The sequence below is a fragment of the Leptonotus elevatus genome, chromosome 7 (genome assembly GCF_054856555.1).
Source record: "Leptonotus elevatus isolate MCC_2025b chromosome 7, RoL_Lele_1.0, whole genome shotgun sequence".
Taxonomy (NCBI): domain Eukaryota; kingdom Metazoa; phylum Chordata; class Actinopteri; order Syngnathiformes; family Syngnathidae; genus Leptonotus; species Leptonotus elevatus.
In genome coordinates this window covers 5,116,262-5,187,687 of record NC_141245.1, presented here as the reverse complement: position 1 = coordinate 5,187,687, position 71,426 = coordinate 5,116,262, and the positions used below count along the sequence as shown (strand labels likewise).

The following is a 71,426-nucleotide window of genomic DNA, read 5'->3' as shown; positions in this document are numbered from 1 at the left end:
ACCCTTAACCAGCGCAAAGTATTTCTGATTGGGGAAAAAAACACTTCAAACCGATTATTGTCTGATTTATTCAACTTTGGAACTCTATTTGTATTTATGAACTTATTTGGAAATTAAAAAATATATATAATTAACTTAATTATAAAGATTTGTGTACATAAAAAATATTATCAACATAATTGTCCTCCTTTGGGATCATAGTAAAGCTCAGTTCTCGAAAAAAAAATTGTTTAAATAAAGTTTACAAGTGATTGACAGGTGATTCTAGGTTGCAAATGACAACATTCTAGTAAGATGTTGGGCTTCTAGGATACTGAAATTGAATAGCTTACTGAATATAAAATTAATATTTTTCTGAAATATTTATATATATACTTTTAAAATGTGTTTTAAAATTTTATGTACCCCCTTGGAGTGCCTTTACGTATATCCCCATTTGAGAACTACTGCTTTAGACTATTAAAAGTGGAGCACAGGGAAGCAACCATACCTCTCCAACTAATATGATGTTTGAGCAGTTTTCTTTTGCCATATAAGGCAGTGTTAAATATCTTAATCTTTTTATGGAGGGGTAAAGCCTTGGAGTTCCAGATGTATTGTGATGTCTACTGGCCTTCTTTGCTACTGTATGTGAAATGGTCGATTGCTATTATATTCTCTACCTGCATGCTGATCAAGGCATCCTGTCTGTTCTTAAATACGTTCTCCATCATTGCCTTGGTTATTCCCAAGCCTGTTATAGATGCTGTTGGTGTTTCGCTGGTATAGGGCAGAATACTTGTACTTCCAAAATCATAATTTCTCAGGACCCCCCCAAATGGCATGTTTGTTCAACCATTAACATTACATTGTCAAAAAGCGCAAGCCATTTTCAACACTTGAATTGGTCCGAAATGTGTAAATGATCTCAACCGTTTCCTCAGTCCTTTCACACTACTAATTGCATGATATACTGCAATGGGCAAATCTGATTGCAATGTGTCTAGCTCCACTCTGTACGTACCTGACCTACTACACATGGTGGCAAACAGGTCATATACGGAATACAGTAGGTATAATGGCATCTGTTACCAGAACAGTATACTAAATGGTGCAAATAGGAAAGTGTTTCAAGTCTGGTATATCCTTGGTATAAGGGCATTGATTGATTAAACATTTCATGGATGGTGTATTGATTTACTTGCTTGACTTTCATACAGACAATTCAATTCCCAGTCAGTGTGTGAATGGTTGTCTTTACTGTATATGAACCCTGTGATTGACTAGCGACCGGTTTAGGGTGTGTTCTGCCTTTTGTTCGTAGTCAGCTGACCTTTAACATAGCGGAGCCAGTCAATCTTTGAAAGGCAGTTGTATATAATGGAACGGGTATTGAAAATGGCAGATATGGAAATCACTACACTCCTTTGAACCCTCTCTGTCAAATAAATAGCTCCATTGGTAGATAGTTGATCCGACTATACTATGCTAAGCATGCATGCATAATTTATACAAAAATAAACAAAATTAATCCCCACCTTGGTGAGTTGGTCCTCGACCTGGCTTTTGATAGTCTTGAGCTGCTTGATACTGAACTGAAAGGCTGCTGATGTGGCCTGGAACTGCTTTAGCATGTCGGCGGCAGTCTGTGCCAGTAGAGACTCCACCAGCGCCCTCAGGGACACAGAGTTTCTCTTCTGCTGCTCTGCTTTAGCGATGATGAAATCAGAGTGGTTCCCCCATTGTACCGGCGTCACAGATAAACTGAAAGAGGATGGAATTTTATACATTTTATGAGTATACTGTGTATACACATTAGGGATGTAACAGGACTTGATAAATATGGCTGTATCTTGGATTCAAAATGATCGCAATAAAGTTGTAGAACATGATGTATCAAACCAGTGAAGTGTATTGAGTGGTCAGCTGACTGAGAAGTGAAACACTGCCCTCTGCTGTCATCTTTGGCTTAGTACAAAGCGCTGTGCACTGGCCTCTAATTGGCAGTGTGGTGCAAAAACAGTCAAAGAATAAAATCAAAATGTATCTTTTGTAATAAAAATTCATTTTTCAAAAAGAAGAATAAATACCTATTGGTATTGTCATATTATCTGTCTGCAAGTCTCCCTACGACATTTATGTGTGGATATTCGTTATTTTACAGTATATCACTCCCGGAACTCATGCTAATTTCCTATTAGCCCGTCAATAGGGTAATACATTCTGTGTTAGCCATAAGCTATCACTTTTTGTGAAAGAAGTTAAAAGCTGTGTTATATTTGAATTTTAAATGTGTGTAATTTATTTTGTTGTGTGTTTGAAGTGAGTATCAATAAACAGCTAAAATAGCACTCAGGTAGGGCAGAAGAACATAAACATTATACATGCATTGCATATGTAATGTATTCTTTCATACAGTATACAGTAATATATATATTATATTTCAATAGTTACTTGAGTAATGATGACAAATCCTTTTCAACATAGAATGGAAATAAGGAAGAACACGGCCGTTCACCTGGAGGAATCTGTCTTGTCGTTTAAAGTTTGCTGTGTATTGATGAGAGAATGCGGCGTCATTGAGGCACAGGAGGTATCTACGTTCTGCGCAACATATTTCTCCTTGAGATCCTGTTCAATTTGGAATTTGGCCGATTGGTTCAATCTGGAATAAAGATGGCATAATTGATTTCATGAACTCAAATGGACTGACTGCATATTCTCTTCGACATGCTCCCTTACCGTATTTGCTCGGTGATCTGCTTCACGACACGCTGCATGAGGGCCATAATTCCCTTAGAGAGTTCAGCCTCCTTGAAAAGCTCTGTGCTCACTTCATCCTGCAGCTTCTCAGCGGGTTTATTTCTGCACTCCACAGTTCAAACAAGAGGTCTCTTGACATGTAATATCATCATTATTATTATTATTATTTATATAAATATGGCTAAACAAAAGGAGAAATACAGTAATCCCTTAAATAAAAATTCAGGTTACTACGAAAACAAAATAAGTCAAATTATACCCAGGCCCCAGAATTGTTGGAAGTGGATGGATTATAATGAATGAGGGTTAGCACTGTTGTATTGTGATGCCAGAGACAGGGTTCACCCTGGACTGGTCATCACTCATCAATCAGGGCACATACAGTTTGTACAAGAAACCATTTACACTCATATTCACAATTATTAAATCTCTTCAATTAACCTAACATGATTGCTTTGGTGATGTGGGAGGAAGCCCAAGTACCCGGAGAAAACACAAAACTAGTATGGGGAGAACATGAAAAAGCCACACCAAGCTTATTATAGTTAACAAAAACAAATGAGATAACTAAACTCAAATTAAAGTTTCATTTAGCTGTCTTTTCTTTAAGCACTCTCGTTTTTATTTTATTTTATTAACAGAAAAGTTTGTTACTTTTTGGTTTTATTTCATTCATTTCATCAGATGTGGAAGCATAATTAGAAGCAAAAAAAAAAAGCAGAGATAATTCCAAGTAGGTTCCACCAATAGTTGTTGTTCCCAAAGAGTTGTGAGAAAAAATGCTTTTGAATATTGTGGTACGCTCTATTTGTGTGTGTTACTGTTGCTCTGTGTGTGTTATAGCACTTTCGGAGGGTTTATAATTACTGTAACATCAATGATCATTTCCATTAGCCCATATTCTGCATTATATGTTAGCATTAGGCTAGCGCACTGTTATTAGACAAAATTATATGGTTTGTGTATTTTAGTATATTTAAAAAAAGTAGAATACAATAATTTGCAAATCATTTTTGACCTACTCTATATTCACCTGAATAGACTACAAATACCAAATATTTAAAGGGATACTTGACTAATTTAGCCATTATCAGCAGTAAGAAGCAAATAATTTGTCTAGAATTAATTTGATAACTTCATCACCAACTAAAAATGACATCACAGGTACTGGTGGGGGAAGGGGGGGGGGGTATTTACCGGTATTTATATATACTGTATATATTATATACAATTGTTTACAGGCAAGGATGGAGCAAGTTTGACTACGTTTGTCAAATTTCGAGATTCCACCACTAAAAGATTCAGATAATCTGAAGAAATCTCCAGCATGGGCTGCCTTTGACCTTTGATCCCTCAAGCAGCACTGCATTAAAAAACAGCAGTAGGTTTCAATTGACTCACCTCTCATCTATCGAGCGAAGAGTGAGTCTGAGAGGCTCCTTGCAAGCCTCGCCGGCTTTCGTCACTCTGTTCTCGAGCGCAATGAGCTTATCTGTCTCCAAAATATTCTCCTCCAACTTCATCTCCAGCTCCTTCTTTACAAACTGAATGTCTTGGACGCGATGATCTGTGCGGCACCACGGGACGGCGCCTCATAAACGTCTTTCCATGTTTAATAATGTTGTACTGTACTGCTTACCCAGCCTCTCGCTGTCATCATCCTCCAATCGCTTGCAAGATTTGTTGCAATCTTCGATCAGTCTTGTGCATTCTCCTCGGAAGAGCTTGGAGTGGTTCCGGATGACATCAATACTCTCCAGAGTTGATCCACCGATCAGATGGGTATTCTTTCCCCGTGTAGACATCCTTCAAAGGTAGTAGTTTACTAACCACATCAACAATAAATAAGTAAATAAACAAACAAATAAATACATACATAAATAAACAACATGGTAAACTGTTTGAGAACTTGACTAGTAGAGGAACACAATTTTTCATTCTGCTTGTTTGTTCAATCGTTTTACACAATTGTCTGTTGTTTGTTCGTAAAACTGAAAATCTATAAAATACAAATAAAAAAAATTAAGAAACCAGATTGAAATTCATCGAAAAGTCTAATACTCCAATTGAGTTCAATAAATTGTTCGGTTGATTTAAAAAAAAAAAAAAAAACACTTACTCAACAATCTTGGTTCATAAGGGGAGATTTGGGGTGGTGGGGTGGGGGAATTTGCTAACAAGGAAATATCCAACTTGGAGCATAAATAGTGGGATTTTCCACACCAACTCAGATTGGTCTGTCCTAACCAAGCCTTGTTGCATGAATTGAAGCCTTCTCAGATAAGAGTTGAAATGATGGTGAAATGAGTCAAGTAAAGAAATGACATGGATGAAAATCCACAAGCACGATCGATATATATATATAAGCGATTGGCTGCAGCTACTTTCAGGGGTTTAGGAAAGTCATCTGATTGAAGTGAGTGAGTGATTATTATCTGTAACCCAGGTGGCACAATTTTCACAATAATAATAAAAAAAAAAAAAGTCAGATGGTTTTGAGTCAAGTCAGCTAGTTGATGGATTCAGCTAACAGCTTTCCATAAGACAGAAAAAAAGCATCTGTAATGGGAGTAATTTTTAAAATATTCAACTAAATAAAATTATATTTGTATTTATTCTAAGCATTTGTTGAAATTTTGTACATCTTAAAGTATGTCATTTCAGAAGGCTGTTTCTGCTACACTGGAAAATAGTAATGTCCAGAATCCTGGTGAATAAAAACTACTTTAACCCATAGGAACGTTCTACATTTTAAGCTTAACCTCGCTGCAAGAGACATCTGCATCCAGTAAGCATGACTTTATAATACTTGTAAAATTAAGACTTAACTCTGTAAAAATTACGGTAAGAGTCAACTGGAAATGACACTTTACACTTGTTCATGGATGAAGAAGCAAAATTCTCCCGTCAAACGCTTGATCCGTGCCACGTGGCATGCAACTGAGCGAACTTCTGTGCTGACTATATTAAGAAGCACTGCTAAAACGCTCAGCTCGTGTTTTGTATGACGGCAACATGTAGTGTTAGGTCACCCTGTCCACCCCACTTAAAAATGGCCACCCCACAACGCCCCTGCACTGACACATAATTATACATACTTAGATCAAATGAAAAAGAAGGAAAAATACTTATGGGTAAATACGAACACACAACGTCATTATTCAACAACTTTTTAAATATTGACATAACTGATACACATTTCAATTTATCAAAACTTTTATAATGAAATGCCAGAGAACATTAAGTTAGACAGTACTGATGCAAAAGTAAGCGTATTTATAGTTTTAGGTGTTTGCGGATTAGAAGTGGACGTGCTTGTCTGGACATATTGAAAATAATTTATACATTTAGTAACGTGTTTGCAAATAAATTCACCTTTGCTGTTTATTCAAACTGTTCGGCTACAAATAATAACTTAAATAATACGTCAATGTGGCGATTCCACTTGAAACTTAGGCGAGGCTGGTTTAATCTTCGAGGGTACTTGAACGCAACAATTTCTCTCGGTAGAAAAGCTAACTTTATCGGTCGAATTTTAAAACGAACGGGCACTGACAGTTTAAAACGTGACATTGCATAAACGAAAACATAATTTCGTTTTTCGCCATACCTTGTAACCTCTTGGCTGTAGGGAAACAAGTCACTTAGATGTCGTTTGCCGAAGCCACGGAAATGAACATGTGGTTACTATGGCAACAGCTAACAAACGTCCAAGGCGGCCTCCTAGCATTTGTTACATGTTACTTGCTTGTCAATCATACATTATTAACGAAATCATTAGTCACCCAAAAAGATAAAACACAAAACATGGTGACTTTTTATTTTATTTTAATAATTGCATGTTCAAAGCTAAAAATATTTGGTCTTTCTGTTACAGCACATTACATTATACTTCGTTGCTGTTAAAGAAATACAGTAACTCACAAATGTGGCTGCCTGGTTTACATCAAGCTATAAACAAATGTATTCTGCAGGGGAAACAGTGCTTAAAATGAAATTATTAAATTATGTAAAATACATTTACAGTATACTGTAAGACCATGGGGGGGGGGGGGAAAAACACTACTTTGCTAAAATGAATAAAGTGACACATGAGTACACTCTAAAAGGCACTTGCTGATACAAAACAAACTAATGTTATACTTCAGCAAAAAACACATTGTGCAATATATTTATATTCTCTATAAATCAATAATTTAATCAATCAACTTAGATTTACAGTTAAAAAAAAAAAAAGAATGGTGCAATTGGACAACTATGCTAGCTTAAAAAAATGCTTTAGCTCAACTTCTTCACAAATGTTATAAAATGAATCGGTGTTCAAGTCCACCAGGAACAGGTGGAGTTAAAGGACTAAACTCTTCCAGCAGCAGCACATTCACAGCAATATGGTTTAACATTAACCCCTTTAAACGATTCAAATGAGATAAAAACAGTGAACAAGTGTATTGATCCAATTTACAGATTACAGCATTGTCGGAGCATCATAGTATATACAATACAGTACACAATTAATTCATGTTAATACTGCGTGAACACAAGGCATATGACATAAAAACGTACTATGTAAGTGAATGTGCAGTCATTAAACAAGAATCGGCAGCGTTATCACAAACTCCAGCATTCCAGAAAGCACAAATTACAGTGTAGTCATAGATTTTAAGTACCAACCTGTTTCCACTGTGGAAGCAAGGACAATCTGAAGAGCTTCACTTTTACCTTCCACGCAAGTGACTCATTAAACTGCGCTGAGCAGTATATCTTAAAACAGTGTTTTAACTTAATCTGATGTACTCTTTTGCACCCTTCATAACCCAAACACACTGTTACATCAAGGCATTGCATCATCAGTAATTAATGATGCCATTTCACACTGTACACACAATACACACACTCACAGTTTACCAATCGCTGCTGTTGCTGGTAGTAGTATTAGAGCTAGAGCTGTGGAGCAATGTAACAGTACGAGAAAGAAGCATTTAAAGTGCTCATTCTGCTCAAAATCTATTAAAAGCTTTGTTTGGTTCTGGTAAATCCGACCAAAATATGATCTCAGTTGCGAATGTTTTCAGTTGCTACAATTTGATCCAGACTGTTGATCTTCTCATGCATTAAGCCCTCCTCGATGACCACCTTGGACTCATGGACCTGCAAGAAAAAGGCACTTGTTCTATCTTTAGGCACACTAAGTGACGCAGCCAAACCTTGTGAACTGGACAATGGCAAACTAATTCAAGTCAGCATGACTCAAACACAGGTATGTGCAGCGGGAAAACTGCGAACCCTGGTGGTCTTATTGGGAAACAATGTTTTGCGGTGCCACAGCATTTTATTGAAACACAAACAGCAGAGCGCAATTTCAGTGACAGAGACTCTCCAGGCTTTGATATTTAGCCACAGGTACATAATTATAAAAGTCTAAAATACAGTTCAAAATCAACAATTACAATGACATATGGGTCTAATTTAACATTTACATTAACATTTAACAATTAATCCTAAACTTTTTTAGAGTACATATTTCCAACCATTGAGCCATTAGCTGTATCAATTAATCTGGTGTAAAGTGGTAAAATAACTTATTTTACATAATGTATTTACTACAAATAATTTTTGGGGACATATCTGTACCAGCAACAGTAGTGACAGGCAGAATAATAAAATGAAATGAAATTCTCCCATGAGTTGGCAGAAGAAAATATTATTTGTGCATCCACGTTCCCTTTTATACACCAGAACAACAGCATTGTCTTTAAGTTTTAAAATAAAACTTAAAAAAAATAAAATAAAAGATATATAAGATATATATTTTTGCAACCATTTTTTGTTGAATTTTTTTCTTTCTATAGCGTGGACTATTATCTAGCACAAGAGAGGATGCTCTCTAAAAAGCTACAAATGCATTGAAGAGTGACATAATATGCATATGGTTCGCATAGCACTCACCCTGAATGGTTTACTGACGCCAATAATGCCCTGCAGAGTATTACAGTAGTAACCCAGCATACACTCTCCTCCTCGCACTGGGATCTCCTCTTTACTCACATACACCTAAAAACAAGACCCCCCCCAAGAATGATCTCGTGTTTAGATTTGTCTTTCAATACCCAGTTTACTCAATTCACTATTTATATTTACGACCTTAATGGCGTCTTCATCGATGGAAACCTCGTCATCTTTGACCCATGTGTATGTGATGTAGTCTGACACGCTCGTAAATCCAACCTGAATTTGATGGACATCGTCAAGACTTTACCGTGAATTTATAGTTGAAGGGAAGGTAGGTTGATTTGTAAAGCTGACCTTGTACAATCCAATCCAGTCCCATGTACTGGAAGGGAACGGCTGCAGCGGGCTGTAAAGCAGCGTGGCGTCAATGTCCGCGCTCCATTCACCTTCAGCCTGCAGGTGCACCAGTGGAGTCGTGTATATCTTCTTCAGCTGAACAAACATAGTGAACATTTCAAGTCATAATAACATCAACGATGGACGACAGCATTATGACTTGTTAGTCTTTGGTCATTGGGCTTTACAGGTAGAGAAAGAAACACAATAGACAGTAGTACAAATTCTGGTTGGGAGTACTACGACAAAGTTACATACATTAAAGGGGAAGTCAAGCCAATACAATTCTTTACAATAATATATTCTATGTGCCCTCACTTGTCAGGGTATTCTGTTGCATTTTGCGTTTGTGGAATATGAATTAAGCAGCAAAATCCACACAATTTGCCTTTTTTGCACTCTAAAAACTGTTGGGTCAAAAATAACACAAATTGAGTCAAAAAGGGACAGACCAAATGTTTTGGGTTATTCATTTTAGCCAAAAGTTGGGGCAAATGAAAAACCCACAAAACAACCCATATAATTGGGTTGCTTTGTGGGTTATTCATTTAATTTGACCTAACTTTTTGGGTTAAATAACTCAAAACGTTTTCCATTGGGTCATTAAATTAACCCCAAAAATAGGGTCATGTGAATATCCCCAAGAGAACTCCAAAAATCGGGTTGCTTTGTGGGTTATTAATTTGTCCCAACTTTTGGGTTAAATAACTTTAAAAGTTGTGTTGGCCCATTTTTGACCCAATTTGGTTTATTATTGACCCAGTTGTTTTTAGAGTAGTCAACTGAAAATTACATCACAGGGCTCAGGTAACGACCAATCACGGCTCACCTGTTTTCTGAGTTTGGTCATGTGATGTTTGCAAGCTGAGTCGTAATTGGGTAGAGAGACATTTATTATCTTAGTTTGATCTACTATTAGTTTACTTTTTTTCCCTGAAAGCTCAGTATTGTTCATTCACTAATCTTACCGATTCGACATGTCCTCATCATTGCTACTACAATGTAACATTTAACAAAACCACGGTGTAGTGTCATGTCCCATCATGCACAGTTAACGTTACATGAACTGACAGTCACCTTCAGCGTGAAGATTCCGGTGACAGGTTTGTGGTCACTGATGCTGTACTCCATGTTGCTGGTGTACAAGTCCTGCCTGATTTCCAAAGGGTATTCTTCAGCTTCTTCTAGCGGCATGACATCTTTTGCGTCAGGTCCGTCGCCATATCTGTCTTGCTTGTCAGTGTGCGGGGCTTTGGGTCTGAGGCGCCACAGGATTCTGTCCGTCCAGGCGGGTTTGCGCTTCTTACTGCTGATTGATGGCGATGAGAGAGAGGAGAACAGAGAACATGAACTGTTTATTAAACAATGCTGCATTTGCATTAGACCTTGTGGCATGGAGACCTTGTTATTTTTAGTTGAACACAAAGCTATTGTTGTGTTGTATGAATGGCAACAGGTGGCCACGCAAATTCATTGTGCCAATTACTGGAACAGCATAAACATTTTCTGCCTGTCACTAAACATCACTGACAAACTGTAGAAGAATTTTTGGCCCAATAAGTGTCATTGGTTAATTTCACAGGGCGCACCTGATGATCTCTCATAGCACACTAGCATGCTACAGCACAGTGGTGGGGAATCATTGCTTTGAGATGACGACATTCTTCTCTCAAAGCACTCGGGTTCATTTACGTGAGAACAAGTCAAAATGGAAGAGTACCTCTACAGATGACAGCATCATTAAAATGATATCGGCTCACACGGAGCTGGAAAGTTCACACCTCAAGACATGCATTTACATACGAGACCAGCAAATTACGGTAATTATGAGCATAATCTGTCTCCGCTGGTCAGCGTAAAGATACAAGAAGCACATGCTCACCTGGAAATTTTTGAGCAAGAGGGTGATAACAGGCACTAAGCAATATTTTTCAAGTATGTTTTCATAAGTTTATGGTTGTTTAAGTGTGTTTAAACACTGATGTTCACATATTGTTGGGGGTCTGAAATGTACCCCATGCGATAAACAGGTTCACTGCACCATGCATACTCAGCAATAAAAATTATTTGTGTCACATCCAAGCACAGTACAAGTCAGCATACATTGTGCAGTTCCAATAAACGTGTAATGCTGTGGCACTATGCATGTTAGCTGTAATGTTGCAGCTGTGGCGGGATCCCCAGATTAACCCCCAAGCTTCCACATCAACAAGCTACTGCACATGTTAAAAGAGGGTTGATCGTGTGACTATTTATGAGTCACCCTATGGAGTTTTGAGGTTGAACAGGACATTCACCTTTTGTCAAAAATGTGAGATTTGCAAATATAGTGCATTTATTTCTCTCAATTGTTTTTTGTAAAGGAGTCTTTTACTTTCACATTTGATGTCACCATAACAATGTTAAGCAAAATTAAATATTGGAGGGGATGTCAACATGTGGGATTTGCATGTCAAGTTTAAACCCGCAAACTTCAAAGGGCATATTTAATGAAAACAAGTAGCTTGTGGAGTGTTATACACCTTTCTGTAATGAGAAAAGTTAGCCTAACTTCGTTAGTTCTCTTTTGTTTTTTTAATCTTAATTTTAGTGACCTTGGTCTTCAGGGCACACTATCCAGCCTGTTTTCCATGTCTCCCTATTCCAACGCAGCTGAGGATCGTTATCAGGCTTCTCCAGAGCTTGCTGATGAGCTGTCATTGGAATCAGCTGCGTTGGAATAGGCTGGGGAAAGCCAGTTTCAATGTATCCTCACAAGTTTCCTACCATTCAGGCCGTTCGTCCACACGATGGCGTGGTTTCGGAGTTTGAAACCGATCAATTTTGAAACCAGGCTCCAGAATGAAAAGATTTCAAAACTCGATGACGACGCATTATCGCAGATTGATGACGTATGCGCTAATTCTCGCGTGACTCCGCGCGAACCGTCGTCAGTCTGTCAACAACAATATATATATATATATATATATATATATATATATATATATATATATATATATATATATATATATATATATATATATATATATATATATATATATATATATATATATATATATATAATATATTTTGCTTCTTTATTCCAACGTTTAAGAAGCGGTGTTTTACTTGAATCACCCGCCATTGTCACTTCTCCTGTGTTCGTTTTTTTCACGTTGTTTTGATACATGCAAAGCCATGTTTGTTCTGTAGATTGCAATAAAGTTAGGGGAAAAAAAGTGGTCGTCTTCTTCGCTGATTGTTCTTCTATGCTTTCCATTAACTCCCTGTGGCTGCGCTACAGCACCACTTGGCATATACATTACAGCCGTTAAACGTTCTCAACGACTTCTTTTGGACACACGCAAGTCTTGAAATGCTTCTGTGTGTACGAGATTTGTTTGAGGAATGAAGCTCCGTCTGGATAGTGTGCCCCGGGGATCAGGGTTGAGAAACACTAGTTAGAGGTTAAAATAAATGTGATATTGTGACGACGACATTGATTTATTATCAAGTTGTTAAATATCATCTACATCCACACAGCAGTACACCTGTGATATACTTTATCCTGTGTGGAAATAAACGTGTTACAAGTCTTACTTAAAGGCAAACCATGTCCTGTAGAGCCTGTGCAGGCGACAAGAGGAGCAGATTACGTATACACGTTAATATTGTAGGAGCACAAACACAGGAATTATGAAGTGTTTTCAAAAGCGCGACAATGACTCATTACAACCGACGTGTCTGCTACCTGCTGTCATAAGTATCGGTGTTTACATCAAACTTGTACGTAGGCTGGAAGTCGAGGGGCCCTTCCTCAAACTCTTGTAGCAACTTCTCTTTTTGCTTCATCATGATCAGCTGAAAACATCAACAACAACAAAAAATATTCCATAACCTTCCACGCTAAACACATGAATATACTGTGACTAATAGTATCCATGCAAGTGAGATATGAATAGGAAAACTTGTCCAACCTGGTCTTTGCTCCACAGCAAACTGTAGTTTTGATTGCTGATGCATGTTCGGACAAAGTGCAATCCATGGTCCTGAATTCGGAAGTTGAGATCTCCAAACCAGAAGACTAGCCTTGAAGACACAGGAGGGGGAGGGAGAGGGAGAGGGAGAGGGAGAGGGAGAGGGAGAGGGAGAGGGAGAGGGAGAGGGAGAGGGAGAGAGAGAGAGAGAGGGAAAGCGGTTAAAATATACTACTGTAATTTTCCGTGTACATGTCCCTCACCATGTGATACCACACATTATGGAAGTTAATGGGGAGTACTGTATATCATTTGTTACTTTTTACTGTACAGATATTGACTAGTAAGAAACCATGAAATGTCCCTCCTCCTCACTTTTGTCTTTGTGCCACCTATGCCCCATGCTTGGCAAATTACTTTAAAGAAAGTAATTAGTTACAGTTACTAATTACTTTCTTAAGAAAATAATTAAATCAATAGTGGAATTACTCCTTCATAATTGTAATTAGTTCCCAGGGACAGTAATTATTGCTTTTCCTTAAAAAAATAAAAACTTCAAATACACTCTGTCAAGTACGACGACGTATTAGGGCTACGTATAAATATTTATATTTTTAGAGGGCGGGGGCAATATTCCAAGAAAAAAACTTTATAAAGTGGCAAATTTGCCACTTTATATAGTGGCAGATTTGCGAGAAAAAAACTCAAAAATTTACGAGAAATACATGTATCTAAATTGATGTGTTGAATCTGCTGCTCTCCGTCATTCACTTGCATTTACCTATGGTATGCTGGCATCTGGTTGGATAGTGTAGTCAGCTGATAGGGGATCAGGAAGTGTTGTCGCTCTGGATGCGGTGAATGACAAGTAAAGTTTTAATTTAAGAATGAATCCATCTCCATCCTGCCTTTTCATTTTATAAAGAGTGTCCCATTAACCACCAACGAATCCTCATATGATTAGACTATAGCTACACTACGTGTATTTCTCGTAAGTTTCTGAGGGTTTTTTCTCGCAAATCTGCCATTTTATAAAGTCGCAAATTTGCGGGAAAAAACTTGTAAATTTGCGAGTTTATAAAGTGGCAAATTTGCGAGTTTTTTTCTCTAAATATTGCCCCCGCCCTCTAAAAAAATATATTTATACGGGCTGTGGGCCGGTGGGGTGCCTAGCGGGCCTGCCGTGCCCCGTTCTGCTGCGTTGGGCTTGGGGCGTGGGTCGTGTTGGGGTAGGGGGCGCTCCTGGCTCCTGGGTTTGCTCTCCGGCCGGTGGCCCCTGCGGGGCCTGGGGGTTGTGCCTTGGCGCTGCCGTGGCCTTGGGGGCCTTGGGTGATTGTGCTTGCTCTGTCCTGGCCGCGTTCGACGGCTCCCCTCTTTGATGGAGGTTTTCATGCATGCCAGATTCACCATCCCAGCATCTATCGAAATTCAAACACAATCTGCTTCTTCCTCTGGTCGTTGAATCGGTGGAAGCTGATGTCTGTGGATCTCACTCTGCTTCATCTATCCTTCCTTCCTTTCCTCAGTCTCTCCTTTGGTCTCTTGAGGTCTCCCTAATTTGTTGGAATTTAGATGTTTCTGGGGTTGGTGAAAGACTCTGGTTGGTAACCCAGTGGGTAGTAGGTGATGTCTGGTCATGCTGGATTTCACTTTCCTTTCTTTTCTTTGATCCTTCCTCGGTTCTCCTGACAACCTCCCGACTCTAGCTGGATTCTGAAGTATTCGGTTTAGGTTAACGGTATGGGATTTTTAATAGGTTTTAGGTGAATTAATGAGTACACACTCCCACGTACGCACACATGCACACACACACACCCGCACATGCACATACAAAATAAAAAAATTAAAAATAATAAAAATTAAAAAGAGAGAGAGAGCAATGAGGATATGTCGAATCGGTAAAATTACAGAAATACTGAGCTCTCTCATTAGAATTTTTTTTTAAAAAGTAACGCGACCCTTACTGTCCGGCAGATGCCTAATGTAAAGGTGCGCAGGCCGTGAAACAAGACAAGGTAAAATGAACGTTGCGCAAATGAGTAAGATTTATGTTGATACATAAAACTAACATAGCATTACAAAATGTAACATTAGCCCAGCGAAGGGGTAGCTCTCTGTTAATTATAACTTCCATTGAATTTGTGGCTTGTTTATGACAAGATGACAAGCACAGTGTATACACACGACCATAAATACATCATGCAGTTTGCTTATAAGTTTTGATCAGTGTAGGCTCGGCCACTGTAGTACCACAAGTGGGAATATTTTGTAGGGTTAAGTTAAATGAAGGAAATACAGGTAGGATTTGTTTCTTCGTGATGTCTTCATTTTAGTTTGAACACTTCTAAGACTTCTTGTAGTATGAATTTAAGAATATTGGTCTTATTCCTTATCGGCTGATCTAATCACAGCCATGAACCTACATTTGTGCTTAAAAGTTTACATACCCTTGGAGTATGTAAACTTATAAGCGCACTTTATGGTGAGAAAAAGGCTTAATGCCCATAAAATCCAAAATACCCTGGCAATTATTTTGATATTTTCAGAGGTTGACTGTTGAAGTTGCCATGAGAAGAGAAGTGTATATGAATTTGGGTAACGATTCATAGCATTTTCGTGTTATTTGCTTTTGTACATTTGTGCTCAAATATTTACATAACCCAACAGTATGCAAACTTCCAAGCACAATTGTACTGTAATATATCACATGCTAAAATGCTGATACTCTAATGAAGTTGTGCAACAGCTAACAGGATGCCTTTTTTTATAATTATTATTATTATTATTAATAGCTTGTTTCGGAGAGAGGGCTGGCGGAGCGATTTACTGCTATTTTGGGGGAGAGCAATTCAAGACTGACGGTGATGAATTTAGGAGGTTCCGCTGTATGCACTCACCTGTGATCAAGAATTCTTTCAGCTTTTTCAGAGTTGAAAGTCTGCGTGTCTGTAATGTACTCAAATTCGACCACTCGCTCGGCGGCATGTTTCATATGTGCAGCCAGGTGACAGTTGAGGAAACACAGCATGTGACCATAGAAAGACAGACGAATGGACACGCCACCTTTGTTACCCTGAGACATACAGAAGAAAATAATCTCACAAATAAAGAAAGCAATCAATAAAGTGGTTATGCAAGTTATCAGAAGTGTTGTGTGTGGCCAGCAAAGAATACATTCAAAATGTTTAGTGGAAAATATTCTTAGTCGATTAATGTGCGACCCGTAATCTTGAATTTCCAGTTACAGACATCTACAGTCAGACTTGGGGAGTAACGGAATACACCGCCGTTACGTAATCAGATTACACTTTTTTTTTTACTGTAATCCCTTACAGTTACAGGAAAAAACACGTAATCAGATTACAGCTACATTTATTAAAAATAGAGATTAGTTCGAGGGATTACAATTTATACGATGAGAGAGAGTGCGAAAGAGGGCGAGAGAGAGAGAGAGAGAGACAGAGCAAGAGAGAGAGACAGAGAGAGAGAGAGAGACAGAGAGAGAGAGACAGAGCGCGCGTGCACGCCGCGCAAGTGGGACCGTTGCTACATGTCGGGGAGGTGGGAACGAACGAACTGATGAGTCGTGTCCTCCACATGCGGGCAGTTTGAAAAAGCTTCACGGACGGGAGGAGGAAATGGCGACCGGTATTCACTGGAACTTACTCGGAGCAACATTTTGAGCTGAGAGTCCAGCGGCATGCTACGCACGTAGCTTCTTGCTAGCTAGCCCGCTAGCCTACAACCATAATGTGAGTTACACCTTCCTAACAAATCTTCCTCCCACCAATTCACTATTTAAACATCTATCTATCTATCTATCTATTCAATGACAGTTCAAAAACAGCATATGGACATCAATCAATCAATCAATCAATCAATCAATCAACCAACCAATCTATAGCCTACATGCTTTTTAATTATACAAGGATTTATGCTATTTGTAGGCTGCCCGGGTCCCTATCACCCCCGCAAATAGCAAGGGCACATTGTATGGAATATATATTGTGGTGATATTTATTTTTATTTTGTCTTCATGAGCATACTTGTATTCACGTATGGAGTAATCCAAAAGTAATCCAAAGTAATCAAGTTACATTACTTTGATATTATGGTACTTGGATTACATTACTAACTACATTTTTTAGCAGGTAACTTGTAACTGTAACGGAATACATTTTAAAAGTAAACCTCCCAACCCTGTCTACAGTATACAGGTTCTGCTGTATGCCTACTAAGCCGATTTTAAGTTCCGTTCCGTCTTCAATTCCGCTTATCCGGGGTCGGGTCGCGGGGGGCAACAGCTTTAGCAGGGAAGCCCAGACTTCCCTCTCCCCAGCCACTTCAGCCAGCTCCTCCGACGGGATCCCAAGGCATTCCCAGGCCAGCCGAGAGTCGTAGTCTCTCCGGCGTGTCCTGGGTCGTCCCTCCCGCCGGTAGGACATGCCCGGAACACCTCCCCAGGGAGGCGTCCAGGAGGCATCCGAACCAGATGCCCGAGCCACCTCAACTGGTTCCTCTCAACGCGGAGGAGTAGCGGTTCGACGCTGAGTCCCTCCCAGATGACCGAGCTTCTCACCCTATCTGTAAGGGAGAGCCCGGCTTCCCTGCGGAGGAAACTCATTTTGGCCGCTTGTATCCGGGATCGATTTTAAGTAATTTTTTAATTTTGTTTTTTGTTCCAGAGTATGACATACCAATTCTGATATCATGTGAGTAAGTATATTGGCATCTTAATACAAGTTATTTTAAACTCAGCAGATTTAACTGTATCACAACATTAAGACAAATTTCTTATCTGTGATTTGGGCAATTTTGTTTACGTTGCGAGAAACTGCATTTTACCCAATATCCAAAGATGCCAGTGCGCGTGTATGTGGCCTGGATGTCTCGAATGAATGGGAGATGCTCAAGTTTGGAGAAGATGAGCAGCAACAGGCCTTGCATTCTGATGGAGGACACCTGAAACGCATATGCACATACGATACATGTCACATATAGAGCAGATAGTGTAGCACAATATTAGTCGGGTCTTCTGTGTACCTTCACATATTGCCTTGGTGCTAAGGCGGTCATAAGCACATAGCTCCAAGGGTCATCGAATACAACTTCCGACATGAATCTCAGCGGCCCAGAGTACACCTCCTGCAGGCTAACATCAAAATTCATTTGGAATCATTTTGGCCATCGTCACTATCCGAATCAAACTAGTCTTTAGTAGCCAAATATGTAAAAACGCACAAGGATTTGAGCCACATTGGGAATATAGTAATAAGCAACTAAATCAAAAAGAACTTTTAGGATGTAAAACATAAGTACAGGGAGTCGTTAAGCAGTTTAGAGATGGCATTAGCATGCTAGTACCAAGCAATGATAGCAAAGAAAATTATGTACGCGTCAAGTGAACAAAAGTGACTTGTAGTGCAGAAATTATGATATGTGATATGATATATATAAACGGACACAATCAGTTTCCCTTCCCTAAAACCACTTTACCCAATGACGTAGAGGTCTGCATCCTCTGAAGAATCGAAATGCAGAAGCGAGTTTATGTCATCTGGAGGATCAGCTGTGGCTACGTTCCATGTCACCATATGTAACCTGGGGACAATTTTGAGGGGGGAAAAAGAAAAAAAATGACATACAGGTTCCCTAAAAGGAAGCTTGTCTATTCCGGTGCGGCATTCAAAGAAATGCATTCAGAGAACAAACTCATAATATAAAGAGTTTTGCACACAGCTGTAACCACAGACTCATTCAGATCAGTCGTGCTTTTACATACAAATGCACTGCAAAAAAAAAGTACTGTATTGCATAAAACAATAATGAATGAGAACGCACAAAAACGACACTGCACATATAAATTGTCATTAATATACACAGTGTAGTATTCGTGTGGTGGATGTATGCTTTTAAGGGACGTGACCTAGTGACTAGCTACATCAGCTACATTTTGTACTTTGGCCCGTTTCAGTAAATGGCTGAATGTGCATCAATTGCAGATCTCGCAATTTACACTTGCTGGAAGTAATCATTTAAAAGCCACATACAGAATTTTTTTTGTGTGGAAATGCTGAAAAAAATGAGCATGTTTTTTAAAGGTTTTTTTTGAGTGGGAATGTGCAAATCTTTCATGCTTAAAACAACAATGATGGACAACAAAACTGTTGTTCCAGTCAAATTAATGAGAATGACAACACTTCTCCAGCAAAGTAAAAAATTACTGTAATCATGCAACTGAGGAATGATCTGTGAGGGCAAGCAGTTGGTGTAAGGTAGAGACAGAGCCAGCCCTCAAATCAAATCAGTCAAAAAATTGGGTGTGTAAAGTGTGATGTAAATTATGATTTGAAAAAAAATACATTTATATATTTATTTATTTGTATTATTTATTTTATTTATTCATGCATGGTTGTCACCGTTTTCTCACAACTTGGATTTTTGGAGCAATCGTGCTCACTTGATGCCACTGTGCAGATTTTCCATCCAAATGACAGTGCGGCATCCATGAGATTGTAACTGTCGGATTACTCATAGCTGAGTGACAATATTGGTGTTGATGTGAGCAATGTCAGCTGTTTTCTTGGAAGAGTGCCACAGGAACAAGTACTGAAAGCAAGCAGTGTGGTTTGAAAGGAATTGCTGCAAAAATCAAAACGTGAAGAGTGGAAATCTACTTGATTGTAAGGATATGAAAGAAGTTAAAGAAACAAATCAACAACATTTTAGCCCCTTCTTTTGGAGTCAAATCAGCAACAAAAGGTGACCTAAGTAATTACGGAAATGGTTCCTATGTCTACAGCACTCAATTGTTTGCCAATAATGTTTAATCTCATTATTGAATCATGCAGAATTAGAAATGTTTATAAACTGAATTAACATTTCAAGTTCCAGTCCCTCTGTAAGCTGTTGTGCACAGAGCTGATCTTTTCTCAGACAGGACAGCATGACTGCTATTTCTTTAAATCCGTTTTATTAGGTCAGATAAAGTTGGGCAACATAACCTTGTGTGAAGTTTATTATTGAATCAGCCAGAAACCGCTTGAAATCTGCAAGTATTATTACTCAGTACTGCACTTGCATTCAAATAATTAACAAAACAATCGACTGTCCTAGGAGTAGGACAAAAATAAATAAATAAAAATATGTATTGCCTGAACAATATTTTGTCCCTCTTATGTACCTAAATAGAAAAACAATCACAAATCACAAATAAATGTGTTAAACCATCAATGAATAAGTAACTCTCTTATAGTCAATTTGTTACAGCAAATAATAAATAGCTATTATTAGATGGACTTGCTTTGGACTGTGTTTTCCTCAACAGTATTACTATTAATAATAATAACTATGGTACGTCTCCTCACGTTGACACCAGTAGAGAAACATAATTTCTGATACAAAGCAAGATGACACTTTGTTTTCTTTACCTAAAATTGTCTCCCTCGTAGTCGCCCCTCTGCAGACCCCCATTCCGCTCCATCGATGCCATATCTGAAAATTATGTTTTGAAGCTCAGTAGCACAACAACTGTAAAACACACAAGCAACACCACATACTTTTATTAGGCACAGTACAGAATGATGTAATGGGCTATATAACATTCATGGACAGCCAGGCAAAGAAAGGACTACCGTTACCCACGTTAACATAACGTTAAGCATCCAGAGTTGATTATGAAAAGAAAAAACAGCTTTATAGTGAGCAGAGCAAGTTACAAAAATCAAACGGTCTAATCGTATTTTCAGTTCACGATCAAAAGCACTTGGGATAATAATTATTATTATTTAGACATTCGATGATGAAATGAAAACCGTGCAGAAATGACTGTTTTCGAATACTGTACCTGATTCGATCATATGGCGCTTGTTTTCGTAGTGATCCATCGAGTTCGCGTCTGCATTACTGTACTTGCTACTAGCGTCGATGGGACCGCCCATGTTGCGGAAGAAGGGCTGCCACACCTTCAAAATAAGAGCTTTTGAGAAACTAAACATTTATTATAGCATGATTTTTGTGATAATGTTGAGTTCTTTAGCAGAGTGAAACTTTAAATATAAAGACATTGGTGTGAGTATGTTCGATTGATGGCCAATCTTCAATCTGGGACAGGCACGAATTTACGGCGACAGAGAGCACACTCACAGTATGGCAAGTGAGGGGAGCAGTTTTACAATGAAAAGTTTTACATCCTCCATGAAAAGCGAGAAACATAACATTATTTATTTGTTTGTTTGTTTGTCTATCAAAAAAACAAAACAAGATCTCTTGCCAATACGTGAATGAATGATTTAGTGAGTTACTGTCGGATATTAATGCCTTCTCTCTTAATTAATTTTTTGAATATATTGTTCATGTAAGTATTTAATTCCATTTAACTTCAAATGAAACAAAGCTTTCAGTGTTTTATTGGAAGTGGTTCACATTTTTTTATATCAAGAGATAAGCTTTAGAGTGCAGAATCATCTGTGAATTGATTTATCCTGAATTCTTTGTTGAAAATTGTAATTCCTTGAGTAGAATTAGAAATATGGATAAGCATTGTTAACAATTGTTTGTTTTGCCAGTATAAAACGTTTGGGAGAAATAGGGCATCCCTGGCAAATAATGAGAAACGGCCATTTTGGGGGGCACAGAAATTATATTGTGTGCAGGGCTCTAATTTAGTTAGCTGTGGTCGTGGCCGAGCTCCTAACAAATGAGAGATGCTCACTACCAAAACCCTTGAAGAAAAATCTAGAGACAGCACATCTGTTTTAATACATTCACGAGCCTCAGAAACCAATAGTCAGCCTGGCCATGGTACACAAAATTCTCATAATTGTTTTGTTGTTGCTACATTTCTGAATTGTTTCTAAACACAGTTGACAATCCTCCCTTGAAATGTTGATCTTTCCACATACAAAAAAAGCCATTCCCCTCAAATATTGTTCACACATCTAATCGGTATTGGTGAGCATTCCTCTATTGTTAATATAATGCATCTCACCTCACCTCACAGGTGTGGCAACTCCTCTCCAAAGGTGTTTCAGAAAATTTGGCAGTACATCCAACTGGCCTCACAACCGCAGACCACCGCAGCCCAGGACCTCCTCATCCAGCATTTTCACCTCCAAGATCATCTGAGTCCAGCCACCTGGACAGCTGCTGTGACAGTTGGTTTGCGTAACCAACAAATTTCTACACAAACTGTCAGAAATTTGAATTTCTAAATTATTTATTTGACCTTTTGTATGTGTGTTTCATTACAGAACTCGATCCTCATGGTAAAGAAGATTGATGTTAAACGTCCATAACGTGTTATAAATATGCTCAACACCACCTAACCGAAAGGATATTGATATTGAACAGTGGCCAGGCACACACTCCGCCAACACAATGCCTTTGAATATTATGTTCTTTACACACAAAGACAATCCATGTAAGGAAAGACCAGACAAAAATCTCTCTCTCACACACACACACTTCTTAGAGCTCATTTTGTAACATTTTAAATATGTAAGTAGGCCTATCCCTTAATGTAATGATACCTAATCAAGTACATACAGAGACTTGAACATTTTCTGAAGGTGAGCAACAGTACCAATCAACCAATAGATAAGGACCAAAGTACTTAACCATTTAATCAATAATTGTATACCATACCAATTACATGGCCATTTTTCCACCACATCCACCTGCACGACGGCTGCTGGGTTCTGCCTCAGCAGCATTTTTATAAGCAAGAGAAAATAAGCACACAAAAAATATATTTTCAGTTTGCTTTACAACTGGCACATTGTGCACACAAACTAGAATTTGAAGGGTAAAAAAAAAAATATATATATATATATATATATATTGCATATTAAGACAACAGATAGCTTTTACCCCCCCTTCCCCCCCCCCCCGTAAAAACAGTTAAAACGATTTAAAATAAACTTTAAATTGAGTATCTATACATGGCTAAAAATGTCCACAAACTAGATCTAAGTGTCGTGATATCAAATAAGGCCAGAGGCTTAATATTTGTATGATGTATATATTCTTTACTTTCATATTGTAAATTATATCCTTCCAATTTGTGCAACTGCGCATGCAAGTTATTTCATTCGTTTCTGTGCATGTAAACATAGCCACCATATCTGATATGTAGTCATATAAATGGATTCAAAGGCTCCATGACTGACAGGGACCTCATCGTAAAGCAGGTAAATAAAGGATTACAAACTAACTAACAAAATATCACGTTTATGCATTGTTTATTTCCCGCAAATGTGAATCAAAAAGAACAAAATGAAAACAAACGACAAAAGTGTACATTTGGTGGACACTGTTAGACACCCAAACAAATGAAATTACATAAAACCAATAGCATGACATCTAACAGAAAACATGTTAGCAAATCTTTGCAAAGCTGTCAGTACATTGACTAACATTAGCACCTGCACAACAACCAAAAACCTGAAAACGAAAGTTCCTATTTATAAAGCGGAACCCTGTTTTCTTGTGGTTAATCAAATAACATGAAAACCTTACACACACTGTAAGGATCGTCTGTAAAGCCCCAAGAAATAGCCTACTGCCAAACAAAAGTTCTGCACTGTATTAAAAGACCAAATACTTTAAAAGTCTGGCAACATGGTCCTTTGTAGACAAACCAACAATAAAATGGTAATGTTGCAATCGAGACGTGATAAATCACTCACATAGGATAACTGTGTGTATGGGGGGGTTGTTTAGCCTTGTGCCAGTAAATTTACAAGGTTTAACCACATCGCAAACTTAAGTACTGACACTACTGTTTTTGTATTTAGGTACATAAATAAACCCAATTGCTTTGGAAGGTATCATTTTCATCTTATATTAAGGAAGTGTAGCATTGTTGGATCAGGTGGGGGAGGTCTTGGTCCAATGTATCAAGGGTAGAGTCTGCATGACCGCACCAACTGAAAAACACGTTGTGTTTTTTTTTGTTTTTTTTAAGAAACTGCATTCACAAAAAAAATGCTTACCCACTCAGTCGTCAATGCTCATGCCTTTAACTTCACCACTTTGCCTCATCTGTGGAATGACAAAGAGGGATATTGTAGGCATGCATCATTGCAGTGCAGTAAAGCAACCAATTTCACTTTAAGAAAAAATGTGCACGTCTGCCTCTTAGTTGACAGGTTCTAAGTTCAAATATGGAATCAAGTCTCTCTTGAGTGGAATTGTGTAAGTCTGCTTGGGGGCACTTCAGCTTCCTCCCACCTTCCAAAAACATGCAAGTTCGCTTCATTGAAGACTCTAAATTGTGCATGTGTGTAAAAATAAAGTGTTGAGTATGAATATAATGTATGGGCAACCTTGTGAATGCAGTTTATTGGAAACCAATCTGGATTTCACTACTTGCCCTAAATTAGAAGAGGACAACAGTTACAGAAAATGAATGGATGGATAAAATGACTGACACATACAAGTTTTCTCAAAAGCACACAATCTGTGACCTGCACTTCAGTGTGGTTTGCATCATTTGGAGAGACTGCAGTAAAATGAAAGTTTTTATTTTTATTTTTTTAAGCAATTCTGCTTGTAACTATTTGACAATCATAGAAGGTGAGGCCAGCAAGAACCAATAGTGATATCATGCCTTTTGGTCCCAGTGGCAGAACTGCCACGTTTGAATGGATATTGCTTTTACATCTCAGAACCAAGAACTTAATGTCATGACAGATGAGAGAAGGCTTAATGAGGTCAAAATGCAAAAGTAAAATATCTACGTGAGTGATGGCTTCTAAAGACTTTAAAAGGCACCATGGCAGTACAGTGGAACCTCATTATTGAGAAGGTAAGGAGCATCCCCAAAGTCTCAGTTGTTCACAAGAAACGATAGGGCCGAGGACGTGGGTGAACAAATGTGTGAGCAAATAGTCCAACAGCCTAAGAATAAAGTTTCTCAACGTACATGAATTTAGGAATTTCATCATCTATGGTCCATAATTTCAAAAGATTCAGAGAATTTCGACAAATTTTCCAAAACCAACATTGAATGTCTGTGACCTTCAATCCCTGTATTAAAACCTGATATCAATGTGCAAAGGATATTGCCATGTGGGCTTAGGAACACTTCAGAAAATCATCAGTAAGTTAACACAGTTTGTCGCTACGTCTACAAATGCAAGTTGAAACTCTGCCATGTGAAGCCAAAGCCATATTTCAACAACATCCAGAAACACCGCCGGCTTGTCTGGGCCCGAGCTCATCGGAGATGGACTGACGCAAAGCGAAAAAGTGTGCTGTGGTCTGACGAGTCCACATTTCAAATTTTTGTTTTTCATATACTGAAAATAGTATACAAGCACTGTTACACTAAGTAAATAGTACCTACATTTTCAATATTTCCAAAAATGTTATGCGTAACCTGAATTGTTTGTAAAACATTGTCGTTTGCAACCTGAGACTGCTCTGTAATAATAATAATAATAATGAAACAAGTATGATACAATTCAGTTACCTCATCCAGCTCTTTTTTTGTGTCTTCTTCCATTTTTCGGATGTCATCCATGGAAAGATCAATCCATTTATCAATCAAGCAGAATAGTTGTCTGTGGAAGTGGGTGAAAATACGCCTCTCCATCTGCACAAAGGTGAACATTAGGGATATAAACGAGGACAATGAAAACGACACACGTGCACCTGTGTGGCATTTCATGTATCAGCCACTCGATGGCAGTATGAATTACAAACCTTTTGAATCATGGCCTCCACCTTTGACTGCAGGCCAATCCACTTGAACTTTACTGAGACTAGTTTATAGGCACACATATGTGGACAGTTGGGGTTGTTGCGAAGTTCTTTCTGCAAACACAAATGCAGAAAAACCCAAATTGGTTCCTGAATGTCTCACACTAAAATGCTATTATTCTTTCAATTGACAACCTATACCTGCCATTCCGGTCCCAGGGGCCCTCTTCCTGTTTTTTCGGACTTAAATATGGCTGGATCCTGATCTGCTTTGTACTCCTTAACAGGGAAGTGCGCATGTTGAATCACATAGTTACAGTATATTGTATACAGTATGTCAAGCTACCAAACAAGTAAATGATCTCCTCTAAGTGGACTGAGATGAAAACCATGTAGTTCCAAATTGTTTTTATTTACCTTGGCACTTAAAGCTTTTCTGTCAGCAATGTCGATGGGTATAACTTGTGTTTGATCCCATTCACTTTTTCCAAGTCCATGTACCTGCAACAAGCCATTGTGATTTTTACTTGGCAAAAATGCAAAATAAATAACAATATCACCATAACATAGTTGTCCAAGTCTTACTATTACAATATAAAAAAATGCAGATGTGCTTGCTAAGAACTTTAATGAAGGCAACCAAAATGTCCCTTCACAATTTCAAGTCGGTCCCTACAATAATAGTTTAACCTGAAAAAACACGTGTATGGGCCCCACAATGTAGCAAAGACAAAGGCTCGCACACACATCTCATTCAGTGTTTGCTTTATTCTCAGTACCATTTACATTGTAGATTCTCACTGAAGGCATCACATCTAAGAATAAACACATGGAGTAATATGCTTAACGAAAAAATAGGTGAACTAACTGAAAACATGTTTTAGATTCTAGTTTCTTTAAAATAGAAACCCTTTGCTCTGATTACTGCTTTGTACCCTTTTGGTATTCTCACCTCTGGGAACTCCTTCCATATTGTTGGAAAACCATTTCAGGTGACTACTCTTGAAGCTCATCAAGGGAATGGCAAGAGTGTGCAAAAAAAAAAAAATCAAAGCAAAGAGTGGCTATTTTGAAGAAACTAAATTATAAAACGTGTCTTCCATTATTTCACTCTTTTTTATTCATTTTTTTAAGTACACAACTCCACGTGTGTTCATTCACAGTTTTGATGCCTTCGGTGAGAAACTACAAAAAACAACTTTTGGCCTGTACTGTATATGTAATAGAATACAATAATGTGTAGCTAGTGACTATGAAATGCATCAAATTGACTTTAGAACTGATCTACTAAAACAAGCAAGTTTTCTATGTTATTCAAATGTATTGAGAGGCACTTATCAAACATTCAGGTGAAGGAATATGTGGGTGTGTAGCAATATATTAGCTACATTAGATGTATCAATAAACAAGACAAACCTAAAACACACTGCAATCACAACAGCAATGTGAAAGCAAGTCTAGAAAGTTTCTACAATCAAACAAAAACACATTACACGACTTACATTCTCCTGATCTCCCATGTCCGGCTTGTGCCATGTCTCAACCTTAATTTGAAAATTTTCTTTCATGTATGGATTCTGGAAACATAGAGCATATAACCACAGGGTCAGTCACGTTCCAATGCACTCTGTGAATTAAGTTAAGGACGTGTATGTACGCTTATCAAGTGTCCAGCCGTATTATAACAGCATTTCATTTTGTCTACCACTGACCAAAGTATAAGCTATTACTTACAGAGAGAACTTTATCAGGATAGTCCACGGATGATGGATATAGTGGAGAGTAGAGACGTTTAGTTAGTACATATTCCCATTCTTATTCAGATGCTTTACAGACAGACTATGAATTGACATCACAATTTTCTTTTTTTTCTTTTTTTTTTTGTGGCACTCACTGGTTTTGCAGTAGGGATATGCATTCCAGGCTTTCTCATGAATCTCGAGGGATCCCTTTGGAGCAAGCACACGCACGATGCCTGGCACTTTACTGTAGAGACAAATAGGTAGGCTTACACATTTTCATGCAAAAAATAAAATAAAAATGCACACACGCACCCAACTTGAATTCATATGTCTAGATAGATTCATTACAACTGTCCAATGACGTAAGCTCTAAGTGATGATTCAATTCATTCAACGGCCAACCTTTTGGTCATAATTTAAGACTTCAAGAGTATTAGCCTCCCATGCTTCCACACATCAGGGTATGGGAGATGACCTTGTGAATGGCACACATACACAATGGAATGCAATGCAAATAGAAAGAAAACTAAATGTCTAATTATTGTGTTATTGTGTTGGCCCAATAATGTTCAGGTAGTGACGTGAAAAGTAACCTCTTGAGATGGTAGATCTTGTGGGTGAACTGTCCTTTCTCCCCATCTTCCTCATAGGGCTCATTGAGCAACACTTCAACACCCTCTCCTCCACCGGTCTCATCTTTGCTGGCTTCTGCTACCGTATACAGCTGGCCCACTTTATACTGCAAAAAAATAGAATTTCATGTGTAAGTGACATGTCGCTAGTTTAGCATTTGGCTTCGTAGCACCAATGATATACATATATCCAACCAGGATTCTACCTTTCTACCACAATGCGACATGGGATTTTTGTTAAGGAAAGCCATTTAAAACTAAAAAGAAAAACTAGTTAGAAGTGGAAGTTTTATCCAACTGGAACTTCTTCACTGCTCAGTGTAAATTGTAAATTCAATTTATGAACCAATCAACAGATCAGGCTTGAAGTTGAACTGTTTTCATCTTTATTGCTTGATGCACTGAACTTCAGCACTCCTTTTTGGGGCAATTTAAATTTCTTTGGATAATAAATTTCCACTCCCAAAAAAGTGACATATCGCTGGCGTCGGGCTGAAACCTCCTTTGTCACAATCTGGTAAATGTAATGTTTTTTTCTCCCTCTCCTGCAAGTGACACAGGAAAGAGGAACTCCCATCAATCTGGGACCTTCAGCTTGGTCAGACCTACATAACTCTAAAAATGATGAACTCATGTAACATCTTGCCTCCTGTAAATACATTCCAGTCTGGTACATCTAAAAAGTGGCACATTTAGCTATTTGGGAAAAATTATTGGCTTTGTTTCATCATTGATCTGGGGGAAAAAAAACTACCACTTGAATGAAGAGGAGCTGTAAGGTTGACTTGGAACTTCGGAATGTCACTAGCCATGTATAACCAGAATGTTTCCTTTGCTGCCTAAAAGGATGTGATCTAAGCCTTTGTGAGATTCCAGAGCTACCAGTAGTCATTCAACTGCATTCAGCAAACAGGTCGATCTTGTTATCGTTGATGTGAACATGTTCAGGCAATATGCTCACTCTTTCCTTCTTGGTTATTTAAAATGATATTTATTGGACCAATGAAACAATTATGTCAAAATGTGTATAAAAGGTTCCACTTTTGGAAATTTTCAAGAATTTCAGCGCCCGCTTCGATTATTCATTAAAAAATTAAAACTTTTCTATTCTTTTTTTTTTGCATTGTTAGTCTGAATCCTCGCTACTAATGTTCAGTATATATATAGTTCAAGATAAGATAAAGATATCAAACAAATCAACAAGTGACCGAGTTTTGTCTCAGTTAGGCTTTCCCTTACTGTATTCCAAGAGATTAAAGGGGTAAGCCGTCACACAGAAATCTGTCATTTCTGTCTGGCTGAGACAACAGCCTTTGCTCTGTGTTGAGAAAGGGCAAAATAAATAGGCTATTGTTTGAGGCAGGGTTTTGGATTAAAGGGTGGAAAGAGCAAATACCTGCAAGTGCTTCATACAATCAGCCCATTTTGCAAATGTTATTATAAAAAGGTATAGCTGCATGTAAAAACGGTGTCAGCTAGTCCCAGCCGGTGCCCAAAATACACTTCATTTTTTTATTTCATTTTAACAATAAATGTGACAACACCCTGTGTCCCTGTGCACACCTTATGACTCATTTACCAAAACAATGGCACATTTTTACATCCTGAAAAGCTTCACCACTTGAGCCTAAATGTCCCAAAAAAAGCCCCATTAACATCGGATGGACTGTTTTGCAATCATCAGAATTTACAACAACTTAATTAACAACATCAAACTTGATAGTCCTTGACAAATGCTGTAAGTGTGTAGGAAAGTCGTTACCTCATCCACCGAAATGGGCAGGACAATCCGGCTAGGAGAGAAACACAAACATCAGACGTTAGAACACTGCAAAAGTAACACTATTCTCTAAATGTCAACGATAACCGAGTTTTGGAGCCGGAATTCATTTTTAGTAAAAAGGTGGGGGAAAATATAGGCGTAATTTTTTGTTTTTTTGTTTGAAATACAAATGCTAATCTTAACTTCGTTGTAATGTTTTAAAGCATGTTTATTGAAGAATTTTTCATACTTTTCAAAATGTAAAATTTAAATAAATAGTCTCCTGAGATTAAAATAGTTTTAGATTTATCGTTTATCGGCCGTCAGATTTTTTTAAAAGGCCGATTATCGGTATATCCCTAATTCTTTTAACCAATCAGATCTCAAATTCGTCCTCACAGTCCCAATCGGGGCTAGCAAGCTGGCCCTCAATGACGTCAGTATTTTTCCATCTAATTGATCACAGCCATCCATGTTTGAATGGCAAATATGTCTGTTAATCCATGAATAGAATTAATTGTCAATCTCTTGTGAGTATACAGCAGACCCCTGGTGGTCACAGTCTTTAAAATAGGTTGACTCTCCATTAAGTGCATTTGTATGATTCAAGACAGCCTTCTGCTGACTCCCACTATCAAACAAGTTTCACAGAAACCTAAAGAAGAGGCAGAGGAAATGAACAAACAAATCAAGACAAAAGACAAAAGGCTTGGTGTGTAAACCACGATGTGGAGTATTCTGTGTGTGTTCGAGTCCCGTTTGGAACATTCCCATGCTCCTTGACACATTATCTAATTAGTTGTTTGTTTATTATCGCCTGTCTAGCAAGGCGAAATATTTCATATGTGAACCTTTACATACATTTTTCGTTGTAAGAATCCATGGTGATGTTTTAACACACCAAAAGTTAAATATCACTAAACAAATCCACAATAATTTTGAGAACAAATCAATTTTAGATGAGTGCTGGTGCTGCTTTGTTTAATAGTTGAACGTGTCTGACCGACCGCTCTCATGCACTTTGTATTGCGGTCAGGTGACAGTTAAGTCAACCATAACTGCTTGTATTGTACGTCTTGGCTAATGTGTGGAATTAATATTATACATTACACCCGTAAAGTGAACAGAAAAACATTCAGTCATCACGAAATTCTATTCAAAATTTGACAAATTTAATGTTGCCCTGCTTTTCAGCTGTCTCCACTTAGTTGCTAGACAACCTAAAGGTCACTAGATTTGTATGATAAATGCAAATATTGTCTACATTTGAGTAAATGCGAGTTGAGCAACAACCTCCTCTTCCTGTTTAATTACGTCGCATTGTCACGGGGTCGGGGAGCCCGGTGAAGTCTACACTTCTTTAACTCAATCTAATTTCCATACATCAAAAACAAACAAACAATCGATCACTTTTAAATAGCCTATACTTCCTATACAAGAAACTGAACTCGGTTACCACGGTGAAGAAAACCAGAGCATAAGCAGGAAACTCACATAGCGAAACAAGCACAGGTAGGCTAACATTAAATATTTCACTTGACGCCGTTCATGTTTCCTGACAGACACAATGAATGACCATCTCATCTTGTCTCGTCTCGTCGGTTTGAAACAAGTAAACTACTCACAATTCTCGAATCAACATGTCGAGTCTGTGTCCGAACCAAAGGATGTAAAGCCCCGAGCAACTTCTTCAAAAGTGTTCGACGTCGTTAATTCACCGTCTGCCTCCCCGTACGCCGTTGTCGTTCTCACAGAATTAAAAAAAAGAAGAAAAGACTCACGCTGAAGGAAGCGAAGGGAAGAAAAGAGAAGGGAGCGGAGGGGAGGGGCAGAGACTTCCACCTAGTTTCAGGTAACTCCACGGCGTGCTGCATTCACGTGTCACCGGAAATAAAATAAAAAATGAAAAATCTCTTACTGACGCACACGTTACTCGCTGTGTTTTAAAGGGATGTTATACAATACCTGAGCAAGTGAGCATAAAAATATCTAAAAATTATCATACTCAAGAGGGTGATGTGAAAATCGTCCAGTCTCACTCGCAAACATAAATGTCCAGGTAGCAAATCACGTTCACTTACAAACTCCCACTTGAACCCACCCCTTCTCATGAGTCGTGTCCATCGAGTTGCCATTTTTGAGCCACTAGGACTCTTCGGATTCTGGTTTTGCTTCGATTCTCAAACTTATTTCAAATAAGTACAACCCCCCCCTATGGAGGTAAATTTGGTGCAAAACTAACTTGTGCAAAAAATGTGTACCTGTAGAAAATAGTCTAAATTTGTATCTGTAAAAGTCGTGATTTGTATCTGTAAAAAAAATGTGTGCCTGTAAAAAAAAAATTGTGTCTGTAAAAGAAATTTGTACCTGTAAAAAAAAAATGTGTATGTGTAAAACAAATTTGTATCTGTAAAAACAAATTTGTACCTGTAAAAGTCATGATTTGTATCTGTACAAAAAAAAATTCGTACCTGTACAAAAAGTATAAATTTGTATCTGTAAAAGTTGCGATTTGTACCTGTAGAAATGACAACTTGTAGTCAAAGAAGTCGCCACTAGGAGTCACAAGTGGTTTTTCTGCTGCTGTTCAGTGACGTGAGTTTTGCCCCATTTGTCGCGTTACAAATGGAGCAAAACTAATTTGTACTTGTAGAGCGCCGTGATTTGTACTTGTAAAGAAGGGGGCGGGTTCTGGTGTAATGAAGGGTTGTTTTGACCAATCAAGTGAGAAGGATTTGAGCGGATTGGAGCGCAACCTCATTGGTTTAGCGAACGACGGTGGCGGGACTCGCGGAAGGATACAAGCAGGACACATCGTCGCCAACCAACATACATATTAAGAATACTTCTTAATATGTATGTTGAGGAAGAATACTTCAGTATTCTTAATATGTATGTTGAGGAAGAATACTTCAGTATTCTTAATATGTATGTTGAGGAAGAATACTTCAGTATTCTTAATATGTATGTTGAGGAAGAATACTTCAGTCGACTGAAGTATTCTTAATATGTATGTTGGTTGGCGACGATGTGTCCTGCTTGTATCCTTCCGCGAGTCCCGCCACCGTCGTTCGCTAAACCAATGAGGTTGCGCTCCAATCCGCTCAAATCCTTCTCACTTGATTGGTCAAAACAACCCTTCATTCACCAGAGCCCGCCCCCTTCTTTACAAGTACAAATCACGGCGCTCTACAAGTACAAATTAGTTTTGCTCCATTTGTCGCGCGACAAATGGGGCAAAACTCACGTCACTGAACAGCAGCAGAAAAACCACTTGTGACTCCTAGTGGCGACTTCTTTGACTACAAGTTGTCATTTCTACAGGTACAAATCGCAACTTTTACAGATACAAATTTATACTTTTTGTACAGGTACGAATTTTTTTTTGTACAGATACAAATCATGACTTTTACAGGTACAAATTTGTTTTTACAGATACAAATTTGTTTTACACATACACATTTTTTTTTTACAGGTACAAATTTCTTTTACAGACACAATTTTTTTTTTTACAGGCACACATTTTTTTTACAGATACAAATCACGACTTTTACAGATACAAATTTAGACTTTTTTCTACAGGTACAAATTTTTTGCACAAGTTAGTTTTGCACCAAATTTACCTCCATACCCCCCCCCCCCAGAAAAATTGCTCTCTAAATGTCACCCTAATGATGTGTGTATTTTTGTAAGTCACTGTAACATTCTTTGGCGTTTAAATATGAAAAAAGCATAAATAATTATTCATTAGAATGCATTGCACGTTAAAGTTAAACAAATACAAGTGAACTGTAATTAACAAATGTTTTGTTAGATTATGTACAATATAAACCTTTAATTTGTTGATTTTTTTCCCCCGGGTACCACTAGAGAGAGAACCAAAAAGCTATACGTTGTCATCTCTGTGTGTGATGTGCTGAGATTATTGGAACACACGACAAAGATAAATAAAATAATATTAAAGATGAGAGTTGAGATTCAATTCCACCACAATCTAACGTGATCTAACAAAAATGACAAAGAAACATAGCAACAACCAGGAAGCACGAAACGCAACATTGCTGGCAACAGGAGGTCATGTTGGTGGTCTTGGGACTTTATATATGATAGAAAAAAAACCAAACTAAAAAAAAAAGAGAGAGCGAGAGCGAGAGAGAGAGAGAGAGAGAGAAAAGAGAATGAAAACAAATTCTGGAGACAACATTAAAGTGAACTCAGCAAGCTACAGATGATCTCTCATATTACTACACGGGTAGGACATTGTTTGCTGCTTGCTTATACCTCAATCAGATCGCTTTTTGATTAGTTAAATTCTGCAAAAGGGGCTTGACTGAGGATTTTTAGCTTTCTTCTCTCCCGCCATAGTTTAAATGTGTGAAGTGTTCATCCAAAAGAAGATGTCCTGTGAGATATATATCATATATGGGTGGCCATAAGTTCATACCTGAAATGTCTAAATAAGTGGTTCTTAACCATGCACCCATACCGTCTGCATGCCAACCTTGGGCTTCGAGCACCGACTAGTGGGCTGCATAAAATAATTTCAGAGCTTATGTTATGTATTCAATGCATTGGAGCTGTTACAATTTTCAATGAGTTGCTCAGTTACAATAGAGCTTTCTGCCACTTGGCGGCAATAAGGCAAATGTCAATTACTGACCTGCGCACAATAAGTAGAAAAGGAAACTGAACAGCGAAATTCATGACTAAGTATATATATAAAAATAAAATAAATAAAACTATGTTGATTTTACACAGATTTATGTGTTCAACACACTGAACATTAAACATGCAAATAAATAAATAACAAAAACAAGTAAATTATGCCTTTTCATGGACTAACATAGCATTAACATAGATTGCGACACAGTTGTTTGTTGATTTTTTTTTAACTACTGAAAGTTTATAATAATAAAGTTAGGTTTGTGTGAATGATACATGTGTAAGCTCTAAAATGTTTTCGGAATTATGTTTTTATCTACTTCAGGAGCTGAGATATCAATTATTTAGTAGGCATTGACAATATTGTTGAATATCCAGGATTCGGGGGGCTGGGGGGTAGGACTGCCGGCTGTAACTTAAATGTTATCAGGTAAGCTGATTCAAAATTAGATGTGGTGGAAACTCAACTCAGACCTAGTTCACATGACATGCAAATTGAGGGAGTGGTTAATTAATTGAATTTTCTGTTGCTCAAATGGGAGTCAAATGGATAGTGCGTGAGAGCTGACTTAAGGTAAAGACAACCCAACCAAACATTTTATGCATACCAGTGGGAAAATGTCTTCCACAAGCCCGATTACAGAGGTTTGGTTCCAAATCTGTCCCTTTTGAACAGAGGTCAACAACCTTTTATCATCATAGAGCCATTTTGAATGTCTCTCAGAGAAAATAACACTGGAGGCCACAAAACCCTTTTGACCACTAAAGTGAGGGTAAAACTACATTTATTGTTTGGTTTTATTTGTACCTAATTAGTAATAAATAAATAATAATAATAATAATAATAATAATAGCTGCATTTAACCTACAGGTTGCAGTCTGTTTCATGTTTGAACCGCACTGAAAATAAAAATATTAAGGTTTAATGTTCCATTAATATACCATTCTTCCATGCTTAATTTGTGAATCCTAACCCTAAGTAAGACGTTTTGTTGAATATTTCCTTAAAAATCGATTCGGCCGCATATCAAATGGATTCAAGAATTGCGCGCTGTAATATGTCAACTAAAGGGCTAAAATAAAATGACAAATTAATAAGTAAAATAAATTATGAAAAATCATCTACTTTATGTTTTTAAGTTACCCAAAAACTAGTATAGTTCAATTTAATCAAAACTTTTTTAGTACAAATTAGTCATAAAAGCATACAAAGTTACACCAATTTAAAAAAGTTAAGTTAGTAGTAGTTTTCATAAATCTTTGAGTATTGTGTACTTAATCTATTTGATTATTTTAAACGCTCGGGTTTACAGTGTGGTGCATGTTGTTTACAAACATTATAAAAAGGTCTCCATCATTAAATTATACATTAAATGTTCACACAATGACCGGTTCTGGTTCTACAAGCACGCATGATCCAACTGGTACGGGAACGGTAGAATCAGGTCCAACCTGTTTAGATGAGGTAAGACTCAAATACGTTCGATGTTCTTGAAGCAACTTCACAGTGCATGGTACAAGTTGTTGCTAAGGTTTACCAAGAGCACGGGCCAACAAATTTGCCTCTGCTGTTCAACAGTGCCGAAATGCGCATTTCTTGCATTTAAATGACACACTGTATACAAATGTCACTTTATTGTTTTCATTGATTTTTACATGATTTACAAGGACAATGTATATTGTGATAATAAAATAAAATATACAATGTAAAAAAAAATCTAAAACTTAAAACAACTACGAAGTTTAAATGAAATGAAAATCATTCATAAAAATATTAATGTCTGGGAAGTAAAAAAAAAAGAAAAAAAGCATCAGCTCAGATATCGATCATTACGAACATGACAAGAAGCAGGGAATATATATGGCACCTTGATTGACAGTCAGCGGACAAACAGTTCATCAATATATCAATCCATCAGTCAGACTGGAAAGTCATTTGCAGAGTTGACATCAGACCAGAAAGGTGATGGAATCAAGAAAAGTTGGGGAGTTGTTAAAAGGTACAACTGCCAGGGAAAATACAGATTAAAAACCATTCTAACAACCAACTCAACATAAGGGTGTAACTATGGAAGTAAATATGGTGCAAAACTAACTTATAAAAAAAATTTGTACCTGCAGAAAAAAGTCTAAATTTGTATGTGTAAAAGTCGTGATTTGTACCTGTAAAAAAAATGTGTACCTGTAAAAAAAAAATAATAATGTGTATGTGTATGTGTAAAAACAAACTTGTACCTGTAAAAGTCATGATTTGTGCCTGTACAAAAAAAAAATTGTACCTGTACAAAAAGTGTAAATTTGTATCTGTAAAAGTTGTGATTTGTATCTGTAGAAATGACAACTTGTAGTCAAAGAAGTCGCCACTAGGAGTCACAAGTGGTTTTTCTGCTGCTGTCCAGTCACGTGAGTTTTGCACCAAATATCTCGCTACAAAAGGTGCAAAACTGATTCGTACTTGTAGAGCGCCGTGATTTGTACTCATAGAAGAAGAGGGCGGGTTCTGGAGGATTTGGGCGGGCTGAAGCTCAACCTCATTGGTTGAGCGAACGACAGTGGATTGAACTCAAATGACGCCCATGCACAAGTCCGCAATTCCAAACAAACACAGTAGCCACACCAGTTTACGCGTCATCTTGGAAGAAGAGGACGTCCCAGGCGTGAAAATTTCAACATGGTTCAATATACAAACACCATGTGGAACAGCTTAAACGTTGGTTGACATGCAGAGCACTCCAAGTGGGCAGAAAGAAATAAGTTTTAGTATGAAGTTAAGATTTATTGTACGAACATAGCTCGTAATCCGGTGCTAGCTAGCTAGCTCATCTCATGTTGTTGTCACGAAAACTGAACACATTGAAGTCACGATTTTTATTTCAGGATTTGAAGCCTACCAGTGTAAACATACGATCAATAGCTTGTACCTGTAAAAAAAAATACCTCAAACTGCTGCTTAGTGCTTAGATGTGAAAATTACTATAGAGCTACAGAACCCTATTGAATGTTTTACAAGATAACCTTAACCTATAACCAAAAGTGGACAGTACTCAGCTACTTGTATTTGACTAACATTATATTCAAGCATCTGTACTCTTACTATCATAATAAAATGAAAACAAAAGTTTTTAGAGTGGATCTTTAAGCCGCTACAGGTATTTTAACCTCAAACCTTTATCCTCTGTATTTAATCATTTTATTTTAAATATTACAATTTCTTGATAAATGTCAGTATTTTGCAATGTTTGTTTTGCAAACAGTTTTTAAAAAAAGGCTCTTACACTCTTAGTTTACTCATCACACACAGTACTCAAAAATTTGTGCAAGTATTTTTTCTGCGCTTTTAATCTCTACTTGAGTAAAATTTTCCAATGTAACATTACTCTTATTTAAATATTGGCTATTCTGCTTTTGAAATTCTAGTCTATCTGTATCACTAAGATGTGAGCAGTGTCACTGTCACCTAGCTACTTTAACAAAAGTAACTAGGTCAAATGTTAGTTTATTTATTTTTAATTAAATGAGAATCTCATAAGTTTCAAAATCTTGCTCAAAAGGTGGAGACAACTGCTGGAGACACTGTTGAAGCATCAGTGAAAAGGATGACCCACTCCATCAGCAAGCAGCCAAGAGACAGATGACACCTGGGGGTATTCCATCAAACCGGATTATGGAAAATTATTTTGCAGACCTTCTGCTGATGTGAATGCATGTCAACCAACGTTTAAGCTGTTCCACACAGTGTTTGTATATTGAACCATGTTGAAATTTTCACACCTGGGACATCCTCTTCTTCCAAAATGACGCGTAAACTGAAGTGGCTACTCTGTTTGTTTGGAATTGCGGACTTGTGCATGGGCGTCATTTGAGTTCAACCCACTGTCGTTCGCTCAACCAATGAGGTTGTGCTTCAGCCCGCCCAAATCCTCCAGAGCCCGCCCTCTTCTTCTACGAGAAGAAATCACCGCGCTCTACAAGTACGAATCAGTTTTGCACCTTTTGTAGCGAGATATATGGTGCAAAACTTACGTGACTGGACAGCAGCAGAAAAATCACTTGTTACTCCTAGTGGCGACTTCTTTGACTACAAGTTGTCATTTCTACAGATACAAATCACAACTTTTACAGATACAAATTTACACTTTTTGTACAGGTACAAATCATGACTTTTACAGGTACAAATTTGTTTTTACAGATACACATTTATTTTTTTTTCAGGTACAAATCACGACTTTTACAGATACAAATTTAGACTTTTTTTCTACAGGTACAATTTTTTTTACAAGTTAGTTTTGCACCATATTTACCTCCATAGCTAATACTTTTAGATACAGATGGAATCTGAAGAGATCGTTGGTCAGCCGTCGAGTGAATGCAACCCTAGCTTCAACGTGATGGGCTATTAACACATACAGGCCTATTACACGACAAATAACATCACTGTGTGAAGGCTGTGGCCTTCACACGTTATTCCTTTTTTTCCCATTGTTTGGCATCTATCTACTTCCACATAATTCATCCGATTCTCGTCGTTACAATTTTAACATATTTCAAATATTTAGGCCATTCTTGCTTCCATTTTTTCTTATTCCAAATAGCACAGCAAGATATAAGAAAGAAGTAAGAGTCATGCTAGTCAAGAAATCACTTTCCTGTTTTCATAATTTTGCTTTGAAAGAAACAGCAATATTAGCATAGTACGAATTCAGAACAAATTATAGTGAACCGCACGTGGCTATGTAAAAGCAGCCTGGAATGGAGTATTTGTCAATACGAATAATAAAGTTATTTCAGTAATAATGGATGACATCCTTTTTATTTTTTTAAATATACAGTGAGTCATACTAGTGTATAAAAAACAAAAAAGGACAAACTATACACAATGTTTTGAGTGTTTTGGCACACACAATAATTATAACAAAGTATTTACGAATACAAATAGATCACAAAATTGTAGATTTAAAATCAGTCATTGTAATTACCTTTAATATTAAACATGGAAAATGCAATATAACAATTATATAAGGCACAATGCATATTAATGGCCAATTACCGGTAAACATGCCAGATTATAGCGGTCAGAGTTTAAATCTGCAGCCCCTTGTCAGGTTGATGTAACATTTTATATACAAAATCAATTTCAAAATAGGGTTAAGTCAGACACATACAATACAGGTACACAGATCACTCGTTCATTCAGCGGTAGACATGATCTTTGCACCATCATTCATCTCTGCTATTCTCACCAGCACACTTGTGCCCCTTAGCTTTAGCCTTACTTAGGAATCTTTGACAACAAACGGCACAGGTAAAAAGTTTCTCTCCAGTGTGGGTTCTTGTGTGTATTTTTAAGCTTACCTTCTGAGCAAAATTTTGACCACAAACTGAGCAGGCAAAAGGCTTCTCCCCAGTGTGGATTCTCATGTGGCTTTTTAAGTGTCCCTTCTGAGCAATTTTTTTACCACAAACTGAGCAGGCAAAAGGCTTCTCTCCAGTGTGGGTTCTTATGTGTCTTTTTAAGCTTCCCGTCTCAGCAAATTTTTTACCACAAACTGAGCAGGCAAAAGGCTTCTCCCCAGTGTGGATTCTCATGTGGCTTTCTAAGTTTACCTTCTGAACAACATTTTTACCACAAACTGAACAGGCAAAAGGCTTCTCTCCAGTGTGGGTTCTCATGTGGTTTGCTAAAATTCCCTTCTGCATAAAATTTTGACCACAAACTGAACAGGCAAAAGGCTTCTCTCCAGTGTGGGTTCTCATGTGGTATGCTAAGCCTCCCTTCTGCATAAAATTTTGACCACAAACTGAACAGGCAAAAGGCTTCTCTCCAGTGTGGGTTCTTGTGTGTCTGTTTAAGTGTTGCTTCTGAGCAAAATTCTTTCCACAAACTAAGCAGGTAAAAGGCTTCTCTCCAGTGTGGGTTCTTGTGTGTATTTTTAAGATATAATTGCGAGCAAATTTTTTACCACAAACCGAACATGCAAAAGGTTTGTCACCAGTGTGGCTGATCATATGTCTTCTCAATAGAGACTGGCAGCCAAAAGTTTTACCACACTGACAGCATTTCCACCATGTGCTGGCAGCGTGACATGTCACATCACCGTCAGACTGTTCATAGTCATCGGTTTGAGGAGAGTGTAACGTGTCTTCACCATCTGATATTCGAGCTAACATGCTGTCTGCTTGTGATCCTCCACGGTGGTCCTCGTCATCTTCTGTTTGTTGTCTTGAGTTGCTGCTTGGAGAATCCGCCCCTTTGTTCTCTTCATATTGACATTCATCTTCACTCTTCAAATGGACACCAGTCACGGGCAACTCTGTGAATTGTTCCTCCTCTTTAATGTATGGCGGCAGCTGCTCCTCTTTTTTTATGTTGGGAGGCTGTGGCTGCTCCTCTTCTTTAACTCGAAGAGGCTCCAAGTCCTCCTCCTCCTCTTTCACGCCAGGGAACTCTGGCTCCTGCCGCTCAGGACAAAGATATTTTTCACTGACGTCTGCGGGACACAAGATACACATGGTTTGGTAAAGACTGTTTATTGTGATGTTATGTATTTTATATTTACGATTATCACATGGGCCACCTGAGTGAAAGAGTAACAAAGCTGGCAAATGTTACGTATCTGTATTTTGTTCCAGAAATCACTCAACGTTACTCTGTAACACTGATTGTTCCGCACATAAATATAGAAAATATTTCAAGTTGTGAAATCTGGCATTCATTGACAAAAAGCTAACAAATGCATGCATCTGCATCAGCTGTACAACATCCTCGAGGAGTTGACGAACTTTTAATTATTCAAACTCTAGGGGGCAGCAAAGAAGAACAAATAAAGCCAGGGGAGAGAAATCAATTTAGCCAACAGTTAGTGTATGTCAAACCTAAATGGGTATTTTTAATCATTGTAATGGGCTTAGTGTCAATGTGCCATTAGCATAAATATGTGGCTATATGTAATATATTAGCTAATTCTATGCTAAGAAAAAAAAAGTTTTTTGTTTTTTACTTAGTTACAATCAATGGCCCAACTAATCACTTCTGTTTACAATATCAAATTATCTACTAGGCTTCCATCCTCCATTCTAGTTGTTGGTATGTCAACGAATCAAAAATAAAGAATAAACCTGCTTATTTATATCATTCTTATAACATTTACCATCAAAAATAGGAGCACCTATTCTTATCTGAGACATGTACCAAAGCGACTTGAGAAAAACTGTAAACGTAAGGTAAAAAGTGCCCGGATGAAGGATCCATTCAAAATAGACATATTGTTGAAAAGTATTGATTAAATAAGTGACAAACCTGCTCTGTTCAACACAACTCGAGGCTGCTTGCAAAAAGCGTCCATCAGTTGACGTAGTCGCTCATTCTCTTCTTGTGCGCCACAAAGCTCCTCTTTGTACTTGACTTTCGTTATTGCCAACATTTTCACACGATATTCACGACACTTTTCGGTCACATTTGACGTCTGTTGAGCCAATATGTCGATAACAAACGCGTCTCCTTTTTTTCGGCGGCAAGCTAAACTAAGATAAGTTAAACAAGGCCGAAAGATTTTGACAAAAACTGTGTGATACGAATGTAACCAGACACAAAATGGAGCAGTTTGGCTTCAATAGAGTAGTGACGGACGCACAGTGTCGATGTGTAAGTTCGTATAGTACGAATTCAGAATGAATTATTATGAATTAATAATTCAGAATTATAGTGAACCGCGTGTGGCTATGTAAAAGCAGCCTGGAATGGAGTATTGGTCACGTGAAATATATTCTACGGCAACACCAGTTGGACAAATCTCGTGTCACGGGGTGGGGCATAACTTATATAAACGTTTGAGTCTATGTTCATTTGGAGAATACATTTAAAAAAATCTTTGCATTTGGACGAATAAGAAACATTTTTAGGCCATGTACAGTGTTGTTGTAAACTCGACATCTTTGTTTTTCTTTTATTATTATTATTATTATTTTTCTTTTTCTCTTTTCTAAAAGAGCTCAGTATTGTTCATTCGGTAATATCATCATCATTGCTCTTTTATATATATATATATATATATATATATATATATATATATATATGTATTTATTTATTTTGTATGTGGGTGAGTATGTGTATGTGTATGTGCGTGCGTGCGTGTATTTGTTAGCTCACCAAAAACCTATTAGAAAAAATCCCATACCGTTCACCTAAACCGAACACCGCCGTCAGGAGACCCGAGGGGACCAAAGAAAACAAAGGAAAGTGAAATCCAGCACCGACCAGACACCACCCACCGGGCCACCCACCAGAATTCTTCCCCAACCCCAGAAACATCTAAATTCCAACAAATCCAAAAAAAAAATAATCAGGGAGACCAAAGGAGACTGAGGAAAGGAAGGAAGGACAGATGAAGCCGAGTGAGATCCACAGACACCAGCCTCCACCGATTCAATGACCTGAGGAGGAAGCAGATTGTGTCTGAGTTTCGATAGATGCTGGTGTGGTGGATCTGGCATGCATGAAAATCTCCACCAAAGAGGGGAGCCGTCGACCCCTGCCAGGACAGGGCAAGCGCAACACCTCAGGGCCCCCCAGGCCGCGGCACCGCCAAAGGACGACCCCCGGGCCCCGCCAGGGCCACCGGCCGGAGAGCAAACCCAGGAGCAGGAGCGCCCCCCACCCCAACACGGCCCGCGCCCCCGACCCAATGCAGCAGGACGGGGCACTACAGGCCCGCCAGGCACCCCACCGGCCCACAATCCCCGCACCCCCCACGACCCCCCCCCCCCCCGCCCCCCATCCACCCCAACCCAGCCCCCAGGTCAGGGACAGGGGACCACGGACAGGGGACCGCAGCACTGCTCTATACCGCGGTCCCCAACCGATGGCACCCCCACAAGCCCCCCCCCCCCAGTTGTGTGGTGCATTAAAATTGGAGGGGAATTGTAGGGTGAAGACGGTGTTTTCACTCTACCCCACCCCCCCAAAGTGTGTTATGTGCCCTATATGTCTATAAAAGTGTATTGTGCAAACCTAGTGTAGTGAGTTAAGAGGAGCGACCAGCGGGGCCCCCCCCAAACGGGTGGGGGCAAGAGGCGCACCCGCCCACCAAGCCCCACCCACCTCACCGGGACCCCGGCGGGCATATGGGACCAGCCCGGCGGGGCGATAGGGCTCGCCCCCCGGATACTGGGGCCCGCCCGAGGCGCCAGGACGTCCACCGGAGCGGGGCGGGCACAACACCAAACCCCAGCCACCCCCGCCGGCCCCTGGAGCACCGAGACCCGGGCCATGTATGGAGCCCCCGGCCTAAGTATTTTAAATTACCTATAGGAAATGAGTAGTGTGGGTCCTGGCTTGCAGGGTTCCATGAATTTTCTGTAATAGGTAGAAGTGTTGATTTTGTCCAGTTAATAGAATAATCTGATAACTGTGAGAATTTAGTTATTAAGTTAAATACTTCCCCTAACGAAATAGCAGGCTTTTCTAAATAAAGTAAAATATCATCGGCATATAGATTAATTTTATGTTCTGTTACCCCAGAGTGAATTCCTTGAATCCTTCTTTCCTGGCGTATGGCTAATGCAAGCGGTTCAATAAATATTGCAAATAATAATAATAATAATAATATTATTAGTAGAGTGACGCTCTTTAATAAAGCCTGTTTGGTCGCTATGAATGATTGTCGGGATTACTGTTTCTAATCTAGATATAAAAGCCTTAGTGATAATTTTAATATCAGTGTTAATTAGTGAAATCGGACGGTAACTTGATGGAAGGGTGGGGTCTTTTTCTGGCTTTAATAAAAGTTTAATTGCTGCTGTATTCATGTGTGGGCGTATGTGACCATTAGTTTTAATTTCTGTTACTACTCTTAAGAATAGTGGAGCAAGGATTGACCAGAAGTGCTTTAAAAATATAGCCGGATAACCATCCGGGCCAGGTGCTTTGCCATTTGGCATACTATCTAGAGCACTGTACAACTCGTTTATAGTAAGTGGTGCATCTAACATATCTTTATATTCAGTAATTAACTGAGGTATATTTAAGATACTGAGGAATGCCTCAATATGCTCTGGGTTAGGCTTATTAGTTTCTGAGTATAGGTTGTGATAATAATTATAAAAAAATTGATTAATTTCTTCTGGTGATTGTGTACATTCACCAGTTGTCCCTTTAATAGCCGTTATAAGCGATTTTTCCCGATTACGTTGTAGTTGGTTTGCAAGAAATTTACCTAATTTGTTATTATATTCAAAGTTGTTGTATCTCAATTGTTGTATTATAAACTCTGTCTTTTTAGTTAACATATCGTCTAACTGTATTTTTGTATTTTGTAAGTCAGTCCATATTTGGTTATTTGGGTTTATTGCGTACTCATCCGTCAGTTGTTTAATTTTATCTTCCAAGTATTTTTCTAATTTTTGATCCTGTTTCTTTTTATAAGATGAATATGATATAATTTTACCTCTAATTACTGCTTTCCCAGCTTCCCAGAGAAGAGATGGAGATAGGTCTGGAGAGTCATTTATTTCCAAAAAGTCTGCCCATTCTTTTCTTATAATTTTGTCAAATTCTGCGTCGTTTAGCAGTGAGATGTTAAAACGCCATGTCGGTGGTGGTTTAAAGGTATAATCAACTTGTAGGGAAAGGGAGACTGGTGCATGGTCGCTAATAATAATAGGATGTATTTTTGTAACAGTTTTATCAGCAATAGAGTTATTTGTAAGAAAAAAATCAATTCTTGAAAAGGACCGGTGCACAGCGGAAAAGAAGGTAAATTCCTTCTTATTTGGGTTTTTAAGTCTCCAGCTGTCGACGAGGCCAAAGTCATCCATATATTCCCCTATTACTATTGTAGATTGTAATCGCCTTATACATGTTGTTTTATTAGAACGATCTATTAATGGATTTAAGACTGTGTTAATGTCTCCTCCAATAATAATAGTAGAGTTCGCTGCTAATTCAAACAGCTTAGAGAAAAATTCATGGAAAAAGGCCGGATCATCATTATTAGGGGCATATAAATTACCAAATGTATATATTTTATTAAATATAGTCACCTGAATAATAATGTATCGGCCCTCTGGGTCTGTTATTGTATTATTTAGAGTAAAGAGTAAATTCTTATGTATGAGTATACAGACTCCCCTTTGTCTACTGCTATAAGGGGCAGAGTACGCTTGGCTAAAATTCTTATCAATAAGTAATTTTTCTTCAGATTTTTGTAGGTGGGTTTCTTGTAGGAGGCAGATATCTGCTTTAAAAAATAAATTTTATTTTTTTAAATTTTTTAAATTATATATATATATATTTTATTTTATTTTATTAAACTCGACATCTTAATTGTAGTATTAATTGTTACTAAACACTAAACAGACTGAAATACAGATATTTTGACAAATTTAAGTCTACACGCACCAATGATGTGTGATGGTGACGACCCTGAATGTTGAACTGGTTAACACTCAAAAGCAATTGAATTCTTAGATTCTCTTTTTAGTCCAGATTTTATCCAACATGTCAACTGTACCACTCATTCATATGGCAACACATTGGACCTTGTTTTTACAAAAGGTGTCAAGGCTGGCCTCTTATATCCTGCAGGTCCCTGTCTCTGACCACTTTTGTGTGTTTTTTAATCTTATCTTTCGATGCGCTGAGATACGCTGTGGGCCAAACCACCACTGTTTTCGTTATATAAAAAACAACAAACAGTTCCTTTTAGCTCACCCTCCCTCTGTTTGTTAAACTTGACTCCATCTCCACTATGGGTATTATGTCTCCAGACCAGACCCAGTCTGGAGACATAATACGAGAAATAATACAATAAATTTCCCGGTTGGCCGACAGGGAACGCTGTTTATTTCAGACCGCGAGTTCATTTCAAAATCAGCAAATAAAGTGCTTTTATTATTGTTTGCATTTAATAACTAAATACTTGTCCATGATGTTCATTGTTCGGTTTCTTCTTTTACCACTACTACTTCGACTACATTTCTATATACAGGTAAATAAAATTCTGATGCCTTATCCCCACCTAGTGACAGGAAGCAGCAACATTTCTGAGGCACTGTTTACACGACATCTCGCACAGGTACCTTAAGTCATTAAAAAAGACAAGTGAAACTTTTTTAAATTTTGCATTTATCCCCTTTGTTTTCCTCTACGCTCCACTCTGGTTGACTGTTGTTTACAAGTATTTTTAGATGACAAAAAAAATGTATTTTTTGTTTTTAATCAATATCAAAAGGCCTTTTCCGTCAGTGGATTTTTTTTGAAGACCTTTTCTATCAGCCCTCTACCGGATTCAAGCCACAAATGCGGATTTTAACGTCCTGTTGATATAGTTGCATCAACCAAAATGAGCCTAATGGCATACCAACATAATTAGACTTTTAACAGAGGGATCAATAAATGTGCAAATTCAGCTAATACTTTTAGATACAGATGGAATCTGAAGAGATCGTTGGTCAGCCGTCGAATGAGTGCAACCCTAGCTTCAACGTGATGGGCTATAATCGCATTCAGGTCTATAACACTACAAATAACATCCTTGTGTGAAGGCTGTGGCCATTTTTGCTTCCATTTTTCTTATTCCACTTAGTATAGTAATAGTGAAAACAAACCCTCTTTTACGTTATCAATGTATTGTTTCTGTCAAGGCCCAGAATCTGGACGCATGATTAAGTGCGATGCGGAAAATTGTACTCACAAACCATTTGATTGGTTTCACTTCAAATATGTCAAGTTGAAGAGTGACCCAGAAGGAAAGTGGTACGGGAAGGAACGCTTTCTCCAAAGTTTGCAGGACTTCAAACGTAAATAATTGATACAGCTGTGTGACAGCTTTTGTGTGGTTATCAGAAATGACTGCTTGAAGAAGAGAAAAAAATAAAAATAAAAACATGTTGCAGTTTTCTCAGCATCACAAGAAACCTAAGCTTCACTGATGAACATTGGGGAGGCGAAACGTTTAAAATTTCATCCACTCCTGAGTAGGATGGTGACGTAGAATAGACACTAAAAAGTTGGTCCTTTATATAAAACTACATTCATTAAAAAAAATTAAAAAAGTAATATGCTTTCCAATTATTTGTAAATTGACACGTAGTTGTTTTCACTTTGTGCAGCCATTATTTTTTATTATTTATTTTAACATATTGGACATTGATATTTGTGTTTAACGCACAATAACAATAGATATTATTCTTGGTCCTGAACATTTATATTAACATTAAAAAAAATGTAAGTAAAAAAATAAGCTGAATTGATAATCATATCTTCCTAGAAAAATATGAGATGCAAAAAAAGTATGGAAAACCTCGGTCTGCCAAGATCACGTCTCCATGGGTGATGTTGTCCATAAATTTACAATTAGCAGTCAGATACTTATCACTCACGTGATATGAAATTAACAGTTCCGTGGTGACACGGCAATCAAATATTTGGCAGTGTTGTGATGTTTATAGCTTGACCATGTTTGAGCTCTTGCTCTCATACTGGATGGTCTGTCAATAAATATCTCAAAGCAATCTATGATGCATGTCCTGCCAAAATATTTTGTCAATACCAAAGGCATAGTGGCCTGTAGCTAATATAATGCTGTAATGCTACAAATAAGATGTTCAAGGTGTCTATGAATACTGTGGACACACCAAATCTGTAGGACAGATCAATAATGGGCATATTAAGACAAAGTTGCAGCAACGTCATAATGAGCTTTTGAAATTTGTTCAAGATACAATTATTGTTTTCCGATATCTCTGGGGAAATGAGGTTAAATACAGCCCTTAAAGTATGGAAGCTAGGAAGTCCTGTGTAGTATTTCCCTTTGTGGCTGTCCTCGAAATCTTCAGGATTGTTTGCCTTCATTTTCTGTATAACATTCTTTGCACTTTGATTTTCTTTTTTTAACTTCATAAGCTCTTTTTTAAGTCTTGCATTTTCAGTCTGTACCGCCTCTAATTCATTAGCAACTGCACATGGACACACATCACACACCTCTTCTGTATTATCTGCTGTGGATTCCAAATGGCTTAACTCCAGTAGAGTCATTGCAGCCTCTGTCTTTTCCATTTTTGCTTTTCTGTTTTGGAGTCGCTTGTGACACTGGACAGACATGGAGGGCGGTGCGCTTCATGGACTGTAGCCCAAGTCTTTATTGGGTACCCAGTCTGGATCAGTTTCATCCCAAGGATGAAGTTAACCTGTTAATAAAAGATCAAAATTGTAAAAGCATGAGACACTAGACATCACGCACTAAACATTTCCTTGCAGTAATTCATGAGTGAATGAGTTCATGAATCATCAATTAAAATTTCATTATAAAATCAATATGGACTGCATGTTAAATATATAAATAGCTAAAGCCCTTTACCCCATACAGTATGTCTGCCCAGGACGCTATGTAATAGAAACTGTATTCATTACTTTGATATTAATTCATATGTGAATTCAAGTAAGATTTTTATAGCCAGTACTATTTACAAAAAATAATAATGGAAATTTACTCCGGACAGACGTGCAAAAAATGCAGCACAGCACGACCTAAGAAAGAAATAAGAGTCATGCTTGTCAAGAAATCACTTTCCTGGTTTCATAATTTTGCTTTGAAAGAAACAGCAACGTGCAGGGCAGCGGCGGCATGCTAGCCACAACAAAAGACCGTGTATTATTAATTTTAATTTTATTTGTATTTTTTAAGGGCAGCGTAGTGTTAGAAGACTATCTTTGTCTTCTGCGTGTTCGTGTTGTTCAGGTAGAGAGATTGTTGATTTTCCTAATACAGACTGGAGATCGATGAACAGGACCTTCGAAGGATTTATTTTACAGAATATTCTGGACACGAGCGGGTTTACAAAAGCACAGCTGCTCCTCGCGTGTGTGTGTTTTCAGCGGGCTCCTCTCATTCTTATACTATCTTCAACCCCCCCCCCCCCCCCTCTTTTTGAAGAAAAAAGGGCGTTGTCATCTTCTTCAGGACCTTAGGGTAGACTGCCTGGTCCCAGGATGAGTCACCGGGATTATTCTGCCCGTATATGTGAACTCAATCTTTGTTGAATGATGTCCTCAATAGGGGGCAGCTGACACTGGACCAGTAGACGTGGTTTTGCGGTCGTCGTCAGGTGGTGGGATCGCTGAGCCTGAGGCGGATCTGGCGGCTCGTGTAGACGAGATGTGGAACCATGTGTCGCCTTTCCCATGCAAGCGAACTGCAGAAGATGTCCTCTCCGTCATCTTGTGGGGTCCAGTCCACCTGGGCTCAGACCATTTTCGTTAAAACACTTTCAACCATACATATTCACAATCATTTATTTCTGAAGGAGCATCTGGTTGTTTTTTTTGTTAGTTGGGAGTTTGTAAATGTTAGTTGTTTAAGTTCTGGAGGTCCTGGAACGTGCGTCTCTTCTAATGGAGCTGTTGGAGCCGGAAAAGGTCTGTTGGTGTGACATTCAAACAGAGTCCAGCCTTTGGCTGAGTTAAATGACATTCACATAGTCATTAATGCAACAGGAAGAGCTTGTAGCCAATTCAAATTTGATGAGGCTTGTGCTTTAGACAATTTTTCTTTAATATTTCTATTCATTCGCTCAACTTGTCCTTGGGATGGGGGATAATACACTGAACCAAATGTGTTTTAACCCCAATGCCTTTTCTACTGCTTGTAGATGTTTGTTTTTGGAATGGGTTCCATTGTCTGATAACATTTTTCTAGGAAACCCATGTGATGGTATATAATGATTAATCAAATGTTTTATCACGATATTTGCTGTTTCAGATTTGCAATGATATGCCTCTGGCCATCCTGAAAAGGAATCCACTATTACCAGCAAATATCTATATCCTGACACTGGTTTTATCATGTCAGTGAAATCCATCGAAATCACCTGCCCCGGAGCAGTCACGTCCGGGTCGTGAGTGCCCTGAGGAGGTTTATATGTAGGCATACTGTTATACCTATTGCAAACACTGCAGTGCTGCAGTTCACTTTTAACAATTTGTCTCATGAAAGGATGCCACCAGGTGTGTAGTCGTCTCAATGTTTCTTCTACACCAACATGGCATATTCCATGGGCTTCAGAAATTAGATTTTTCAATTGTTTCTGAGATGGAATACATTTACCTTCTTTCCGCCATATACCTGCTTCATCTTTTTCTCCCCCTTTGGACATCCACACACTTTTTTTTTCTGGACTTGCTTTTTCCTGCCACATCTTAACTGTTTCTGTGGTTACTTCTTGTCCTTCTCCTAATTCACTTTCGCTCACCATCAATTGTAATGTTGGGCTGTAGCCCGCCGCTTCCTTTGCCGCTTTGTCTGCCAAATAATTTCCTGCTGACACAAAATCATTATTTTTTGAGTGTCCTTTACATTTGATCACAGCTACTGCTTTAGGCAGTAATAAGGCGTCTTTTAACGCAAATATGTCTTGATGGTGTTTAATAGGTGTCCCTGTTGCAGTCATGAAGTCATTTTTTTGCCATTCTGCCATGGCGGTGTGCACCACTAAATGTGCATACGCGGAGTCAGTGTAAATGTTTACAGTCTTTCCTTGTGCTATTGTTAGAAAACCAAATCTTTGTTTTCCCATGTTCATAATGTTGATTATCAAACTCAGACAATGAGATCGGTGAAATCAGGATTTATTTTTACATAAGCTTATGGACACATGAGATCGGCTGAACTCCGCCATTGTTCTCCCGCATGTGTGACGCTCCTCCTCCGAGCAAGTCACTAGTATCCTTTCGTGATTCTTCAAACCCCTCCCCGTCTTCTTCGTCCAATCCTCAGCCGTTCCTCTCCTTCCCAGACAGTCACATGATACATCAATACACGTCACCAAACTTCCCCCTCTTGTTCCAAGATGTTGTTTTATGAGCCCCATAGATGTCCCTTCCCCCTTTCACAATGATGTTATACAGAAATCAGATAAGAGTTGAGTTGTTTTTCAGAGCGGACCTGCTGGCGCCTAGTAGAACAAAGGGATCTAATTAACACATTCGCTCTGCTCTCAGTACTGTGAAGAGAAAACCCCTCTGACAACATTTAAATTCTCACACAAAACTATACTGAGTAAATCAAAGCAATTTTGTCCACTTCTAAATAGTAATATTATGAATCAAACAGTTATAATTAAATTAATTCATTTCACTATCTTTAGTGCAGTTGTTACAGCCACTATTTCTGCTCGTTGAGCTGACTGTGGCCCTGTGAGTCTCTCTGCCACTATCATGTCAAAAGTTGTTCCTATCATTTGTCTTACAGCAAAACCTGATTAGAGTCCTTTATTGCCCTTAAAACAACAGCCGTCCGTAAATAACGTCAAGTCTGGGTCGTCCAGTGGTGTGTCGTAAAGGTCTTTTCTCTGAGTTTTCTTCCAAAATTCGCTGAGTGCAGCAATGGGTTTGTCCTTCCAACAGGCCCTCTGCCATGTTAATTCCTTCATGTATAAACAAAATGTGGGGTTGTGTCAGGACTGATTCAATCTTTCTCTGTCGTCCCCCTGTCATAGTAAATGCTTGGTTGGTTACGTACGGCATTGTACTGTGTGATGAACGTACTGTCAGCGGGTGATGTAACACAATATGAGATGTTTTCTGAATCAGGCGAGCTAATGCTGAAGCAAAGGCTGCATAAAGAGGATGACGTTGTTCATATTTTTCAAGAGGCGTTGATGCATAAAAGCAAACATGTCTTTCTCCTATCTCCCCCTTCTGATAAAGAACAGCAGAAACACTGCAGGTTTTTTCAGAAACATCCAGAAAGAACATCTTGTTGTAGTCAGGAATGACAAGAGCCGCAGCTGATAACAAGAACTGTTTAAGCAGAACAAAAGAGTTTTCAGCGGCTGGAGTCCAAAAAAGAATATGTGACAGGTTTCTCATTCCTTTTTCATTAACTAATTGTCTGAGAGAATGAGTCAGTTCCGTAAAATCCGGAACATGATGTCTGGAATAGTTGCAAAGACCCACAAAAGCCAACATTTGTTTGACATTTGTCGGTTTGGGATGGTGCAAGATGTCATCTTTGTGTGACGGAGACATACCTGTTCCATGTCTCGAGACGAGACGACCCAAGAAAGAAACCTAAGGTCGGGCAATTTGGAGTTTGCCTCTGGAGCACTTCAAACCTACCGAAGCCAGATGGCTCAAAAGGAGCTGTGTAGCTTGAAGGCAGTACGCCTCGGATGGTGCAGCTAGTAGTAGATCATCCTCATACTGCACCAAAAGAACATCCGGAGGAAGTTTGAGAGGTGACAGCAACTGTCGAAGGTAAGCATTGAAAAGGCCAGGAAACAACACAAAACCTTGAGGAAGCCGGGTGTAGGAGTTACACTCATTATTCCACGTAAATGCAAAATACTTCTGCATAGACAGGTCAAGAGGAATACAAAACAATGCATTAGCAAGATCAATGCAGGTAAAATGAGTGTGTAAAGGAGTGATTTGTGACAGAGCCGAGTGAGGATTGGGCACCAGCAGTGTAGGGGTCATAACTACAGCATTAATAGCTCTTAGATCATGCATCATTCAAAATTTACCAGTATTTTTCTTTTCTACTGGGAGTATAGGAGTATTGTAGTTAGACCTATCAATTTTGCAAAGAACCCCTGCTTTTAGTAACCCTTCAATAGTTACTGAGATGCCAATTCGTCCTTCTTCCTTCATGGGGTACTGTGGTACCCAAATGGAGTCGGGTTTCATTTTAAAAGTTACTGGAGTAACATTACATAGGCCCACATCAGTAGGGTCAGTAGACCACAGTGTAGTAGGTAAGGATTGCAACATGACACCAGCAAGCCTGTCAGATGTTTCCCTTCCATGATGTCGGTCCAAAAGTTGGTGTTCTAAAACAGACATGGATGCGAATAAATCAGATTTAATCCAATAGGCATCAAGAGATTTGGAATACAGCAAGTCTGTATGTAAAGAGGGTTGCCAATCAGTTGCTGTTGTGCAAGACAGGACAAATGGACCCAAATCTTTCGCCGTGTGCTGGGATGACACCATCAGGGAAACATGAGGATGACACGGAGGCATAGATGGATCAGGTGGATTTGCCATCCTATACCATTGTGATTGTTCTTCAGTCAGAGCAACTGAATAAGCCACACCGGGTTTGCCTGCAAACAGATCACCCACACGCAACTCCCAGGCGTTGTCATCAATCGGTCGAAACGCTTCACTGTACATCTCATCACCATATTTGTCATAGAAAAGAGTGCAATGCAAACAGTCAGATACCATATCATACGACCTGAGATTACGAACCCAAGAAGACCAAAGAGTCCAAAAATTCTCAGCATCCCTCCAGCTGGAGGAATCAGTGTCAATCTTTGCCCAGTAGATGTCAGCAGTGGCGCAGGTCATGGCGTGTTGAGGCACCACTGGAAATTGGGTGGAGACGTTGGAGGTGGAGTCACCAGCGCAGTAATAAGTATGTCCATCTGGAAACTGAAGAGTGAGCCCGTCCGGGCTACACTGGATCAACGGAGCAGTCCTTATGAGAAGATCTCTTCCCAAAAGATTCACTGGACAGTTCGGTGCGTACACAAAGGAGTGAAGCAAAGTTTGTGTGAAACACTGGGTGTGTACAGGAGTTGTCATATGCAGGATAGTTTCTTCTCCCTTGAATCCAACTAATGAAATGCCTTCGGCGGTGAGGGAACTATCAGGTGGCAATGTCATAATGGTGGAGTGACGAGCTCCAGTGTCGACCATAAATGGTAAAGAAGTTCCTCCCACCGTCAGTTCAATCATAGGTTCCTGCAGACCTTGGCATGTGAATTCAGGGCCCCATCATTGCGGAAACTGTCCACCAGATGGCGGCAGGAACTGCTGGTTTGGCACAGGCGGATACTGCTGCTGGGGTGGAGCTTGGGGCTGTGGAGCGTTCTGTGAATTACGAGAGAATTAAGAGACAGCCACCGGGTGTGGTCTGCACCGGGAAGATCAGGATTCACCTCCATGGCCTGCACAACAGACTTAGGGACACCTTTTAGCACCGCTGTTCTAAAAACTTGCGAATATAGCGCAGAGTCAGTTGATCCATTAAAGAGGACAACCCTGAATTATTCATCAACACTTCTAGTTGAGAAAGATGGCACGCCTGTGACAACAGCGCGCGCACATCCCCCGCTGTTAAAATCTGCCCTGTAGCCGCTCTCTGCACAGATCTCAACCAATTCTCATTGGGCGAGGTTTCTGCAACAACACACTTAAGTCAGAGGGCAAGTAAGGTTTATAAACCATGGCAGAGTTTTCTGTAGCGGGGTCAACTTTTGCCATCATTGGGGCTTGAAAAATTGTCTGAGAACGTGTCACTGGTTTTTGGGGAGTACTGTCTGAGAGACATCCGGTCATGCTTATGGCTTGAGTTTAGACAAGTGCAGAATCAGGGTGTGTGCCTATCACTTTCTGGACTGCACATTTTAGGTCGGCCAGCTGATTTTGAATCTCTGCAATGTGATAGCTGTTCATCAATGCACTAGAATTTTCTTTAGCCATTTCCCGCTTTTGTTGCCTAAACAAGTCATCTTGTTCAGCCTTCAATATACGGTTTTGTTCCGTTAGTTCATTGTCAGCAGCTTTTTCAAAGCGTGTAAGAATTGTACGCCATTTGCTGCGAATCAGTTGGGGAACTTCAGAGTGTCTAGTCAGTTCCAAGCAGAGAGCTCTCACTTGGTTCAGTTTCTCCTGTGGTCCTTCATTCATATGCAACACTTTGTCCAATTTTTCCTCCAATTGTCTCACAGAGGCGGTTACGCCTGCTGCCAAGCCGTCAGCCGCGGCTTGTACCAAAGATTCTCGCAGCCGAGGGCTACTATCAGAACTGTCACCATTCCAGTCAACTTTGAGGCTTCCCCCATTTACAGTCAATATGGGGGCTTGCACATTTTGCAGCATCTGAAAAGCCTCCCCATATGGGGACTCAGTAAATGGGTTAACAGGCGCAACCACACTTTCCGTGGGCGGCTTGGCATACGGCAGCGGCGCAGTTGGCGGCATAGTCACACTCATATTTGCTTGTTTCTCTTTCCTTGCTTCTCTGACATCCTTCCTAGACTGTTTCAAAGCACAACCCATAGCAATCATTCTAGCATTAGCCATCATCTTATCCACTTTTTTACAGTTTACTCTGACTTTTCTTCCTCTTATATATAACCTATTTGTTCTTTCTACTTCTTTGTCCAACAACTGTCTCTTCGTCACATATGCTTGTTCCACCTCTTTCATCAAATACACCAAACAAACGGCGGTTGACAATGAAGGAAACCATTTCCCCTCACAACAAGTTTTCATCCAACTATTCAACAATTCTTTCACCCCATCTCCATCTTTTTCTCTTTGAGACACATACAAGCGCACACGCGCACACACACAGAAACGATCTTGTGTGTGCATCACACACATTGCACATAACGTATACTCTTCAGGTAGCACTCTTGACATTACTCAATGCTAAATTTTGTCTACAGACACACACACGTAACAGGTATGCACTATACACTAATAACCATACAATTGACCCTGTTCATTTTATAACAAATAATAGTCCCTTAAAGTCACACACACCTTCTCACTCACTTTCTCGCACTCACTCACACACCTACACACACCCACACGCACACCCTCCCAGCGCTTTGTCACACATTCTGCTCCCCCCTCCCCCCATCTCTCTTCACACCCCTGTTTCATCCCCTCTCACACACTTATTCAGAATGGTTTGGTATTTGCCGTAAATTGAACCATTTCACTGTCCCTAAGAATTTTTCCCTTTATTGTGTTTTATTTATTATTTTATTTTAGTTACTTCATTGACGTTATTTTGTGGTACCACAGTTAAATAGGCCTTCTATTCATTCAAAAACATTGCTTATCCCCCCCCCCCCCCAAAAAAAAAAAATTTATAATAATAACAAACAAACAGACAAAAATGTCCGAGCCTTAATTTCTCAGAAAAACAAGGATTTATTATTTCTAGGATTCCATAACGGAACGAAAATACCTTGGGTTTTACTCAGATTCCATCAAAACCGCTCAAACGTCTTATTCTCTTATTTCCCTTATTTCTCTTCACTCAGTCATTTCGTATGCACTCATTTCTTCGTAACGTTACTCCGTATACAAGGACTTATGATTCTAAAACAGAACAAAATTGCCTTGTATTATTTAATGTCTTAGTAAAACTAAAAACAATGGATTTGCAATTTGTAGGATTCCATAATTAAACAGAACGAAATCGACCTTGTGTTTGAGATTTACTAATAACTGTTACCCAGATCTCATATACAATTTAGTCACAAATCAAATTAAAAGTCTCGGAGTATAGTCAACAGACTAGGAAGATAAATGTCCTCTTACCTTTCAATTACTGTGGCGCCAGAAGTTCTGTCTGTTGAAAAACACCTCAACCATAACCTACGTCTGGGTCACCATTTTGTTGGAGGACACTCTTTGTCTTCCGCGTGTTCGTTGAAGAATGTTGATTTTCTGAATACAGACTGGAGATCGGTGAACAGGTCCTTCGAAGGATTTATTTTACAGAATATTCTGGACACAGCGGGTTTACAAAAGCACAGCTGCTCCTCGCCAGTGTCTTTTCAGCGGACTCCCAGCATTCTTATACTATCTTGAAAAAGTATTACAACGCCTCCTTTGCCCCCAAGCCCCTTGAATGCGACACAGTTGTTTGTTGATTTTTTTTAACTACTGAAAGTTTATAATAATAAAGTTAGGTTTGTGTGAATGCCACATGTGTAAGCTCTAAGATGTTTTTGGAATTATGTTTTTATCTGCTTCAGGAGCTGAGATATCAATTATTTAGTGGGTATTGACAATATTGTTGAATATCCAGGATTCGGGGGGCTGGGGGGTAGGACTGCCGGTAAATTAAATTTCAACAGGTAAGCTGATTCAAAATTAGATGTGGTGGAAACTCAACTCAGACCGAGTTCACATGACATGCAAATTGAGGGAGTGGTTAATTAATTGAATTTTCTGTTGCTCAAATGGGAGTCAAATGGATAGTACGTGAGAGCTGACTTAAGGTAAAGACAACCCAACCAAACATTTTATGCATACCAGTGGGAAAATGTCTTCCACAAGCCCGATTACAGAGGTTTGGTTCCAAATCTGTCCCTTTTGAACAGAGGTCAACAACCTTTTATCATCATAGAGCCATTTTGAATGTCTCTCAGAGAAAATAACACTGGAGGCCACAAAACCCTTTTGACCACTAAAGTGAAGGTAAAACTATATTTATTGTTTGGTTTTATTTGTACCTAATTAGTAATAAATGAATAATAATAATAATAATAATAGCTGCATTTAACAAACAGGTTGCAGTCTGTTTCATGTTTGAACCGCACTGAAAATAAAAATATTAAGGCTTAATGTTCCATTAATATACCATTCTTCCATGCTTAATTTGTGAATCCTAACCCTAAGTAAGACGTTTTGTTGAATATTTCCTTAAAAATCGATTCGGCCGCATATCAAATTGATTCAAGAATTGCTCGCTGTAATATCGCGATATATTGGCGAATCGATTTTTTCCAACACCCCTAAATAATAATAATAATAAACTGTAATGTTGCATTCATTTATGAAATCAATCAACTGTTACAGAGTACACATTTTATTTCTGCATTTCAATTAACAATATAAAATGTATATTTGCAAAATAATAGTTAATTAAAATATTTATTTGACCTAGTTAATGGGATTTTTGGCAACATGGCAAGTTTATGCCAGTGTTTTCGGGTCAACTCATTCTCGCTTATATGCGTTCTTGCACCCAGTACCCTGCACTATTAACTCGAATAAGTTAGCAGAACTAAAAAAAAAAGTTAGGTAATCGGTTGCTTTACTTTTTTTGAGTTGATCAACTCAAAAGTTAAAGTTTTGCAGAACTTGAATGGTTTGATTACACCAAGTTAATTTTTTTGATACATGGTTACTTAGAAGCTTTCTGTTACAGCAACTCCATTATTCTCACTTAATAACTTATAAATGTTATAAAACCACTGGATTAAGTTAACAGAAGTCCAAACCATAAGTACACTGAGTGTCCTCACGAGAATCCCGGGAATGCTGGAGCCTATCCCAGGGCTGTCTTCGGGAAGTAGGTGGTGTACACCCTGAACTGGTTGCCAGACAATCGCAGGGCACACATAGACAATCTAGGGACAATTCAGTGTTCAATTAACATACCATGCATATTTTTTAGAATGTGGGAGGAAACTGGAGTACCCGGAGAAAACCCACGCACAAACGTAGAGAACATGCAACCTTCAGCCAGGAAGGCCAGAGGGCCGGATTGGATCTCACAACCTCTGGACTAGGAGGCCGACATGTTAACCAGTTGGCCACCATGTCGCCTGCTATGAGCATATGTTCATAATTTAACATAAATTCCTATTAATTTATTTAAACCAGATAGGAAACGGAGAACAAATTATCATATACAATGTCAACTAAAGGGCTAAAATAAAATGACAAATTAATAAGTAAAATAAATTATGAAAAATCATCTACTTTATGTTTTTAAGTTACCCAAAAACTAGTATAGTTCAATTTAATCAAAACTTTTTTAGTACAAATTAGTCATAAAAGCATACAAAGTTACACCAATTAAAAAAAGTTAAGTTAGTAGTAGTTTTCATAAATCTTTGAGTATTGTGTACTTAATCTATTTGATTATTTTAAACGCTCGGGTTTACAGTGTGGTGCATGTTGTTTACAAACATTATAAAAAGGTCTCCATCATTAAATTATACATTAAATGTTCACACAATGACCGGTTCTGGTTCTACAAGCACGCATGATCCAACTGGTACGGGAACGGTAGAATCAGGTCCAACCTGTTTATATGAGGTAAGACTCAAATACGTTCGATGTTCTTGAAGCAACTTCACAGTGCATGGTACAAGTTGTTGCTAAGGTTTACCAAGAGCACGGGCCAACAAATTTGCCTCTGCTGTTCAACAGTGCCGAAATGCGCATTTCTTGCATTTAAATGATACACTGTATACAAATGTCACTTTATTGTTTTCATTGATTTTTACATGATTTACAAGGACAATGTATATTGTGATAATAAAATAAAATATACAATGTAAAAAAAAATCTAAAACTTAAAACAAGTACGAAGTTTAAATGAAATGAAAATCATTCATAAAAATATTAATGTCTGGGAAGTAAAAAAGAAAAGAAAAGCATCAGCTCAGATATCGATCATTACGAACATGACAAGAAGCAGGGAATATATATGGCACCTTGATTGACAGTCAGCGGACAAACAGTTCATCAATATATCAATCCATCAGTCAGACTGGAAAGTCATTTGCAGAGTTGACATCAGACCAGAAAGGTGATGGAATCAAGAAAAGTTGGGGAGTTTGTTAAAAGGTACAACTGCCAGGGAAAATACAGATTAAAATCCATTCTAACAACCAACTCAACATAAGGGTGTAACTATGGAAGTAAATATGGTGCAAAACTAACTTGTAAAAAAAAATTGTACCTGTAGAAAAAAGTCTAAATTTGTATCTGTAAAAGTCGTGATTTGTACCTGTAAAAAAAATGTGTATGTGTATGTGTAAAAACAAACTTGTACCTGTAAAAGTCATGATTTGTGCCTGTACAAAAAAAAATTTGTACCTGTACAAAAAGTGTAAATTTGTATCTGTAAAAGTTGTGATTTGTATCTGTAGAAATGACAACTTGTAGTCAAAGAAGTCGCCACTAGGAGTCACAAGTGGTTTTTCTGCTGCTGTCCAGTCACGTGAGTTTTGCACCAAATATCTCGCTACAAAAGGTGCAAAACTGATTCGTACTTGTAGAGCGCCGTGATTTGTACTCATAGAAGAAGAGGGCGGGCTCTGGAGGATTTGGGCGGGCTGAAGCTCAACCTCATTGGTTGAGCGAACGACAGTGGATTGAACTCAAATGACGCTGTTAGAGTAGACAATATTAAGTATTGTACTCTTTGCGTGTTCAATTAACTGAATGGTGAGATTCTGGTGAAGAAGTCCCTTTGCAAAGGTATCAAAAGCTTTTGATGACAACAATTGAACTCTCTCAAACAGTATCTGTTCAGATTGTGTCTCTCTACTCCGGCACATCATTATTTATTGAAAAGTGGGTGAATACGAAAAGTCTCCTCCCATCAGCCCACAGTACATTTGTTTACAACTCAGTGAATACAAGAAAATCTTCCCCTTCTGTTCCCATGGGTATAAATCAGATTAGAGAAAAACAATAATCAGCCTGTGCCTCCCCTCTTCCGACAGACACCGGTACCAGACTCCCTTCCAACCGGCTGAGACCGGTCCTAGACTAAACTCCCTTTAAGATAGCAAATGGAATAAACCCGTTGCCCTTCTTCTGAGAGTGAGACAGATAATACAATTCTATTCATTGAGCCATACTGCTATAACTAAATCCAAAACGGCTAAAATATAAATTGAAACTGAAAAACAATGTTAATAACTCATCAACGCCCATGCACAAGTCCATAATTCCAAACAAACACAGTAGCCACACCAGTTTACGCGTCATCTTGGAAGAAGAGGACGTCCCAGGCGTGAAAATTTCAACATGGTTCAATATACAAACACCATGTGGAACAGCTTAAACATTGGTTGACATGCAGAGCACTCCAAGTGGGCAGAAAGAAAGAAGTTTTAGTATGAAGTTAAGATTTATTGTACGAACATAGCTCGTAATCCGGTGCTAGCTAGCTAGCTCATCTCATGTTGTTGTCACGAAAACTGAACACATTGAAGTCACAATTCTACCAGTGTATATATCTATATCTATATGTATCTATACGATCAATAGCTTGTACCTGTAAAAAAAAAAATACCACAAACTGCTGCTTAGTGCTTAGATGTGAAAATTACTATAGAGCTACAGAACCCCATTGAATGTTTTACAAGATAACCTTAACCTATAACCAAAAGTGGACAGTACTCAGCTACTTGTATTTGACTAACATTATATTCAAGCATCTGTACTTTTACTATCATAATAAAATGAAAACAAAACGTTTTTAGAGTGGATCTTTAAGCCGCTACAGGTATTTTAACCTCAAACCTTTATCCTCTGTATTTAATCATTTTATTTTAAATATTACAATTTCTTGATAAATGTCAGTATTTTGCAATGTATGTTTTGCAAACAGTTTTTAAAAAAAGGCTCTTACACTCTTAGTTTACTCATCACACACAGTACTCAAATATTTGTGCAAGTATTTTTTCTGCGCTTTTAATCTCTACTTGAGTAAAATTTTCCAATGTAACATTACTCTTATTTAAATATTGGCTATTCTGCTTTTGAAATTCTAGTCTATCTGTATCACTAAGATGTGAGCAGTGTCACTGTCACCTAGCTACTTTAACAAAAGTAACTAGGTCAAATGTTAGTTTATTTATTTTTAATTAAATGAGAATCTCATAAGTTTCAAAATCTTGCTCAAAAGGTGGAGACAACTGCTGGAGACACTGTTGAAGCATCAGTGAAAAGGATGACCCACTCCATCAGCAAGCAGCCAAGAGACAGGAGATGACACCTGGGGGTATTCCATCAAACCGGATTATGGAAAATTATTTTGCAGACCATCTGCTGATGTGAATGCATGTCAACCAACGTTTAAGCTGTTCCACACGGTGTTTGTATATTGAACCTTGTTGAAATTTTCACACCTGGGATGTCCTCTTCTTCCAAAATGACGCGTAAACTGGTGTGGCTACTCTGTTTGTTTGGAATTGCGGACTTGTGCATGGGCGTCATTTGAGTTCAACCCACTGTCGTTCGCTCAACCAATGAGGTTGAGCTTCAGCCCGCCCAAATCCTCCAGTGCCCGCCCTCTTCTTCTACGAGTAGAAATCACCGCGCTCTACAAGTACGAATCAGTTTTGCACCTTTCGTAGCGAGATATATGGTGCAAAACTTACGTGACTGGACAGCAGCAGAAAAACCACTTGTGACTCCTAGTGGCGACTTCTTTGACTACAAGTTGTCATTTCTACAGATACAAATCACAACTTTTACAGATACAAATTTACACTTTTTGTACAGGTACAAATCATGGCTTTTACAGGTACAATTTTTTTTTACAGATACAATTTTTCTTTTTTTTTTACAGGTACAAATCACAACTTTTACAGATACAAATTTAGACTTTTTTCTACAGGTACAATTTTTTTTTTTTACATGTTAGTTTTGCACCATATTTACCTCCAGAGCTAATACTTTTAGATACAGATGGAATCTGAAGAGATCGTTGGTCAGCCGTCGAGTGAATGCAACCCTAGCTTCAACGTGATGGGCTATTATCACATACAGGCCTATTACACGACAAATAACATCACTGTGTGAAGGCTGTGGCCTTCACACGTTATTCCTTTTTTTCCCATTGTTTGGTATCTATCTACTTCCACATAATTCATCCGATTCTCGTCGTTACAATTTTAACATATTTCAAATATTTAGGCCATTCTTGCTTCCATTTTTTCTTATTCCAAATAGCACAGCACGATATAAGAAAGAAGTAAGAGTCATGCTAGTCAAGAAATCACTTTCCTGGTTTCATAATTTTGCTTTGAAAGAAACAGCAATATTAGCATAGTACGAATTCAGAACAAATTATAGTGAACCGCACGTGGCTATGTAAAAGCAGCCTGGAATGGAGTATTTGTCAATACGAATAAAAAAGTTATTTCAGTAATAATGGATGACATCCTTTTTTATTTTTAAATATATTTACAGTGAGTCATACTAGTGTATGAAAAACAAAAAAGGACAAACTATATACAATGTTTTGAGTGTTTTGGCACACACAATAATTATAACAAAGTATTTACGAATACAAATAGATCACAAAATTGTAGATTTAAAATCAGTCATTGTAATTACCTTTAATATTAAACATGGAAAATGCAATATAACAATTATATAAGGCACAATGCATATTAATGGCCAATTACCGGTAAAAATGCCAGATTATAGCGGTCAGAGTTTAAATCTGCAGCCCCTTGTCAGGTTGATGTAACATTTTATATACAAAATCAATTTCAAAATAGGGTTAAGTCAGACACATACAATACAGGTACACAGATCATTCGTTCATTCAGCGGTAGACATGATCTTTGCACCATCATTCAACTCTGCTATTCTCACCAGCACACTTGTGCCCCTTAGCTTTAGCCTTACTTGGGAATCTTTGACAACAAACGGCACAGGTAAAAAGTTTCTCTCCAGTGTGGGTTCTTGTGTGTATTTTTAAGCTTACCTTCTCAGCAAAATTTTGACCACAAACTGAGCAGGCAAAAGGCTTCTCCCCAGTGTGGATTCTCATGTGGCTTTTTAAGTGTCCCTTCTGAGCAATTTTTTTACCACAAACTGAGCAGGCAAAAGGCTTCTCTCCAGTGTGGGTTCTTATGTGTCTTTTTAAGCTTCCCTTCTCAGCAAAATTGTTACCACAAACTGAGCAGGCAAAAGGCTTCTCCCCAGTGTGGATTCTCATGTGGCTTGCTAAGTTTACCTTCTGAACAAAATTTTTACCACAAACTGAACAGGCAAAAGGCTTCTCTCCAGTGTGGGTTCTCATGTGGTTTGCTAAGCTTCCCTTCTGCATAAAAATTTGACCACAAACTGAACAGGCAAAAGGCTTCTCTCCAGTGTGGGTTGTCATGTGGTTTGCTAAGCTTCCCTTCTGCATAAAATTTTGACCACAAACTGAACAGGCAAAAGGCTTCTCTCCAGTGTGGGTTCTTGTGTGTCTGTTTAAGTGTTCCTTCTGAGCAAAATTCTTTCCACAAACTAAGCAGGTAAAAGGCTTCTCTCCAGTGTGGGTTCTTGTGTGTATTTTTAAGAGTTCATTGTGAGCAAATTTTTTACCACAAACTGAGCAAGTAAAAGGCTTCTCTCCAGTGTGGGTTCTTGTATGTATTATTAAGCTTCCCTTTTGAGCAAAAGTTTGACCACAAACTGAGCAGGCAAAAGGCTTCTCTCCAGTGTGTGTTCTTGTGTGTTTTTTTAAATATATCTTTCGAGCAAATTTTTTACCACAAACCGAACATGCAAAAGGTTTGTCACCAGTGTGGCTGATCATATGTCTTCTCAATAGAGACTGGCAGCCAAAAGTTTTACCACACTGACAGCATTTCCACCATGTGCTTGCAGCGTGACATGTCACATCACCGTCAGACTGTTCATAGTCATCGGTTTGAGGAGAGTGTAACGTGTCTTCACCATCTGATATTCGAGCTAACATGCTGTCTGCTTGTGATCCTCCACGGTGGTCCTCGTCATCTTCTGTTTGTTGTCTTGAGTTGCTGCTTGGAGAATCCGCCCCTTTGTTCTCTTCATATTGACATTCATCTTCACTCTTCAAATGGACACCAGTCACGGGCAACTCTGTGAATTGTTCCTCCTCTTTAATGTATGGCGGCAGCTGCTCCTCTTTTTTTATGTTGGGAGGCTGTGGCTGCTCCTCTTCTTTAACTCGAAGAGGCTCCAAGTCCTCCTCCTCCTCTTTCACGCCAGGGAACTCTGGCTCCTGCCGCTCAGGACAAAGATATTTTTCACTGACGTCTGCGGGACACAAGATACACATGGTTTGGTAAAGACTGTTTATTGTGATGTTATGTATTTTATATTTACGATTATCACATGGGCCACCTGAGTGAAAGAGTAACAAAGCTGGCAAATGTTACGTATCTGTATTTTGTTCTAGAAATCACTCAACGTTACTCTGTAACCCCTGTAACACTGATTGTTCCGCACATAAATATAGAAAATATTTCAAGTTGTGAAATCTGGCATTCATTGACAAAAAGCTAACAAATGCATGCATCTGCATCAGCTGTACAACATCCTCGAGGAGTTGACGAACTTTTAATTATTCAAACTCTAGGGGGCAGCAAAGAAGAACAAATAAAGCCAGGGGAGAGAAATCAATTTAGCCAACAGTTAGTGTATGTCAAACCTAAATGGGTATTTTTAATCATTGTAATGGGCTTAGTGTCAATGTGCCATTAGCATAAATATGTGGCTATATGTAATATATTAGCTAATTCTATGCTAAGAAAAAAAAAGTTTTTTGTTTTTTACTTAGTTACAATCAATGGCCCAACTAATCACTTCTGTTTACAATATCAAATTATCTACTAGGCTTCCATCCTCCATTCTAGTTGTTGGTATGTCAACGAATCAAAAATAAAGAATAAACCTGCTTATTTATATCATTCTTATAACATTTACCATCAAAAATAGGAGCACCTATTCTTATCTGAGACATGTCCCAAAGCGACTTGAGAAAAACTGTAAACGTAAGGTAAAAAGTGCCCGGATGAAGGATCCATTCAAAATAGACATATTGTTGAAAAGTATTGATTAAATAAGTGACAAACCTGCTCTGTTCAACACAACTCGAGGCTGCTTGCAAAAAGCGTCCATCAGTTGACGTAGTCGCTCATTCTCTTCTTGTGCGCCACAAAGCTCCTCTTTGTACTTGACTTTCGTTATTGCCAACATTTTCACACGATATTCACGACACTTTTCGGTCACATTTGACGCTGGTTGAGCCAATATGTCGATAACAAACGCGTCTCCTTTTTTTCGGCGACAAGCTAAGATAAGATAAGCTAAACAAGGCCGAACGATTTTGACAAAAACTGTGTGATACGAATGTAACCAGACACAAAATGGAGCAGTTTGGCTTCAATAGAGTAGTGACGGACGCACAGTGTCGATGTGTAAATTCGTATAGTACGAATTCAGAATGAATTATTATGAATTAATAATTCAGAATTATAGTGAACCGCGTGTGGCTATGTAAAAGCAGCCTGGAATGGAGTATTGGTCACGTGAAATATATTCTACGGCAACTCCAGTTGGACAAATCTCGTGTCACGGGGTGGGGCATAACTTATATAAACGTTTGAGTCTATGTTCATTTGGAGAATACATTTTAAAAAAATCTTTGCATTTGGACGAATAAGAAACATGTTTAGGCCCTTTGTTGTAAACTCAACATCTTTGTTTTTCTTTTATTATTATTATTATTATTATTCTTTTTCTCTTTTCTAAAAGAGCTCAGTATTGTTCATTCGGTAATGTCATCATCATTGCTCTTTTATTTTTTATTTTTTTTAATATATATATATATCTATATATATATATTTTTTTGTTTTGTTTTTGTATGTGGGTTAGTATGTGTGCGTGCGTGCGTGCGTGCGTGCGTGCGTGTATTTGTTAGCTCACCAAAAACCTATTAGAAAAAAATCCCATACCGTTCACCTAAACCGAACACCGCCGTCAGGAGACCCGAGGGGACCAAAGAAAACAAAGGAAAGTGAAATCCAGCACCGACCAGACACCACCCACCGGGCCACCCACCAGAATTCTTCCCCAACCCCAGAAACATCTAAATTCCAACAAATCCCCCCAAAAAAAAATCAGGGAGACCTCAAGAGACCGAAGGAGACTGAGGAAAGGAAGGAAGGACAGACGAAGCTGAGTGAGATCCACAGACACCAGCCTCCACCGATTCAATGACCTGAGGAGGAAGCAGATTGTGTCTGAATTTCAATAGATGCTGGTGTGGTGGATCTGGCATGTATGAAAATCTCCACCAAAGAGGGGAGCCGTCAACCCCTGCCAGGGCAGGGCAAGCGCAACACCTCAGGGCCCCCCAGGCCGCGGCAGCGCCAAAGGACGACCCCCGGGCCCCGCCAGGGCCACCGGCCGGAGAGCAAACCCAGGAGCAGGAGCGCCCCCCACCCCACAACCCCCGCACCCCCCACGACCCCCCCGCCCCCCATCCACCACCGCCATCCACCCCAACCCAGCCCCAACCGCCCCCAGGTCCCCAAGCCCCCAGACACCCCCCACCCCAAGCACCCTCCACCCCCCCACCCAATAAAGCCGCCCCCCCGACCCCACCCGACCAACCGGCAGCCCCCCAACCCCCGACCCCCAGCCCCCGGGTCCCCCCGCACCCAGGCACCGGCGCCGAAGAGAGGCCGGACAGCGGAGTGGAGAGGGCAGCCGCGCCCACCCCACCCCCCGCCGCGTGGAGGGACGGAACACCGGGGGCAGAAGGGGAGATGGGGGCACCGGAGGACGGCCGACACCCCTGAACCCCAGGCCCAGCGGGGAAAGGCCCCGGTCGTCACTCCAGCGTTCTTTGTGAAAATTAACCCCTGTTCTGAGTCCGCCAGCTCGCCGACTGGCGAACTCTACCCCTAAACCGTGAATGTGACCCCACCCAGTGTATATACAAGTGTGTGTGTGTGGTGCATTAAAATTAGGAGCAGGTGAACCGGAGCCGAGGGAAATTATATTCCCACGCTCCGATCCACCCGCCTCCCAAGCATGTCACTGAGTGTATGTGGTGCATTAAAAAAAAAAAATAGGGGGGGGGACACGGACAGGGGACCGCAGCACTGCTCTATACCGCGGTCCCCAACCGATGGCACCCCCACAAGCCCCCCCCCCCCCCAGTTGTGTGGTGCATTAATATTGGAGGGGAGGTGTAGGGTGAAGACGGTGTTTCCACCCAACCCCACCCCCCCCCCAAAGTGTGTTATGTGCCCTATATGTCTATAAAAGTGTATTGTGCAAACCTAGTGTAGTGAGTTAAGAGGAGCGACCAGCCGGGCGGGGGCAAGAGGCGCACCCGCCCACCAAGCCCCCACCCACCCCACCGGGACCCCGGCGGGCATATGGGACCAGCCCGGCGGGGCGATAGGGCTCGCCCCCCGGATACTGGGGCCCGCCCGAGGCGCCAGAACGCCCACCGGAGCGGGGCGGGCACAACACCAAACCCAAGCCACCCCCGCCGGCCCCCGGAGCACCGAGACCCGGGCCATGTATGAAGCCCCCGGCCCGGGGGAGGGGAAGGAAGGCGTACCGGGGAGGGGGAATTTTTATGCCTAAGTATTTTAAATTACCTATAGGAAATGAGTAGTGTGGGTCCTGGCTTGCAGGGTTCCATGAATTTTCTGTAATAGGTAGAAGTGTTGATTTTGTCCAGTTAATAGAATAATCTGATAACTGTGAGAATTTAGTTATTAAGTTAAATACTTCCCCTAACGAAATAGCAGGCTTTTCTAAATAAAGTAAAATATCATCGGCATATAGATTAATTTTATGTTCTGTTAGCCCAGAGTGAATTCCTTGAATCCTTCTTTCCTGGCGTATGGCTAATGCAAGCGGTTCAATAAATATTGCAAATAATAAAGGGGACAGTGGGCATCCCTGTCTTGTGCCTCTCTGTAGAGTAAAACTCTGAGATATAATCCCATTAGTAGTAACAGTAGCTTTAGGAGAATCATATAATACTGACACCCAGTGAATAAATGACTTCCCAAAGCCAAATTTATTTAAAACAGCAAAGAGGAAGGACCAGTTAACTTTGTCAAAAGCTTTTTCTGCATCCAATGATATAATAACTGCCTTTTTATCATACCGCTGTGACATGCTAATAAGGTTAAAGAGCCTTCTAATATTATTAGTAGAGTGACGCTCTTTAATAAAGCCTGTTTGGTCGCTATGAATGATTGTCGGGATTACTGTTTCTAATCTAGATGTAAAAGCCTTAGTGGTAATTTTAATATCAATGTTAATTAGTGAAATCGGACGGTAACTTGATGGAAGGATGGGGTCTTTTTCTGGCTTTAATAAAAGTTTAATTGCTGCTGTATTCATGTGTGGGCGTATGTGACCATTAGTTTTAATTTCTGTTACTACTCTTAAGAATAGTGGAGCAAGCATTGACCAGAAGTGCTTTAAAAATATAGCCGGATAACCATCCAGGCCAGGTGCTTTGCCATTTGGCATACTATCTAGAGTCCTCGAAATCTTCAGGATTGTTTGCCTTCATTTTCTGTATAACATTCTTTGCACTTTGATTTTCTTTTTTTAACTTCATAAGTTCTTTTTTAAGTCTTGCATTTTCAGTCTGTACCGCCTCTAATTCATTAGCAACTGCACATGGAAACACATCACACACCTCTTCTGTATTATCTGCTGTGGATTCCAAATGGCTTAACTCCAGTAGAGTCATTGCAGCCTCTGTCTTTTCCATTTTTGCTTTTTTGTTTTGGAGTCGCTTGTGACGCTGGACAGACATGGAGGGCGGTGCGCTTCATGGACTGTAGCCCAAGTCTTTATTGGGTACCCAGTCTGGATCAGTTTCATCCCAAGGATGAAGTTAACCTGTTTATAAAAGATCAAAATTGTAAAAGCATGAGACACTAGACATCACGCACTAAACATTTCCTTGCAGTAATTCATGAGTGAATGAGTTCATGATTCATCAATTAAAATTTCATTATAAAATCAATATGGACTGCATGTTAAATATATACATAGCTAAAGCCCTTTACCCCATACAGTATGTCTGCCCAGGACGCTATGTAATAGAAACTGTATTCATTACTTTGATATTAATTCATATGTGAATTCAAGTAAGATTTTTATAGCCAGTACTATTTACAAAAAATAATAATGGAAATTTACTCCGGACAGACGTGCAAAAAATGCAGCACAGCACGACCTAAGAAAGAAATAAGAGTCATGCTAGTCAAGAAATCACTTTCCTGGTTTCATAATTTTGCTTTGAAAGAAACAGCAACGTGCAGGGCAGCGGCGGCATGCTAGCCACAACAAAAGACCGTGTATTATTAATTTTAATTTTATTTGTATTTTTTAAGGGCAGCGTAGTGTTAGAAGACTATCTTTGTCTTCTGCGTGTTCGTGTTGTTCGGGTAGAGAGATTGTTGATTTTCTGAATACAGACTGGAGATCGGTGAACAGGACCTTCGAAGGATTTATTTTACAGAATATTCTGGACACGAGCGGGTTTACAAAAGCACAGCTGCTCCTCGCTTGTGTGTGTTTTCAGCGGGCTCCTCTCATTCTTATACTATCTTCACCCCCCCCCCCCCCCCAGGAAACAGCCCCCAGTCCTGAGTTCAATACATATGATGACAGCCGGAAGAAAACAGCCCAGAAAAACCCTTAAGCCCCCCCCTACCCCCAGCCACCAGCGACCAGCCCTCAGCTAAGACAGACTTTTACAGCATTCAATACACATTGACAGATGGCCTTTTGATGTGGAAATAGAGGAAGCTCCCCCAAACATCATTTAAACATTCACCCAGCTCTACTGAGGAAATTAAAACAGTTATGACTAAATCTAAACAGTTATAACTAAATCAAAACAGAAGACTGTCAACATTCCCACTTTCGGACTCAAAAGAGTCCGACACAAGCAGATAAACAAAAGAATCAATACTTCGCTTAATACAATGTGTTGTGGTTACGTTCAAGGTTGTACCAAGGGGCTTCCAGAGATACCAGATTGGCATAAAAGTCAATATGAGAAAGAGTGTCGTGATGTCGCAGCAGATGGAAATGCGTTCCCACTTTGAAGCCATCTCGAGATGATGTTCTTGGATTGAAGAAAAAAGGGCGTTGTCATCTTCTTCAGGACCTTAGGGTAGACTGCCTGGTCCCAGGATGAGTCACCGGGATTATTCTGCCCGTATATGTGAACTCGATCTTTGTTGAATGATGTCCTCAATAGGGGGCAGCTGACACTGGACCAGTAGACGTGGTTTTCCGGTCGTCGTCAGGTGGTGGGATCGCTGAGCCTGAGGCGGATCTGGCGGGTCGTGTAGACGAGATGTGGAACCATGTGTCGTCTTTCCCATGCAGGCGAACTGCAGAAGATGTCCTCTCGGTCATCTTGTGTGGTCCAGTCCACCTGGGCTCAGACCATTTTCGTTAAATCACTTTCAACCATACATATTCACAATCATTTATTTCTGAAGGAGCATCTGGTTGTTTTTTTTGTTAGTTGGGAGTTTGTAAATGTTAGTTGTT

At 39.1% G+C, this 71,426-nt stretch overlaps 5 protein-coding genes and 2 pseudogenes across 10 annotated transcripts in view; all 7 read right to left on the bottom strand.

The window, feature by feature from the left end:
- The window catches only part of tekt1 (tektin 1), a 9,794-nt gene extending 3,410 nt beyond the window's left edge, over positions 1-6,384 (bottom strand). The window contains exons 1-6 of one of the 2 annotated variants that reach the window (XM_086080853.1): positions 6,353-6,384; positions 4,382-4,567; positions 4,144-4,309; positions 2,722-2,844; positions 2,498-2,644; positions 1,518-1,743 (exon numbers count right to left, since the gene is read on the bottom strand). In XM_086080853.1, the coding sequence (XP_085936979.1) occupies positions 1,518-1,743; positions 2,498-2,644; positions 2,722-2,844; positions 4,144-4,309; positions 4,382-4,547 (828 nt within the window). In that variant the 5' untranslated portion in view covers positions 4,548-4,567; positions 6,353-6,384. Of the gene's footprint in view, positions 1-1,517; positions 1,744-2,497; positions 2,645-2,721; positions 2,845-4,143; positions 4,310-4,381; positions 4,568-5,571; positions 5,651-6,352 lie in introns of those variants that run through there. The other variant, XM_086080854.1, reaches the window with a different exon arrangement.
- Positions 6,385-6,548: 164 nt separating this feature from the next.
- inpp5ka (inositol polyphosphate-5-phosphatase Ka) lies at positions 6,549-22,140 on the bottom strand. Of its 5 annotated transcripts, none has more exons than XM_086081217.1 (15): positions 22,038-22,140; positions 20,890-21,007; positions 20,474-20,537; positions 18,540-18,644; positions 18,087-18,195; positions 17,889-18,005; positions 15,941-16,116; positions 13,044-13,155; positions 12,818-12,927; positions 12,667-12,693; positions 10,165-10,393; positions 9,046-9,183; positions 8,884-8,967; positions 8,689-8,793; positions 6,549-7,890 (listed from the first exon to the last, which is right to left on the bottom strand). In XM_086081217.1, exons 2-15 carry the CDS (start codon positions 20,981-20,983, stop codon positions 7,795-7,797), a joined length of 1,566 nt encoding a protein of 521 aa, XP_085937343.1. In that variant the 5' UTR covers positions 20,984-21,007; positions 22,038-22,140; the 3' UTR covers positions 6,549-7,794. The 5 variants fall into 5 exon arrangements, with proteins under 5 accessions (XP_085937343.1, XP_085937342.1, XP_085937345.1 ...); XM_086081216.1 differs by having other exon boundaries at positions 10,165-10,396; positions 22,038-22,139; XM_086081219.1 differs by lacking the exon at positions 12,667-12,693 and having other exon boundaries at positions 22,038-22,139.
- A 1,127-nt stretch (positions 22,141-23,267) lies between these two features.
- LOC147170448 (phosphatidylinositol transfer protein alpha isoform-like) lies at positions 23,268-31,752 on the bottom strand. Its single transcript, XM_086081311.1, has 12 exons — positions 31,510-31,752; positions 29,885-29,915; positions 28,084-28,229; positions 27,643-27,734; positions 27,483-27,490; positions 27,251-27,325; positions 26,166-26,249; positions 25,950-26,027; positions 25,752-25,862; positions 25,519-25,641; positions 24,038-24,086; positions 23,268-23,971 (listed from the first exon to the last, which is right to left on the bottom strand). The coding sequence occupies exons 1-11, from the start codon at positions 31,524-31,526 to the stop codon at positions 24,042-24,044; spliced, it is 810 nt and encodes a 269-aa protein (XP_085937437.1). The 5' UTR covers positions 31,527-31,752; the 3' UTR covers positions 23,268-23,971; positions 24,038-24,041.
- A 7,585-nt stretch (positions 31,753-39,337) lies between these two features.
- On the bottom strand, positions 39,338-42,291 carry LOC147170447 (uncharacterized). Its single transcript, XM_086080978.1, has 2 exons — positions 41,844-42,291; positions 39,338-41,034 (listed from the first exon to the last, which is right to left on the bottom strand). Exons 1-2 carry the CDS (start codon positions 41,965-41,967, stop codon positions 39,764-39,766), a joined length of 1,395 nt encoding a protein of 464 aa, XP_085937104.1. The 5' UTR covers positions 41,968-42,291; the 3' UTR covers positions 39,338-39,763.
- A 4,889-nt stretch (positions 42,292-47,180) lies between these two features.
- LOC147170446 (uncharacterized) lies at positions 47,181-48,776 on the bottom strand (annotated as a pseudogene).
- Positions 48,777-50,616: 1,840 nt separating this feature from the next.
- Positions 50,617-54,284, bottom strand: LOC147170445 (uncharacterized; annotated as a pseudogene).
- An 8,974-nt stretch (positions 54,285-63,258) lies between these two features.
- LOC147170444 (uncharacterized) lies at positions 63,259-66,384 on the bottom strand. The gene is made up of 2 exons (XM_086080977.1): positions 65,945-66,384; positions 63,259-65,126 (listed from the first exon to the last, which is right to left on the bottom strand). Exons 1-2 carry the CDS (start codon positions 66,066-66,068, stop codon positions 63,688-63,690), a joined length of 1,563 nt encoding a protein of 520 aa, XP_085937103.1. The 5' UTR covers positions 66,069-66,384; the 3' UTR covers positions 63,259-63,687.
- Positions 66,385-71,426: the final 5,042 nt, after the last annotated feature.

Excerpts from the sequence above, each read along its gene's own strand:
- inpp5ka (XM_086081216.1), bottom strand. The coding sequence starts at position 20,983 with ATGGGCGGTCCCATCGACGCTAGTAGCAAGTACAGTAATGCAGACGCG. Across the intron at positions 12,928-13,043 it reads TGCTGTGGAGCAAAGACCAG|CTGATCATGATGAAGCAAAA; the intron begins GTTGGACAAGTT and ends TGATGTTTTCAG. Across the intron at positions 7,891-8,688 it reads GCGTCAGTAAACCATTCAGG|GTCCATGAGTCCAAGGTGGT; the intron begins GTGAGTGCTATG and ends TTTTTCTTGCAG.
- LOC147170448 (XM_086081311.1), bottom strand. Across the intron at positions 25,642-25,751 it reads TGGAGGCCATGATTCAAAAG|ATGGAGAGGCGTATTTTCAC; the intron begins GTTTGTAATTCA and ends ACCTTTGTGCAG. Across the intron at positions 24,087-25,518 it reads CAAAAAAAGAGCTGGATGAG|ATGAGGCAAAGTGGTGAAGT; the intron begins GTAACTGAATTG and ends GTCATTCCACAG.
- LOC147170447 (XM_086080978.1), bottom strand. The coding sequence starts at position 41,967 with ATGTTGGCAATAACGAAAGTCAAGTACAAAGAGGAGCTTTGTGGCGCA. Across the intron at positions 41,035-41,843 it reads AGTTGTGTTGAACAGAGCAG|ACGTCAGTGAAAAATATCTT; the intron begins GTTTGTCACTTA and ends TGTGTCCCGCAG.
- LOC147170444 (XM_086080977.1), bottom strand. The coding sequence starts at position 66,068 with ATGTTGGCAATAACGAAAGTCAAGTACAAAGAGGAGCTTTGTGGCGCA. Across the intron at positions 65,127-65,944 it reads AGTTGTGTTGAACAGAGCAG|ACGTCAGTGAAAAATATCTT; the intron begins GTTTGTCACTTA and ends TGTGTCCCGCAG.